Source organism: Pipistrellus hanaki (assembly GCF_964339955.1).
Source record: "Pipistrellus hanaki genome assembly, chromosome: 3".
Lineage (NCBI taxonomy): Eukaryota > Metazoa > Chordata > Mammalia > Chiroptera > Vespertilionidae > Pipistrellus > Pipistrellus hanaki.
This window is the reverse complement of record NC_140505.1, coordinates 13,661,843-13,733,931: the sequence shown is the minus strand read 5'-3', so window position 1 is coordinate 13,733,931 and position 72,089 is coordinate 13,661,843. Positions and strand designations below refer to the sequence as shown.

Sequence of the window (72,089 nt, the reverse complement as noted above, 5' to 3'; positions counted from 1 at the left end):
CTCCTAAGAAAGGGCCGGTGCTATTCCAAATGAAAACCATGATCAACTGCTGTACACACAAGTCCCACCACCTACGGTTTCCATGGGAGCTCTCCGTTCCCAGTACCTCTGGATGTCTCATTATCATTGTATACAAAACTCCTCCGTAGCTTCTCAGTCCCCAAACCCTGCTCACACTCTGCAGTGTGTGCCTCCGTCGTTTTCTCTTACTATGGAACTCGGCGCCGGAGGAGAAATAAGCACAGATTGGATTTTCCCTTTGTGGGGAAACACATTTCATTTTGCTTCCAAGAGTGAGAGGTCTGCCGGAGCTGGCTGATGAAACAAGATGTTTTGGTTCGAAGAGGCTCTTCTTTCAAGGAGCGCGAGGCAGAGTCACTTGAAAACAATCTGTATTGCCTGTGACTCATTAGAAAGGATGTTGGTCCTGGCACTTCATCACCGAGCAGGGAGTCATTCCCTTATAGGGTTGCGGGCTCAGATGTGACTCAGGAGAGGGAAGATGGACTTCTGTGGGCCATGTGTTTACTGAGCCCGGACCCAATGAATGCAAGTAAATGTGCCACACCCTCTGCCGCTGCCCTGGGTTACTTCCCGTGGCATTGGAGGAGAGAGCGTGGCTGTGTGGCTCTGAAGATTAGAAAGACAAGAAAAATGCAGGTTTTTCCTTAGAAAGACTAACGTAAACCAAGAAGACGATGCCCTTTGTTACTGTTTTTTACTAGTCAACATGCTTTTGTTGACTTCAGAGAGGAAGAGAGCGATAGAAACATCAATGATGAGAGAGAATCATGAATCGGCTGCCTGTGACACACACACACCCTGCCCCCGATTGGAGATCAAGCCCACAACCTGGGCATGTGACCTGATGGGAAATCAAACAGTGACCTCCTGGCTCATAGGTGGACGCTCAGCCACTGAGCCACACCAGCAGACTACGCCCTATATTGTTAAAGCTTTAGGAGTTATAAAGGGGAGAGGAAGATACAGAAATCTACGTGGGCACTATAAAAATAAAGCCGGGACCGGTTTGGCTCAGTGGATAGAGCGTCGGCCTGTGGACTGAAGGGTCCCGGGTTCGATTCCGGTCAAGGGCATGCACCTTGGTTGTGGGCACATCCCCTGTGGGGAGTGTGCAAGAGGCGGCTGGTCGGTGTTTCTCTCTCATCGACGTTTCTAACTCTCTGTCCCTCTCAATTCCTCTCTGTGTAAAATCAATAAAATATATTTAAAATAAATAAATAAATAAATAAATAAATAAATAAATAAATAAATAAAGTGAGTGTTTACTGAATCATGGTTTTTTATGAAAGCCTCTAAACATTGATATTTTTCATGAGGTGAATTATTAATAAGTGAAAGAGCCTAAAACAGAAGTTATACTGGATCAATTTTGTCTGTCTTCACAGTCCAGGGTGAGAAAAGGTGATGTATGTCTAAGCTTATTTAAAAAGTAAGAGGCTTTCTAATACCACAGATATCTCACACCAGAAAAAGATTATTCAGTGACATTTTTAAAAATCTGACAACATATGTCTTCATAGAAAAAACTGAATATAAAATGATTAAAAACCTTGTAATTTATTTTTAATTTTTTACAAATATATATGTTTTTATTGATTTTTAGAAAGAGAGGAAGGGAGAGAGAGAGAGAAACATTGATCAGCTGCCTCCTGCATGACCCCCATCAGGAACTGAGCCAGCAGCCCTGGTATGTGCCCTGACAGGGAATTGAACTAGTAACCTCGTGGTGCATGAGTCAACACTGAACTGCTGAGCCACACTGGCTGGGCAAAAAAATTACTTCTAATTTTTTAAATGAAAAATGAACTGGAAAACCAAAAGAAAAAAATCATGAACACTCTTCTACTTGCTATTGACTAGTTTCTCCCAGGCTCTGATCTCCACCATGATGTTTCCTAATGTGCCCACCAGAGATGAAAGGGGCTCTCCCAGCTCCTAAACATCCCCACACATGCCCTCTCTCATGCTATCCCTCCCAGGAAGTATTCAGAACCATAAGAGGCTGGGACAATAGCCTTCAATAGAAAAGAAGTCTCAGTTTAGAGAATACATAATGCCTTGCAGTTTGGGGATGACTTGACAGATTAATGGTACTATAAGGTGGTTAAGATCCAGCCTCCGGTGAAGATAAATAATATTGACTCCCCGTTCTTCCAAGCCCAAGGACAGAGCTGTGATACAGTTCATGGCTGAGAAGATAACGTATATTCAAATTGACTGACAGCCAGACAAAAGGATTATACGTTTGTTCCCTGATGAATGTGGTAGATACAGATGAAAAATCTTGAAGGTGAGCAGGGTAGATAGTGGTTGTGAATGAAAGAAAACCACAGACTGAACGTGCAGGGAAGAGCTAAACAACAAAATGCTTTTGTACTGCAAAGAGGCAAAAAGATGAATGCTGTAGTCTGATCTTCATGGAAGGACTTCAGGCTGAGGAGGGTCTCCACGCTCTGGGGCAAGATTTTCAGTTCCCACGAGAGCACTCTGTGTGAACCCCATGCTCAGCCTCCTTCTGGGAGCCACTTTCAGGGGCAGGTGGTTCTGTTCCTTTGTGGCTCTAACTAAAGAGGGAGTATACCCGCCCAAAAGCTAATCACAAAACAGTAGACATTTATACCAAAGTGCTGACTCCTGGGGGCTTCAGAGAGTAAAAGAAGAAACAGAAAGTAGCCGAAACCGGTTTGGCTCAGTGGATAGAGCGTGGGCCTGTGGACTGAAAGGTCCCAGGTTCAATTCCAGTCAAGGGCATGTACATTGGTTGCGGGCACATCCCCAGTAGGGGGTGTGCAAGAGGCAGCTGATCGATGTTTCTCTCTCATCGATGTTTCTAACTCTCTATCCCTCTCCTTCTCTCTTCCTCTCTGTAAAATTCAATAATATATATAATTAGGTTCCTGCTGTTCTCAAATCAACTGTAGGGATGGCTGCACATCTCTGTGAATAGGCACATTAAATGAGCGACTTGTATGTGATGTAAACTATATATCAATAAAGCTTTTTTTCTTTTCTAAGCCTATAAGAAATTAGAGAGAAAAGTCATATGGTATGAGAATAAGCTTTAAGACAACAACCTCGCAGGGCTAGGAGGTAAGGACTGGGTACTACTGATTCTGGCAAAGAAAGTTATTATCAAGTGTTAAGCACAGAGCCACAGGGAAGCTTGAAATTGTGCTATTCCTGTGTTTCACGCCTCCTTGGGGAGCTGTGCCTTTCTCGTTGTCTAGGTACCACTGTTTCCAAAGTCCAATGGCCTTGCCCTGCTGGCGCTCACCAACTACGGGTGTGAGGAATGCGAACGGAAGGTAGAAGCTGTAGACTAAAATCACAAGGGAGCATTTTCCATGTTCTCCTGCAGAATGGGGGACCAATTAAAAGGGTCATTTATCCTGTTCTCTCTGTAGGAAGCATTTCTCAGATGGGAACTGGAGGCTGGCGAAGGTTTTTTTGTTCCTTTACATAATTAGGACATCACTGACAAGACTTGTACTTTTTGGGTGTCCCCAAAAACAACTCCTCACATAGGGTTGGCATTCGTAGAAATTTAACAAATGCTTTCTGCTTTTAATTATATTGAATTCCAAAAAAGGGAGCTTAAAGGTTAGCCATTTTATGATGGGTGTGCCTTCTACTTCCAAATGTAATAGCTAGAATATAAACCGTAGGAAAGGAAAAGTATTTATTAAACACCAAAGCTCCTTAGAGGGATGACTGAGTCGAGTTTACTGGTTATCATTAGTTTTATTAAAATGGCTAGGAAAAGGCTGACCTAGCAGATGTCTGTAACCATTCAATCCTCGGTGTAGAATAATGTCCTGTGTTATACTGTGTAAACGCAAGGACTTGCCCTTGGAGTCCAATCACTTTAGCAGCAGCTCCCTTTTCAAATATGCCAAGAAAGATGTGTTGCTTTGGGTTACGGACACTGGAAAATCAACAGACCAAAACACCCAGAGGAACTGAGTAGAGAGAGGACTGAGCCTGGTACCCTGCAGTCTCTGAAGAGCTGCGGAGTGACAAAGCTGACCACAATGCCCTTGAATGGTTCTCTGCCCACTCCCCGACCACACCCCCGCCAGGCCCTATGCACATGGTCTGCCAAAATGCTGAGGAAAAGAGATTCGACATGACATCAGCCCCAAGTTAGAGACACATTTCACAGAGCCACAGTTTAAACAAAAAAAAATGAACTTTGACCTATTTGACCTCCTCTCATGAGACTGGAGCCAGACCTTTTCAGATACCAAGTGTTCTTTCCGTGTGCCTCTGCAAGGACCAGATGCACTGGGCGAGTGGGTTAATTGGTCCCTCATGAGAAGGAGTCCTTATGGGCATTCATTGTGAATTCTCTGTGGGTAACTAAGTGGTTGGGGAAAAGCCAAGCAACTTCTTCCTTTCTGTCCACACAGGCAGTTCTGCCAGTTCTAAACACCACCGATGCCTCACCAAGCATAACGAGGTCTCTTTACACTACCTTAAATATGCTCTTTGAGTTAAGCCATCCTTGTCCTCTGCACACTCATCTTGAGGATAACGCATCACTATGAGGGTATAACTGGTTTATAAGTTTATACTTCTTAAAATGCTTGCAGACATGTTTGATCTTCATACCTGACAGATGCCTTCTCAGGGAAAAGTTACTGAGTTTTCCTGACCACTAAAGTATGTTTCTTTATGTTACCACAATCAAAAAAAAAAAAAAAAGTAAGTCTCAATAAAAGATCTTTCTAAAATACATTGCAACAAAGAAATTAAAATAAGAATAATAAGAATTTTCAAAAAATGTTTGCCTAACATATTAACAAGGAATTTTTATTAAATTATAATACCCACTAGAGCAGGGGTCCTCAAACTTTTTAAAGTGGGGGCCAGATCACGGTCCCTCAGAGAGCTGGAGGGCCGGACTATATGAACTACTAATTCCTACTGTAACACCTCGGCTGCGCTCACTGCCCAAAAAACCTGGCGGGCCGGATCAGACTCCTCTGCGGGCCACATGTGGCCCGCGGGCCATAGTTTGAAGACCCCTGCACTAGAGGCTCGGTGCACAAAATTCATGCAGGGGGAGGAGGAGGGGGAGAGATGGCGCACACAGAGGGCCCCTCAGCCCAGCCTGCACCCTCTCACAATCCGGGATCCCTGTGGGATTGGGCCTAAATTGCCTAAACTGTGCAGTGAAAAACAACACAGGTCAGCTCCCTTCCTTCAAGAAGCTTACATTTTCATGAAGAGAAAGACAATGAAAAATCACACAGGTAAAGAGAGAAGATAAATTCAGACAGTGATAAATCCTCGGAAGAAAAGTAAACCATAGAGACGACAGAGCCTGCAGGTGAAAGAGGAGGTTGCTTCTCTTGGTGTCATGAAAGACCCCTGTGGCCAAGAGGACTTCAAACAGTCAGCTTCCCATCACCCTATTAAGAGAGCCCAGAGAGAAAAGAAAACACAAAACCAAGCCCACCTTTCCTGGCCTTCCTGAGGGATAACATGGGAGATGTAAAGACAGTTGTTAGGTAAAGCTTCCAGAAAGTTAGTCAAAGGTGAGACAGTGTCAGGTCAACCACATGTAATAAGATTTCAAAGATAATTGAGGGGGGGGGAAACTTGAATTTCTAAGGAGATGCATTAATGGTAAAAAATAAATAAATAAATAAAAATAAAAAAGAACAATTCTGGATTAGCTATGGCTCTGAAAATATTTATCTTCTGCATCCTCTACTTTTTTAGTTATGAAGCTTTAAATGAAATTGTTCAAGGTTTGGTAGATACTTCTTGCTTGGAGGAGTTGGGAGAAAATACTATGGAATATATAGATATTATAATTCTCTGGGCTAATATGTATTGAAAAATTGCATAACACAGGATAGCAGCCAAATGGGATAGAAAGAATATTGGAGTGGGAGTCCATCGACCTGGCTTCCAGCCCTAGCTCTGCTCTAAAAGGCTGAGCAATCTTGGCAATCAGTCACCTAACCACCAACCCAATCCTCCTCCACTTCAAGTGAGGAAATTGGACAAGCTTGTCTCTAAGGCCTCATCCACCTTCTGTAAGCCCATTTCTTCTCTTTTCCCTTCCTCTACTATTAACATTACACACACACACACACACACACACACACACACACACACACAAATATATAGACTGAAGATTAAATCCCACTAGAACTTTAGAATGAACCGGTCCAAAGAGAGGAAAAATCGTAATATAAAATAATGACTATTTATGCCCAGAAAACTTAATACAGATTTTAGAGTAATAAAAGAATGTGTCTATAATCTTTACATGTAACATATTTTATATGTATGAATAATGCACCTTATAGCTAAATCAATAATCAAGACTTACATTTGTAGAAAGCTTTAGTGTTTCCATAGCAATTTTATGTCCTATTGCTTTCACTTTTGAGCCTCCAACAACTTTAGGAAATCGGTAAGGCACCGAGAATTATTTCCTCACAAACAAATAGATGGAGACTTCAAAATGTTGAATGACTTGCCCAAGTTTACATAGCAACTGGGACCTTATCCGGGTCTCTGGCATTAATTCCTGCCTGCCACATTGCGGGGCCACTGGAATGACTGTAGCCCAAGGGACGTCCCTCACCCCTCACTTCACTGTTCATTCACACCCATTCTCACAGCTCAGCCGAAATCACTGAGGACACCAGGACAGTGAAGCTACAGGATATCCAAGCTCCCCAAAGACAGAAGCTGTCACTGAGACACTCAACCAGCTGCTCCGCTGTCAACTTGCAGAGCAGTCACGTCTCAGTGTCTTTTCTTTCTTTCATTTCAGATAGGAAATTAGAATGCATAAAATAGGTTACACCCCTTCGTTTTAAAATAATGGCTAGCATTATATATCCATCATTCATAATGGACCTCATCTTGAATAACCAAACGGCCTACATCTGCACAAAACAGTTCATTTGATTTCTTTCTGCCCTTGGTTTATCGCCCACTTTCAGCATGCCTAACAACCCAGAACAATGTGAACTCTAAATCAAATCATTGCACGCATTTGGTGAGTTAAAATGACACCAGGCATAAGTGCTATATAAGGACCACAATTGGCCCTGGCAGGGTGGCTCAGTTGATTGGAAAATCGTTCCTTCACCAAAAGGTTGCAAGTTTGATCCCCAATTGGGTTCATAGGGGCGGCAGCCAATCAACATTCATTTTACTCTCTCTCCCTTCCTCTCTCTCTAAAACATATCCTCGGGTGAGGATTTAAAAAAAAGAAAAAAGAAGAACCACACTGGTTGCCTAGATAGCAAATATTTATTTTAATCCAACTAAGTTAAACAGGAATATATGAAAACCATAAAAGGGTAAACCAAATGCCACAATCTTGTTATCATTTTTGTCAGTCATTAAAATGGATAAAACCACTTCTTCCCCTTCTGAGTTCTCAGAGCAGGGATTAATTCCCATGGCCTCAATACCTGGAGTTCTTTCCATGAGCAAATGTGCTTCTAATTTTATTTTATTTTTTAAATATATTTTATGATTTTTTACAGAGAGAAAGGGAGAGGGATAGAGAGTTAGAAACATCGATGAGAGAGAAACATCGATCAGCTGCCTCCTGCACACACCCTACTGGGGATGTGCCCACAACAAAGGTACATGCCCTTAATAGGAACCGAACCTGGGACCCTTCAGTCCACAGGCCGATGCTCTATCCACTGAGCCAAACCAATTAGGGCTGTGCTTCTAATTTTAATAAAATCATTCATTAAAGCTCCATTGCCCACCAAGCCACTAAGAGGCTTTAAAAAGGAAATAGTCCTTGACTCCACCTTTTTCACACTTCACATTCACTTCAGGAAATCCTGGCTCTACCAGGTTCCCGGGCCTTCTCAGCACCTCCGTGGCCCAGTAAGGCCTCTGGATACTAGCAGCAGTCTCCTAATTGGTCTCCTTGCTTCTGTCCTTGACCCCCTGCACTCTGTTTCTAAGGCAGCACAGGACAGGTTGTGTATTTCTTCTAGTCCAAAGCTTCCAGGGTCTCGCATCTGACTCTGAGGAAGGCCCAAATCCTTATAACCGCCTATGCCTTTCCTGACCTCAACTTCTATTCCTCCACCTGCCTGCCACTCCGTTTCAGCCTCCCTGGCTTCCTTGCTGTTCTTAACACTCAGCAGACAGACCTGCTACCTTGGCTGGTGCCTCTGCCTCAAACAATCTAATCCCAGAGTTCCAAACATATTGTCTCACTTCTTTCAAGCCTTTGCTCCAATGTCACCTTCTCAATGTCACCTTCTCACCCTATTTAAAAATGCTGCAGGTACCCCTTCTCCCCCAATGCTCTCATTCCCTCCTTACCCAGCAGTCCCTTCCCCTAGTACTTATACCTTCTAACTCTCAAAATATTTGACTTATTATGTTCACTCTCTTCCTCTCCTCACTAGAAAGTATATTCTACAAAGGGAGGGATTTTTGTCTGTTATTTTTCACTGTGTCTAAGACAATGTTCTGCACATAGAAGGCTCATAGTAATTATTTGTTGAAAATGTGAATTTAAAAAAATTAAAAATTAATTAATTAAAGAAAAAAAATGTGAATAAATATAAATGGCTAATCCTTGTTTTGCAAACCACAAACTAGTGTGATTGCTAAGCATGGATCCTCAGCCTGTTGAATTTCTGATCTGCATGCTGCATTGTCTATGTGACTACAGAAATGTTAGCCAACCCCTGAGACATTGCTCATTGGCCTCCTTCTGCAATTAGAAGTTATGAGAAGAACAGACCAGAGTTGGGCAAATGTATGAAAAAGAAAAAATAAGGAGCTAACTAGGAAAGGGAGTTTAACTTCAAGAATAATTGAAGTAATGCATAACAAAGCAATAAGACCATTTTTAAACTATTAAGTTAGCAAAGGTGTTTTTTTTTTAAATTATAATAGTCAGGGCTGGCAAAAGGACAAAGAAAAACTACTTTTAAACACTGCCCTTTGGATATTGGAGCCTTTTTAGAAACTTATTTGGTGAGTGTGTCAAAAGCTTTAAAATAGTCAGGAATTAATTTGTGCAATTTTACCCTAGATGTGGAAAAAGTTTTATGGGCAAAGATTTTATTACCACTGCATTTATAAAAGCAAAATTTGGAAGCAATCTAAATGGTCCATCATAAGGAGATGATTAAGCAAACTATACATGGCTCATCAACTTGATTCCATTTTTAATGACTCATTAATAACTTAACAATGTGGAAAAGTCCAAATGTGATGCTATGTAACCCCCCCATTCCACCAGAGCAGGGAAAATAGATGGGGGAAGAGGTTAGTTGGATATAAACAGGGGTGGACCCAGGACAGAGCTCCACTCCTGATTCCAGGTTGTTTGACACCATTCATCTTATCCCAGATCCTCAGACTGACCACAGATCTTCTCTCTCCTGTATCTGAGAACAATAATTCCAATGCCCAGAAACTTATGTTTCCCAACTCTTATTCGCTATCTCTCCTTGGAGCTGAGGAGCCGTACAAATGTAGACACCCAGTGACCTGCCCTGAGACCCCGCTGTTGCCAAGGGACATGTATGAATGAGGCCCCAGAGTGACCTCCCTCCAAAAAAAGTAAATACAAACAGAAATGAAAGAATGGAGGTGCTAGACAACAAATGTATTTGTAGAAAAGTAAACCTGAATCCTATAAAAAATTGAATGAAAATCGGGCCTAAGTGGGCACATAATGGTATATTTTGATGGATCTAATTTGGCCCCCTGGATTTGTTTTATAATAGAAATCTGCCAAAAATGAGTTCAGTCGCAGGTTACTTTAAATACGCTCCAAAATGCCACTACCACTACAAATTTATACTACCTTTAATACATCCATTCCATGGTGTTGCTTTTATACAGTAAAACAATTAGATCTATTCTGGCAGAATAGATCACGAATCAGATAAACTTCATATGTGAACGTGGGAATGGAAGCTCATTTTCACACCAGGGAGCATATTGGGCCTTAAAACCTTGTATGTTACCAAAACCGGTTTGGCTCAGTGGATAGAGCGTCGGCCTGCAGACTGAAAGGTCCCGGGTTGGATTCCAGTTAAGGGCATGTACCTTGGTTGTGGGCACATCCCCTATAGGGGGTGTGCAAGAGGCAGCTGATCGATGAATCTCTCACATCAATGTTTCTAACTCTTTATTCCTCTCTTTTCCTCTCTGTAAAATATCAATAAACTATATATTTAAAAAAAACAAGCAAAGACCGGTTTGGCTCAATGGATAGAGCGTTGGCTTGGGGACTGAAGGGTCCCGGGTTCGATTCCGGTCAAGGACATGTACCTTGGTTGCGGGCATATCCCCAGTAGGGGGTGTGCAAGAGGCAGCTGATCAATGACTCTCTCATCGATGTTTCTAACTCTCTATCTCTCTCCCTTCCTCTCTGTACAAAATCAATAAAATATATTTTAAAAAATAATAATAAAAAAAACCCTTGTATGTTGTTGTTTACTCACCTCTATGGATATATGTTGTTTCACTTCAGAAGGATCTGCTGAATATTATGCTCGGTCTTCAACTGTTCTTGAAGTGCCTTTGTGGAGACAGCTGAGACTGGTTGCTTGGCCGCTTTTCAGAAAAGAGTTTTTAGGGTCGGTACCTCCGAAGTTCTTACCTGGTCCCTCAGCAATTCTCTAACACCAACTGGGTGTCCCACAGTTCAGCCCAATTCTGACACGAACCACCAGGAGTAAGCATTGGACCTGCAAGCAAAGGAAGGAATTGTCTCACAAGATCGTCCCCACTTCAGACGCCAAAAACATGACGTGTAGGTGGGGCCCCAAGCCACCCGCACTTCTCCCTGGCTGCCTTCAAATTCTGGTTTCTATACAAACATCAAATCATTCTGCTGCACATAATTTTTTTTAAAGTCCAAAAATTTGGGAGTTTCTAAGACCCCCCTCAAGTTTAATAATTTGTTAGGACAACTCACAGAACCCAGCAATGAGCTGTACAATTGGTCCTCTTTATCCATGGTTTTGCTTTCTGCTATTTCATTTACCCCTGGTCAAACTTCATCTGAAAATATTAAATGAAAAATACCGGAAATAAACAATTCCTAAGTTTTAAACCGCAAGCCACTCAGCTCTGTCCCACCTGGGACATGACTCATCCCTTTGTTCAGGGTCTCTACAATGTAGATATTCCCTACCTACTGGTCACCTAATAGCCAACTGGATTATTAGATCAACTGTCACAACGTCAAAGTGTTTATGTCCAGCTCACCCTTATTCTACTTAAGAAGGGCCCAAAGTGCAAGATTAGTGATGCTGACGATTTAGATATGCCACAGAGAAACCGTAAAGTGCTTCTTTTAAGTGAAAATGTATCTATGTACAGGAAAAAACATAGTACATAGAGAGTTTGGTATTATTCACAGTTTCGGGCATCACTGTGGACCTTGGAACATATCCTTGGATACGGGGGACTACTGTGTTTATAACTACAGTTTTATCTTAAAGGACACAACACAAATGAAAAAGATGTACAAGGCAAGGTAATGGGGCAGGCGGGGGTGGGGGCAGAGCCCAGAACTAATGAGCCCTCAGATGCTCCACCTTTCCAGAACCCCGATGAGTTCATCAGACGGAAGCTCCTCAGAACCTCTCTTGTTCAAATCTTTATCAAGGTCTCATTGCTTAGGCACAGGGGATGGATTGAACTCTATCTCCAGTCCCTCTGCTCTCCCTGGAGGTTGGCGGTGAGTCTGAAAGCTCTAACCCTCCTGCCCGGTATTTTTGCTGTGACCAGTCCCTCCCTTGAAATTATCTAAGGGTTCACCATGAGTCACCTCATTACTCTACACTCAGATTGAGCCAGAAAGAAGCTCGTTATGAAGAACAAAAGATACTTGTATCACTCAGAAAATTCCAAGGGTTTTTGAAGTTCTGTGCCAGGAACCTGGGACAAAGACCAAATACATTTTTTATTGTATCACAGTTCTGAAATGTTTTCTGGGTAAAATCCCTTTACTTCAGTTTTCTTAAATGTAGCCTCAAGTTACTGAGTTTAACTTCCTTGACAGCCATGGCCCAGGCTTTTACAATTCTGAAGCAAATACATGCTTAACACAGTTCTTTGTGCAAAGCATGAACCTCAAAATGTGTGCACTTAGTGTGCTTCTCAATTAATAATCAATAATGCTGGTATGTGCTACTTGGCCCAGAACATAGTTGGCTTTAGTGGAAGAGCATGGTCAGGATCCCAGGAGATCGAGGGTTCTGGGAGGGTTAGATCAATTAGATTAAGTGTAGGAGTTGATTCTTCTCAAAATAGTGGTGTTCATTCATATTCTTCCAGTATCAAGAGATAGAAACCTGACTCAGATTTGTTTAAAGAAGATTTTTTAAAAAAAATTTATCCTAATAAAAGAGTAATATGCAAATCAACCATTACTCCAACACACAGGATGGCTGCCCACATGTGGTCAAAGATCCTGACCCCATGTAGACACAAGATGGCCAGCAGGGGAGGACAGTTGGGAGGACAGTTGGGGATGATAAAGCCTGCAGGAAAGGGCAGTTAGGGTTGACCAACCTGACAGAGGAGGGAAGTTGGGGGTGACTGGGCCTTCAGAGAAGGGAAGTTGGGGGGGACCCAGGCCTGCAGGGGAGAGCAGTTGTGGGGGACAAGGCCTGCAGGGGAGGGCAGTTAGGAGTGACCAGGCCTGAAGGGGAGGGCAGTTAGGGACAAACAGGCTGGCAGGGGAGCAGTTAGGCATCAATCAAGCTGTCAGGGGAGTGTTTAGGGGTGATCAGGCAGGCAGGCAGAAGCAGTTAGGGGAAATTAGGAAGACAAGCAGACAAGCAGTTGGGAGTCAGCAGTCCTGGATTGTGAGAGGGGTCCCAGATTGGAGAGGGTGCAGGCTGAGTTGAGGGACATACCCCCTACCCGTGCATGAATTTCATATAATAACAGTATAATATGCTAATTAGACCCAACGTCCTTCCAGATGAAGCCAGGGCTGCAAGGGAGGCCTGGGTCCCGGGTGCCAGAGGAAGCCTATGCTGGAAGCTGGGGAAAGGAAGGCCTACTCTTGCACAATTTTCCTGCATCAGGCCTCTAGTACATATATATAAAAGCCTAATATGTAAATTGTCCCCTCGGGATTTTGACCAGGGGACCAGTAGTTCAATCGCTCACTATGACATGCACTGACAACCAGGAGGTGACATGGAACAAAAGAAGGTCCCAGCTGGCAGCTGTAAGCTTGGGAAGGGAGGCCCTGGCCAGCAGCTGGAAGGAAGACCCCAGCCGGCAACTGGAAGGCCCCGATCAGCCTTGATTGCCGACCAGGCCTAGGAATCTTACCCATGCATGAATTTCATGCACCAGGCCTCTGGTATATATAAGTATATTACAGAAGTGTACCTCATGGATTAAAAGAAAGGCTCTTTGTTCATCCATGATCAGAAAGACAAGAAACTCTGGGACTCCATACATGGAAATCATTATTCCATACCATTAGGTCTTTGTCACTTAGTCTCTCAGTGTCTGTCCTTATCTCTTTATCAACTCCTATTCTCCCAAATATTGTTTCTTTCTTTCTTTCTTTCTTTCTTTCTTTTTTTTTTTTTTTTTTTTTTTTGTATGTTATCTTTCTTCTCTCTGAGCCAATCAGCTTCTTCCCAGACACTGAAGCAACATCTTTGGGACTACAGAGAAAAGGGTCTTCCTATCCAAGGCTTGGGTTCATGTTCATATTCTTTGAGAAGCAGGAGAGCAAAAGAAAATATTGCACCAATTTACATTCATTACATAATGCAGAGCCAGCCTCTCTTAGAAATACTTAGTAGCCCCAACCCCAAAATGAGGAGTCGGGCATGCTCAGCAATAGGAGATGAGTTGTGGTCAAAGCCAAGTAGAGGTCTAGGAAGTGAGCCAATGGTGCCATGGGTAAAAACCAAGGAAACCCTCCATAGAGTGAGTCAGCCTCAGACACTTCTGGGATCATAGTTGAGGATACATACAGAGGTTGCATTCAAGGAACAGCTGGAATTTCTTTAGAGCTCCTACTGTGAAAGCCACAGGATGGTGTTAACGTAAGATCCCCTCAGAAATGCCTTCACTGAGCTATGATTGAATGCAGTGCTCTCAGCTTTTATCAAGAATTCAGACAAGAAATGGCATCTGAGGAACACTTGTGGTCTTCAGAAAATCCAAAACAGAATACATTGTCCTTACCTCTTCTGTAATGAGCACAATATCCTGCCCACAATTTAGGGCCAGAGAAATATCTGTCTCTCCAGGCAAGCGTGTGCTGATTTTTATCAGACAATATGAACTATATGATGTGTTTCCCTTTTTTCACTGGCCCCTGCACACCAGAAGTTAAATTCAGTGCTTCACTGTTCCAATAGCATCCTAGGTTCTTGGATGCCTTCTAATGAGCTCTGGTTTTCCTTTCTGTCTTGACCAACTTTGTGGTGTTTTTTTCTAACTTTTTAATTGGGAAGTAGAGTATACATACAAAGACACACAGCACAATGATGACCTCAAGATAAATACCCAAATAACCACTACCCAGTTCAATAAACAAGAATTGCCATCATCCCTAAAGCCCTTTTTGTCTTCTTTCCAAAAAACCATGCATCCCCTTTCTCCACCGTTCCTTCCTTATTATTCTGACTGCTTTGCTCCTCTATATATTCCCATCCCCAAACACTATAAGTTTAGTTTTTTCTTTTAACTTCACATAATTAGAATCACTCAATATGTATTCTTTTGTTACTGGCTAATTCCACACATTATTACATTTGAGTATAAATAACAATCCCTTATTGTTTATATTTCCTGTTCATTTTTTTCATAGCTGTATAGTATGCCATTACATGGTTAAATCACAACTCTATTTTGCTATTGATAGACATTATTTTTTAATTTCATTTTATTGAATTGCTAAGGTGGCTGAGTACGCCCATGTTTATGGGTCATTTGGAAATCTTCTCATTGAACCATCGTTTTTAATTCCTCTTTCTAAACCAAGGAAATGGATCCCCCGCCCCCCTAGAGTCTCCAGAAGGAACACAGCCCTGCCAACACCTTGACTTGAGCCCAGTGAGACCAATTTTAAAGATAATAAATTTATGTTGTTTTAAGCTACTAAGTGTGTGGTAATTTGTTAGAATAGCAACAGGAAATTAATACACAAGCAAAGGGAAGAAGTCTGCTTAGATACTTAAAATAGCTTATATTTTTAAAATGTAAAGACATATTTGCATTATTAATATATTACAGCATTGTCCATTTTCCAAATTTAATATCCCTTTATTTAAAGTAAAAAATGATTTCTAAAATTGAGGTATAATTTATATACAGTGATATGTACAGAACGTAAGTGCATTCTTCTAAGAGTTTTGACAGATGACGACATCTGTGTAAACAACACCCAACTCAAGATATAAAATATTTCTACTCCTCCCGAAATCCCTCATGTCCCTTCCTAATCATTGCCCAACACCTCCCGGCCTACACCATCCAGGCAGCCACTGATCTGATTTCTATTCCCACAGATTAGTTTTCTCTCTTTTAGAACTTCAAATAAAAGAAACACACAATATCTACTTTCCTGTGTCTGATGACAATGCTCACTTTGAAGTTAAAGACTCCAATCCAAATCCTGGTTCTTCCCACTTACCAATTCTGTGAACTTGACAAAGTGCCAGGCTTTCAGAGGCTGTTTCCATTGAGAATATAGACTGTCCACCTCAGAGCTGCTGTGACGAACAGAGAGCATATGCTAAAACGGTATGTCATTTCTCAAATGGTATACACTTGTTTCCAATTCAAAACAAAAATTGGATGCTGGCCATCTTTAGGTAATGGTATAATAAGTGACTTTTTAAAAATATATGTATATATATATTCATCTATCTCAAATTTGTATATTGCCATATATTCCTTTTAAATTAGAAAAATAATTTAAAAATAAATTAGCACGGGAATGTTAATCAACTATTTTATATCACAACCCTTTCTTTATTAGATTTTTTTTAATATATTTTATTGATTTTTTTACAGAGAGGGAGAGGAATAGAGAGTTAGAAACATCAATGAGAGAGAAACATCGATCAGCTGCCTCTTGCACACCCCCTCCTGGGGATGTGCCCACAACCAAGGTACATGCCTTTGACTGGAATTGAACCTGAGACCTTGCAGTCCGCAGGCTGACGCTCTATCCATTGAGCCAAACCGGTTTTGGCCCTTTATTAGATTTTTGTTTTAATATTCTGTTTCAATGAATAATTGTAATCCTCAAATATGTACTTGTGCAATTATGATGTCACACTTCCAACTTGACCATCCTGTTGTCAGCTAGCCCAAAAGGTCCCTGCTCTGGTAGCAGATTTTACAGCCTCTGTCTCTCAACCACTTAGAACTGTTTTATTTTTAATTTTATATATATTGATTTTAGAAAGAGAGAGGGAGAGAAAGATTTGTTGTTTCACTTATTTATGCATTCATTCGTTGATTCTTATATGTACCCTGACCGGATTAAACCCACAACCTTGGTGTATGGGAACAATACTATAACCAACTGAGCTACCCAGCCAGGGCAACTGAGAACTGTTTTTAGAAATGGATACTACTCTGTTTCCCCAAAAATAAGACAGTGTCTAAAATTAATTTTTTCTTCCAAAGTTGCACTAGGTCTTATTTTCAGGGGATGTCTTATCTTTCCATGTGCTAGGTCTTATTTTCGGAGAATGTCTTATTTTCAGGGAAACACGGTATTTGCCCTTTTACAAAAATGAGTTAGCTTCCATAAACTGCACAAATAACTGAATGTTATCGATCCCAATCAAATGTCAACTATTTTACTAGAACTTTATTCTTCATCATTTACAAAGTGCTATTATAGACCATCCCAAATGGACAGAGGACTGCTGCGTGATCGAATTGTCAGTAGCTATCGATACAATCAGTGGATGTATGTTTAATATTATGAACCAAGAGGGAATGACTTCCTAGAATTGGTCTATGCAACTATTCCCATTGCCGCTGTGAGGAGAGGAAGAAAGCAGAAAGTAGAGAGATAAAAGACATTACCAGGAAGTTTAATAGGGAGCAGTAGTTGGAATTCACAGACATTGCCCCATAGAACAAACCTCTATGTCAGAATTGCACATTGTAATAGTGAACTTAAATAGGAGCAATACAATAATAGTTTGCGTTTATTGAGTGGGTTACTACTTGCTAGGCACTATATTAAGTAACTTCATAAACATTAATTCTTTCATTTCTCACTACCACCCTCTGAGATCAGGGCTATTTCGCTCCATTTAACAGAAGGCCACTTACTTGGCAGCACCGCATGGCCTCAGAGCCATGTTCTCGATCATTACACCGTGCTCACTCTCTAATGATGGCTGGCAAACGACAGCATCTCAAGCTTGAATTGTAAGCAATTACAGTAGAAAAGACAACATTCTCATGAAGCCGTGTGTGAAAAAGACCTGATTATTCAAACACATCCCTGTGGAGAATGCGTAATTACCTGGGATACTCAAGAAAATCAAAATATACAAACTCAGGACAACGGACGAAGCAGCTGCAGGCAGGATGAAGAGGCAGTCGGTCTTAGACGTGACCCTGATGCCCTGTGGGAAAGTAGTGTGGTTACTACAAGAAGGCATGTTATTCTCTCTACTTAAATTGAGAATTTAGCAAATCATATGTAGTTCATTTCATTGTCGACGTTTCGTTACTCTCGGTTCATCCTTTCTGCTATCGTTTTTAAAGTCCCAAATAAAGGATCGACTCCTAAGACTTATTGGAGTCCAGTATCAGAACCAGGTGAACTGAGCTCACCTGAAGAAGTACCCCTGACAAAGTTGATGTCCACCTGAGTGTGCAGCTGGGAGTCACTTTTGCACCATATCTCTTTGATCCCCACAACAGGAGAACAACAGGACAGATACTATCATCAGGAACTGTAAGCAGTTACAGTAGAAAAAACATTCAGTAGAAAAAACATACAGTAGAAAAAACGTGCTTTCTTCATAAGGAGGAAATAAAACGGGCCAGAAATGGGAAGGGTTGTACCTAACACCAGCCAGCTAGTCCGAAACCTGCAACTAGAATCCTGGCTTCTCCATTTCTTCTCTAATCCTGACTCACTTTAATGACAACTTGCCGGATGTATTAATAAACCAAAAAACTGGCTGATTTGGCCTACCTGCTGTGGAGGCATCCGTGAATGGTGAAATGTTCTGAAAGTGGACTAAGATAAGAAGGTAGAGCTTCTAGAATAAACTTAGAAAACGTTTTCCCATGTTATTAGCACTTGGAATGTACCAGAAAGTTTGCAAAGTGATAATATATAGGATGTCGCCAAAACACACACTTTGAATAATTATAAAGACAGTATTTATTAAAATGCATTTCATTTTCAAAATTAAGCTATCAGCTGTTAAGATGTGTATATGTTTTTTGGGAATATATATATATATATATATATATATATATATATATATATATATATATACACACACACACACACACACACACACACACATATTAGGTGTACCTGTTAATAATAGCAGATTTTATAATCAAAGAAAACACGATAATTTCAAGAGAAACCTCAAAAGTACTCTATTCAAAGTAATGTCCATTACTAGCTACACATTTCCCACGTCTTTCAGGTAATTTGTGAATACTGTCCCAATAATACTTTTCTTGTTTTGAGGCAAACCATTCAGAGACCCAATTTTCCACTTCTTCGTATATTTTGAAGTGCTGGTCAGAAAGTGCGGGTGCCATCGATCAGAACAAGTGGTAAACTGAAGGAGCACGGTCTGGTGAATACAGCGGATGGGTTAATATTTCCCAGGCAAGATTTTTTAACGTGTCTTTAACTGGTTTTGAAGTGTGTGATGGTGCATCATCATGAAGCAAAATTACTTTGCTGTGTCTTCTAGAAAATTCTAGTCGTTTCATCATCAAAGCCTGATTCAAATTGATTATTTGTTGTATTAATGTTTCACCTGGTTTTAGAAGCTCATTATACACCACATCTTCCTGATCCCACCAAACACAGAGCATTGTCTTCTTTCTGAAGAGATTTGGCCTTGCAGTCAATGTTGATGGTTGACCTGGATCAACCCATGATTTTGTGCCTTTGGGATTCTCAAAATAAATCCACTTTTCATCGCCAGTCACAATTCGATGCAAAAAATACTTTCTTTTGTGCCATTGAAGCAACATTTTACTGATGACTTTTCTGTTTTCCATTTGTCTTTCATTCAGTAGAGGTGGCACCTATTTTCCTTCCTTTAAAATCTTCCCCATTGTTTATAAATGATTGGAAATTGTTTGCTGATCAACGTTTAATCTTTCTGCAAGTTGTTTTTGAGTTTGACATGCATCTTCATCCAATAATGCTTGTAATTGTTTTTTTGGGTTGTTTTTAATGTAATAAATCTTTATTGTTCAAATTATTACAATTGTTCCTCCTTTATCCCCCCATATCTCCCCTCCATCCGGTTCCCACCTCACCCTCTGCCCTTACTCCCCCGCACTGTCCTCATCCTTGTATGATTTTTGTCCAGTCTCTTCCCACATCCCCACACCCCTTTCCCCCCGAAAATTGTCAGTCCACTCCCTTTCTATGCCCCTGATTATATTATATTCACCAGTTTATTCTGTTCATCAGATTTTTTTATTCGCTTGATTTTTAGATTCACTTGTTGATAGATATGTATTTGTTGTCACTTTGTTGTTCATAATTTTTATCTTTACCTTTTCTTCTTCTTTTTGCCTTTTGCTTTTCTGGTTGGGTGTTTTTTGCTTCTTTGTATTTCAAATCTTTGATTTGATTCTTGCGTGCCTCTGGTTTGCTGTTGGGTGTCTGTATAATATTTTTTATTTCAGTCAATGTATGTTTAATTTCCATTTGGTCCTTTTCCATATCCTCGAGGGTCTCTTTCATATCCTCAAGGGTCTTGCTAAATTTATCAGCCTTTTCTAGAAAATTCTTGAAGAACCTTATAACCGTGGTTTTGAACTCTATATCCAGTCATTTGCTTTCCTCCATTTCTTTTATTTGTGATCTGTTTCTTTGTCTCCACATTTGGCTGCTTCCCTGAGTTGATAAAGTGGCTTTGTGTGCTAGGTGTCCTATAGGGCCCAGTAGCTCAGCTTTCCCAGTTACCTGAGGTGGACACTCTTGATGCACCCCTTTGTGTGTTGTGTGAATAGTCTAGTTAAGCCTTGATTGTTGTTGGTATCACTGGGAGGAACTGACCTCCAGGACAATTGGCTGTGAGGATCAGCTGTGTCTATGCTGGAAGAACTTTTGTGCTGGAAACACCCTTATGAGACAAAACTTGCAAAAGCCTCTGTGCTCAGTTTGGATGGGGTGGAGTCTCAGGGCGGATCAAACAGCATTGGTTTCCCATCAGCCCTGCCCTGTCCAGTTTCTCCCTGAATGAGTTTGGGTCCCCAGAATCTTGCCCAGAACTGGAGTTCAGCATAGTTGGGAGCTTTTTTCTCCTTCCTGCTTGAGAAAGCCAGCTGCACACTCAGTTGCCAGTCCTCTCTGCACACATGCGCATCTCAGTTCCTCTGCCTCCTGCAGCTCCTCTGAGTCTCAGTGTGCTTTTCTCTTTCCTTAAAGTTATAGAATTTCAACTCAGCCACCCTTCCTGTGGCTCTGGATGATGTCCATTTTGTCTTTTCATTGTAGTTTTGAAATTGTTGTGCAAGGCAACAGTTTAGTTGTTTACCTATGTCGCCATCTTGGTTTCTCTAAAAATATTTATTTTAAATAAAGATGGGAAATTCTCCCCACACCTGTACCACTCACGCCACCCCCTTTCCTAGCCTCAGCCCTGTCGGATTCTGGCTATGATTGAATTATTGACATTCTGTTCATTGTGGATGTTTTTTGCATTGATAGATTTTTAATATGGCACTAAAACATTATGTATCTTGAGACAGAAGGGTTTTATTTGAGTCCCCTTAAATTTTGTACCCAAGGCCTCCCTCACCTCACCATACCTCAGTCCAGGGCTGAGTGCATAAAAGACAGAATTGCAGACAGCAGACCCCAGTTCCCAGTTTTCCCATGTCCTTCCCTGTCTTCTCTTTATTTCAGTTGTTTGCTGTGTCAGCCGCACCAAATAAGTGACCGCCATATGCACTCAAGTGCCTAGAGAAGCCGTGAGGAAGAAAGAGAGGAAAGGTTTGGCTGTGTTTCTTTCTCTTTCTCACAGGACACTTCTTATTCCATCAGCTAAGCACTTTGCCGCGAGGGAAATTCCTGTCTTTGACACCCTCCAGTCAGCGTTGACATGTAATTTTAATTATTGAATTCCTATCACTGTTTCTCTAAGGCAGGGGTTCTCAGTCTTTAAAAAACTAATTCCTGTGCCCAGGCTGCTTCCAAGATCCATTAAATCAGTGTCTCCAGAGGCAAGAGCCTGGTGTCCACAATCTTTAAAGCCTTCTAGTGAGTCGATGTGCAGTGGAGGTTGGGAATGATTGCACCAGTGCATGGCTGACTTTTTCTTTTCCTCTGTCGGAGGTTTCTCCTTGTGGTCCCTCCAGGAGGACACCAGCCAGGGCTCCAGGGGCGGAGGGAGCTGCATTCAACCCCTGGCTTTCCCATATACTAGCTTTGTCATCTTCACAAGATATTTGATTTTTGTTTCCTCAGCTGGACTCTGGGGACAGAAACAGAATTTACCCCATGGAGTTGTTTGAAGGAATCAAGCCGAGGCGCCTGAAACACCGAGCCCGGCTAGGTGCATGTGCCTGCATGCACCGTCCCTGGGAGCTGTTGGCGTGATGAGTTATGAATCCATCCTGCCAACAAAATGGCAAGGAGCCAGCGAATAAACAGATCAAGGTGGAGCTGCTCTGTTGAGAGCCAGTGGCGGGGCGACACTCAGACCCCACTCTCCTTCTTAGGGTGCTCTGCAGATCCCCGAGGGGCCCTGGGAAGTAATGTGAAGGTCACTAGTACAGGGCATAAGGACGTTACAGACCCGATTTTACAGTCTGCAATGGCTTTTTCTGCCTCCGCACTCCTGTCACCCATTTCTGGTCTCTCTTCCAGGGGCAGGCATCGGCTGGCCAGGTTCAGGGCCTCTCTGCAGCCACAGGACCCAGCAGAGCAGGGCTGCTTCGTCCCAGTGGCCTCCGTGGCCTCAGGCTTTTTCCTGGAGTAAGCCACCGAGTTCACAGACCCACCGAAGGACGCTGCTCTAAATGCCCCGTCCCCTGGCAGGTGAATGTCCGTTTGGCTTTGAGGTGCGTGGTGGCAGCTGGAGACGAACATGTTTCCTTTTGGAAAGCAGAAGGGTATTGAATAAGGTGACCAGACGTCCCGCTTTTGGCGGGACAGTCCCGATTTTTAACAATTTGTCCCGCGTCCCGCAGCTTTTTAAAAAAGTCCCGATTTTTGGAAAGAATGCATGACAAGCTAGGGAACGGCGGGAAGACGGAAAGGGAATATACCGTTTTCGGCGGCCATGTGGCTGTTTAGCCAGGATATGAGTTTTATATTATTTTTGTTAATTTTATCATGTTAAACTTTAATAATCACAAATAATTGTTGAGAACTGATTATGGAGAACTGCTTATCAAACCTCGCATTGTTGATCAGTGGTTAGAATTTGACCACCATTGTTTGGACTTAATGAACAATGGCATTTTGGGGATTGGCAACGACGAAAACATTTTGTAACTGTCTCTCAGAAGATACACATCGTACTGAGCGCTAGCAAACTAGTTAAACAACTGATGTCATTACAAATGAGCTTTTCAGATAATTTAGGTAAGTAATTTATTTATTGATTTCATAAATACATAAATTTTCTTGAATTTAGCAGACAGTACTCGTATTACGTATATTTTATAGTGGCGGCAAAAAGTCTAGCGCCGGCCTTGAAAGTGACACTGACGACTTAATTATTTTTTTATTTATTGTATTTGTAAATTGTACTTATGTTGAAATTTAAAAATATATATTACAATACTATTTTTGCGCTCTATGACAATTTTTGTTGCTCCATATAGACCAAATTTTTAATCAAGAACACACACACACACACACACACACACACCCCAATGGTGTCCTGCTTTACCAATGTTAAAATCTGGTCATCTTAGTATTGAAGTGCCATGTGGGGGGCAGGGGGAGATCCTGAGGACATCCAGGAGGGGTGAGGACGCTCCCTCTGGGAAAGAGCGGCTGCCTCTGGTCCCACCTGAGAGGGGCTGTGCTCACTATTCCTTTCCTGGGCAGTGTTGATTGTCTCACCCCAACCAGTCCACAGTCCCGGCCCAGTTCAGAGACCCTGGCCAGCCTCGGGCTGACTCAGAAGGGGAGGCAAGAAGGGACAGCCGGGGCCAGTGTGGCAGGTTGGCTCGGCCTCAGCATCGTCTGTCCCACGAGGTCGGCTGTGGATCCTCTTCCCCGAGGGAGGCGCCGCTGGGTCCTGCTGGCCCAGGGGTTACTCCCATGGCTTCCTTTCTCCCCACCGATCGAGTGTCTTTCTCTTTTTCACAGAAAGGGGCACTCCTTGGACCGAGCTAACCGCTGAATAAACGACCCAATAGCGAGAGTGTTTTGTTTTTCCCTCCCCCCCGAGCCCGTTTCCAGCCCCCGTTTGGGAAGAAAGTGGATACTGCGCCCCGGCCTGCGTGGACAGTGTATGCCTCGATTGTTCTTCCGAGAAGCTATTTTCGTGAGACGCAGAGTCGTTGGGCTCTTTAATTGCAGGTAACCGAAGCCAGCTTGTGCCGGCTGCAGCCACAGAGGGGAATTTATTATAAGGATAAAGGAGCATCTCATGGCAGCGACGACAGGAGTGTGGCCAGGCCCCAGGAAGGAACTGAGGCCTGGAGAGCTGCCAGGACACCTCTGCGTGTTTCATCTCGGACGCTTCCCATGTGTGCTCTCTTTGTCTCCCTCGCTCCCTGGCTTTCACTGCCTCCGTCCACAGGGAGAAGCGCTGCTGTCACTCAGGGGGTACGCTCTTCACCTCTGCCCGGGATGACTAGTGGCTTTCAGTACAAACTCATGGGAAAGAGAACCCGGTGGGTCAGATTCCCCCAGCGATGGTCTGTGGACAGACGGCAAGTGGCCATCTTCTCCTCCGAGGTTTCCCTATGAGAGTCCCCCATGGGAGATTTTTGTTTTTATTTTTTACATACAGACCCAGGTTCCACCTTAGAATCTATAGCAGTAGGAGCTGGGGACTCTGCACTAAAAATTCCTCCAGAGATTCTGATGATAAATGAGAGTGGAGAGCCAATGAAACCCAAGCCTTGGTCACCCATTAATCTTTCTCCTAAGGACTCGTGAGAGACTGGCTTTTAAGCTGTCTGTTTGTGGAGGCTATTACTATAGGGCTGGAATGCGCAATTCATTTCAGGGCAAATATATGTGAGTGGGACGGGGCACTCCCCACCCCACTGGGCACTGGCGGAAGAACCAGTCTAGTGGGAATCTCAGAAGCCGGGTCAGTGCTGGAGCTAACATCACTGCTCTCCAAGGCTCCGTGTTCAGCACTTTTATTTATTTTTTAAAATACATTTTATTGATATTTTACAGAGAGGAGGAAGGGAGAGAGATAGAGAGCTAGAAACGTTGACGAGAAAGAAACATCGACCAGCTGCCTCTTGCACACATTCTACCGGGGATGTGCCCGCAACCAATGTACATGCCCTTGACCTGAATCGAACCCAGGACCCTTCAGTCCGCAGACCGACGCTCTACCACTGAGCCAAACCGGTTTCGGCTGTGTTCAGCACTTTTAGACATGATTTCAAGAACCGTGCTTACCAGGTGAAATCCGGCTGAGTGTTAGCCAAGCAGATGATGCGGCAGTGTGCGTCAGTGTGAGTCAAGAACAGGTTAGAGCCTGGGCTTCCGAATGAGGGAAAATGGAACTCCGCTGGGAAAACACAATCGTAGAGAATCAAGTTGTGTTTTATGTTCCCACGTTTTTATTTCTCACACAAGCTGTCTCTGCTGCCTGGTCAGCGATCACCCCTTGTACCGTCTACTGACTTGCTCTTGAAGACTGAACTTGTGTTTCCACTGAGAGAAAGCTTCTCTGACTCCTCAGTCCCCTGATCTTCGCTTCTGCCGCTGTAAATACCACCTGCGTACCTTGACCACATAGTGGATTGTACTCATTTTACGTCTCCATCACCTCCACTTGATGATGGGGAGTTGGCACTTTGGTACCTAAACCTACATGAAGGTTGGTGTGAACTGTCCTACTGAACGGATGTAGGACGTGCCTGCTAATCTGGCCCCTGCCAGCCCTTCTGTCCCTCGCATCCCCTTATTCCCACAGTCAAAGACGTTTTGCTTTTGCCAACAATCTCAGTACCATTCCAGGGTCTGGGGATGCTCATCCCTTAATCATGGAAAATTGAGGGAGCCCTGCATTCAGTGTGCCATGCTAGTACAACACTCTAAAAAATTTGGAAGATGTTTTACGTGTTTCACTCTACGATACTCTAGCTCAATCAGCCGTTCTTCACTAGAGGGGCATGATTCAGATATTACCTCATTTAATTCCCACAATAAGCCTACAAAGAATGCTTCATGGGGAAAAACTGGGAGTCAGAAAGGTTAAGTAACCGACCTAAGCCACACCACCAGTAAGTGTCAGAACCAAGATCAAAACCCAGATCTGACCCAAAACCTATGCTCTGGAACACCAGGCTGCGCTTGAGTCCCTTTTTAAACTTACGTTACAGTCAGTTGCTTAGTTAACTCGGTACTTTATATAACTAGTTATCGCTCCCTGCGTATACCTCATAACTGAGTGTCTGCCTCACTTTCTCAATTAGAATGAAATAGTATTTGTTGGCTGAATAGAAGCAATATAATTATATTGATCTGAACTAAAAAAAAAAAAAAAAAATAGTGCCTAGCCTTCTCTTACTGGTTACCCAGTACAGAATGATTTCCTAGACCAGCTATTTGAAAGTTTCTAACAGAACGTAAGCCTAGGCCCATTTGCATCTCATCCACTTGCCATGGCTGAGGAACAGATTTCCCACAGTTGTCCCCATTTTCTACAAGACAGTCCTGAACTTCCAGGAAGTCCACTGTGCTGATTTAGAAGTGGCCCTACACAGTAGGGTCTGAAAATACTTATCAAGAGAGGTGACGGAGCCAGCCACAGCTCTCAGAATAGTCATAACCGAGTCACAAAAAGAACCACACAAGCTGAGTCTGAAATTGGGCAGTTAGGGGAGGGCACAGTATACAAATTTTCCAACATACCATCTGCATATCTGACAGCCCACACAGGAAAACCTTCTTCTCTGGTCTTAAAGGAGCAGTTCTTAAGAAGACACGAGAGTTCCAGAGGATATCAGAAATGGTTTGCATCAATGACAAGTGGGGAAGTCGAAAACTAAATTTTAAATAAACCATAATTATGCAGCCTCTCTCCACTGAAGGCTAAAAACCTAAAGAGATGAACTTGGACCTAAGAGCAGAATCAACCCCACCTGTCCCGACAAAGGACATGAAACATAGACCACAAGGGGGCAGGGCCAGGCCTCTCTCTCCAGAGGCTGCACTAGTCCAGAGCCTTGCAGAGATGACATGTACCAGGCAGATACATGACCCTACCTTTGGGAGCAAAAGGAGGACCGGCTGATTCAAGCAGGCTCAGGTGTCACCTTCTGCAAGCATAAGGTTTTCCTCCAGCTTCCTGAGAAAACTTTTCCTTCCAGATGCAAAGGACAATACATCGAGGCTTCCTCCAAGGGCAGAAAGCCACAGCAGCCTGCAGGGGGCAAGTGAAGCATAAAGAACAGGTAACTGGCAGTTTTACCCCAGATTCTGAATGTGAGTGATGGGCAGGTGGCAGGATAGGATGGGAGGAGGGAGAAGGGGATAGCCATGTGTTTATTTCTTAATATATCAACTCTAAATGCTCGACATACTCATAACATCTCCAGTAAGCTGGTAGAAAAGAAGTTCTGGAACTCAAAATAGAGGTCTGGGTGATAGATTTTAGGGACCATTTGCAGGGAGGTGAGAGTATCCTATGTGTCACAGAAGACAAGAAATCGAGGTGAGGTCCGAGGACATAAGCTTAGGGGAACATTCACTGAATGAGGCCTTCTGGTTACACAGTCCCCACGTTCCTCCCCTTCTTTCTACAGAGATTCCTCTCGGCCCTGAGAAATCCCAAATGCTTGCCTTATTCTATTCCCTCCTACCTTGAACAGAAGTAGTAAATTTTCTCTCCAAACCTGACAGTCAAATAGAGCCTTGGAATAAATGACTTCACTCTGGTTTGTAAAAGGCCATAAAAAATGTTGTAGGAGAGTGATCTTTGAGTGGATTAATAACCTTTCTCCAGAAGAAAGAACGGCGGTGTCTAAAACAGCGTAAGATTCTTATTGTGCCCCATTAATCTGTATAGTTGAGGGGGGGAAAAATACTTATGAAAATGTTTCAATTGTTACATTAGTACTTCATCACATCTAATTTTCAAAAGCTCCCCTTCCCTCTCTCCTCCCCACACACCAACTGGCGGTAGAAGAGAAGGAAGTTGCCTTTATAAGGAATGTAGGACTTCAAGCAAGTTTTATGACCCAAGGCCTACTTATTATATTTTACCTGAATTTCCTGAATTTCCTGAACCATCATTGAGTTATTGTTTGACGTTCCCACATTCTTGTCCCTGAACACACAGAATGAATGAGAAGCTGTGGTCACCGTGTCCTTCATACATTGGGCGCAAGCTCGCAGAAGGGCCGTTAATCACTGGGACACTCAGCAGAGCGAGCGATTGGGTTTCAGCTGTCTGCACCGGGAACTGTTTCCTAACACAATATACACCTCGCATGTGGGCAGTTTCAACACGGCCCAGGCCTGAATAAGCACTAGACTGAGGTGGGAAGAATGCTAACCCAGGTTCCTTGACATTATCAGATAAAGGGAACTCAAGAGGCTTGGTGTTGGCTGGTTGACAGATAAGCTCTCTGACATTCAAGCAGGTCTGTTTGTTTTATACTCCCCCTACAAAAGATTAACCCAGTTTCCCCAGTGCCCGTGAAGGAAGTCCTGAATAAAAGCTTTTATCAAATGTGGAGGGGGAAAAACCACAACACAAATCACTGGTGGAAACATTTTACAAAGATACAGAAAAAAAAAAGAACTTATGAAGGTCTTCATAGGGAGTATGTCTAACCCTATCCATGAAACCTCCAAACTTTCAAGGGGGCCCTGGAGCAAGGTAACATCCTCACCTTTTACACATACCCTTCCCTGAAACTGGGCAATGTGAAAAACAACAGAACACCTCATCCCCAATATTTCTTCCCTTCGACAAACCAGAGGCACTCAAGTTTACACGGGGCTCAAGTTGCTTCCTTGGGGCTCCTTAGCCTTCCCTGTTCTGTATTTCTATTAAGAGAGATTTGGAGATGGGGTGTTTGAGAATCGTTAGGATGTTCAAAGTGGGATATGTGGTAAAATGGGGTAACGTGGAAGTAGAGATTTTTATGTAACAAGTGGGCCATTGCCACTTCCAGATTCCTGCCAGGGAAGAAATATGTCACTCTTGATGGAAGCCCCACCAGCAAAGCAGCCAAGAAATATAGAATGCTGCAAATAGTTTTTCTCATACGTAATTTTCCCAATTTAAAATATTCATGCTTACCATACTCACTGACCGGAAAGTACTTTTGAATGGTCTAAACAAGAATAGTTTAGTGATGCCAATAATTTTAAAAACAACTTGGAATACTTCTCAGGACTACCAGAATTTTTATGATGCACTAAATAAAACGTACGGAAAATGCTTTTCATGATGTTATCATGACATATTTATTCTAAATACAATGAAGCTCCACTTATTTAGTCTCATGAACTTATCAATGTCACCTATTTACAGAAAGTAAATTAAGATTTTAGTTGCCACACCAGTTAATGAAAAATAACATATTGTATTATCTTGTTTTTAAAAAAACAAAACAAAACAAAACAAAACAGTTATTCTCTGTGATTTTTTTTTACTGCTTTGAGTAATCTTTTGCAAGGGGTGTTCTGTGATAGTCTTAATGATTTTTATAATATTCTTCAAAATTCATTAACACAGCATTTGAATTTTTAAGTCAGACTTTTTCTGACAGAAAGGAAGTCTAAATTGGTTATTTGTGACAGTGGATTAAATCTGGTTTTGATGAATTATATACTTAATGAAATATATATTATGATAAAAATATATTTAGAACATTAATCCTATCCAAATATATCTGAAAAGGTGTTTTGAAGGTAGCAGGTTGGATTTTCCAACTGAATTAATTTACTGGATCAAATAGTTTTTCTAAGTGAAAAACTAACAGGTACAATTAGTAATTATTTGAGTCTTGGTAAGCCTTTGGGTTTAAGTGGCCAAATTTGAGAATAAGTAATTCTAAATAACAAAGTCTTCTAAAAATCAGTCAGCTTCCAATTCTCTGTTTTCAACAAAAACAAACAATAAGCTAATTGTCTCCGCTGAAAGCTGACCAAAAACAATGTGACTTTTAGTACTGAACTTAAGGAATTGAATACAACTATTTTAATGACGCTACTTCCATTCCCATCTCTTTATTTAGGAGCTATTTTCAGCATCACATAGAAAGAAATGAAAGGCATAAAAAAAAAATTGACACTGAACCCCTCTTTCATTCTAGCGGTGCCATAATCATCCAAGTGCACATAAACTAACCAGAAAAACTAATTTCATTGAAAGATGACCTGTTTCCCCCCATTTTATTGAATTTATTGGGGCCACACTGGTTAACAAAATTATACAGGTTTCAGGTGCACAATTCTACAACATATCATCCGTGCACTGTATTGTACGTTCACCACCCCAAGCCAAGTTCATCACCATTTATCCCCCCAGACCCTCTTCCTTTAAAAAATATTTTGTCATTTTAGTTGCAAAAAGGTATGATACCCTGTTTCCCCGAAAAGAAGACAGTGTCTTATATTAATTTTTTCTCCCAAAGTTGCGCTAGGTCTTATTTTCAGGGGATGTCTTATTTTCGGGGAAATACGGTAGTAATCAATATGACCTTCAGGTTTAAAAATATATAGTAAATCCTATGGCAACAAACTCCACAATATGAAAATCTGGTCTAGTGGAACTGGCCCACATCCTCCAACCCAGCCCTGCATTCCCAACACTTTAAGCTGCTCCGGAGAAGGCATGTGGTATTAGTGGTGGTGGTTAGAACGGGACGGCATTGTGATCAGTCGGGACCTCCTCAATTTAGTGAACAGTTTGTACAGTAAGTTTTAGTACCTTAAAAAAAAAGTTTTACTACCTTTACTTTTGTCCTTTCTGTGATAGTACAAACTAAAACATACTTTTAAAAAATTATTAGCCCTACTGGTTTGGCTTAGTGGATAAAGTGTTAGCCTGCAGACTGAAGGATCCCAGGTTCAATTCCAGTCAAGGGCACATGCCTGGGTAAATTATTATTGTTATTGCAGTAATATGACCCTATATTTTCACAATTAAATTTTTGGGTCCCATCTAGGTATTATATCATAATAGGATAAAATCTTGTGGGGAAATTGCAATGAAAACATAAGATCAAAGAGAAAAAGAAAAGATGTAAAACTTTAAACATCTTTATGTATTTTCTGTATGGTTGATGGTATTAGGACTGGGTATATTTGGAAGAGCGATGAACACTTTTTAAAAATGTCAATATTTATTCTATGCTGGAAATTATATCTTTTGCCAGTGTTTAAGAACAGCATTTAATGTGCAAAGGAACAGAATATCTTTTTTAAGACTTTTTTTTTTAATGATTTGCACAGGGAGTGCTTGTGAAAAACAAGAAGTTTAAAAATCACTGCTTTAGAAAGAGGAATCTTAAGCAATGACCCTTTTCAAGGCCAAAAATACAAGAGTAAATTCTTTTTTTATCAGCATACATAGACTGAGTAACTAGGAAGGAGAGCTTAACATTTGTTTGCTTTTCCTGGCCTCTAGAGGCAAAGCCAAGCATAGACATAAGCATTTCTTCTATTGATTTGGGGTCTCTAAAAAATGCATTCATGAACCATTACAAGGAAGGGAACAGCTCATATCTCTAATTCTACCCCAGCAGCAATTCCTTCTTTATCAGAGTAATCAAGACCTACGCTCTCTACCCTCTGCAATTTCAGGAAAAGGTGCTGACCTTATGGAATATATTTTATCACCACTAATCCTTTTTAACCAAGCATCCCTTATATGTTAGGTTCTAGGGATACAACATGTGAAAACCCGAACTTGAGGAATTTATAATCTCACTGGAGAAACAGAAAAGACGCTGAGATCAATACAAATCTGTGTAGTACAAATTAAGGGGCCAATGAGTATAACAACAAAAATATATATATAATGAACAGCCCAGCCAGTATGGCTCTGTGATTGAACATCAACCTGTGAACAGGTCAGAGTTCAATTCCAGGTCAGGACACATACCCGAGTTGCAGGCTCGATCCTCAGTGAGGGGTGTGCAGAAGGCAGCCAATGTTTTTCATCATTATGTTTCTCTCTCATCCCCCTCTCCCTGCCTCTCTGAAATATATATATATATGTATATATATATATATGTGTGTGTGTATATATATATGTATGTATATGTATGTGTGTGTATGTGTGTGTGTGTATGTATGTATGTGTGTGTGTATATATATATATATATATATATATATATATATATATATATATATATAGTGAACAAATGGAGTTATTGCCAAAGATCAGGATAGTCTGGAAAGGAGAAGACTAGAATCCAAGTAGGTCTTTAAAAAACCAGGAACAAGACAATAAGACTGATGGGCTAATTTGCTGGGGCAGAAGTAGGATGGTGTAGGTGTGATGCAGGTATGACAGTGACAGGAATAGTGATGAGTCCAGAGCAGATGGCTGCTATGTAACTTGGAAGGAAGATCGAAACCAGACTACGGAAGGTCTTAAATGCCAAAGGAGCGCTGTGTGTTATCCTATGAGAAATGTAAAGGTTTCTGAGATAAATATGCAGCATTTTAGGAATCTTTTTTTAAAATAACAGTCATATAAGAAGAGATAGCAAGAGAGATGAGTCAGTTCCATTTCAGCAATAGCCTGGTAGCTAGGATAGAAGCAGCCTGTTTCAAGGATACTGTGAACGAAAAATAAAGGTCATTGTGCTAAAAGAGGAGGGTAAACCACAGGTAATTCCCAGGTTTCGTTCCCTGTGATAATCACTGTCCCACTGACAATAAATCCAAAGGGAAAGCCAGTTTATGTTTGAAGGAGCAGGGCCAGCAGGCAAGAATGAGCACATAAAGGGGAAGGCTCAATCTCCAACTCATCGGCCAGCACCAACTATACAGAAAATCACACACTTTCTCCTATTGATCTCTTGCTCAATATGGAGGAAAAAGAATTAGTATTCTAATCTGGTCATTGATCATAATATACCCACAATGATTTATCAGTATTCACCCAAAGAAATTTTCCTTGAGAATATTCAAAAACAGATCTAGTTAATGCCTCAGACTCATCAGCCTCTTTCTTGTCTTGCTGCACGATTCATAAAAACAATTACCTCCACCCCTCAGCCCCTCATCAGCCAAGCTGAAGTCCTTTGACCCCTGTCTCATTATAGACTCATTACAGTCCTCACTTTTAGCATGCTGGGGAAAATTTAGAACATAGATCTTTTTCTTTTCCCACTGACCCCTATCTCCAACAAGTCTTGCAAGCTTGTTACCTTTGAAGTTAACAGTATTTGTATGTTTGTTCCATTCACAGAATGAACATCAAATTATTTCCTGATATACATTTAGAACAATCAGACGATGAAAGTGTCTAGCTTAAAATGCAGCAGGAAGATGCCCAGACTATGTAGGACAACGTATCTGTTCATAGAATATTAAATGAGCTGAAGTCTTTCAGGGGAGGTGGCACAGCAAAGGGAAAAAGTGCAAGGCTCAACTAAGCCTGCCCTAAGTTTGACACTCCCACTACTTCAACTTTGGCAAGCTAACCTCGCTGAACCTCAATTTTGCCATCTGTAAAATGGAGATAATCCTGCAGAATTCCACATTAGGAGAAATTCTTGTTGTACCTTAGCATCCTTACTGCAGTGATTTCTTATTTGATGGAACTTTGTTTTGCTCTAAGTCAAAGGAGGAATAGGCCAACCTTTTCTGAAAAGGGAGACAGTGATATTTTCAGCCCTGCTAGCCAGATGGTCTCTGTTGCAACTACTCAACTCTGATGTTGTGACACAAAGCAACCAGAGACAGCGTACAAACAAATGAGCATGGTAGCTGTGTTCCAAAATGATTTTATTTGCAAAAACTGAAATTTAACTTCATATAGTTTCATATGATAAGGTACAGCATTTCTATGACACCATCATAAACTGAAATGGCATAAAGCGAAGAGTATATACCCACTTCTCAAAAATTCATATTACACCACTTTGCTTTTACCAAAGACCTGCTTTAATATAACAACAGCTTTTTTCACTCAGCTAGTGAAAACAGGTACTAATGTAGGTTTTCTATAAAAATGAAGAGGCATGCCGGGACCGGTTTGGCTCAGTGGATAGAGCGTCGGCTTGGGGACTGGGGGGTCCCGGGTTCGGTTCCGGTCGGGGGCATGTACCTTGGTTGCGGGCATATCCCCAGTAGGGGGTGTGCAAGAGGCAGCTGATAGATGACTCTCTCTCATTGATGTTTCTGGCTCTCTCTCTCCCTTCCTCTCTGTACAAAATCAATAAAATATATTTTTTTTAAAAATGAAGAGGCATGATGTGGATTTTCAGAAAGTAAAGGATACCGATATTATTACCTCTTTACCTTTTTCAGCCACTTAAAAATGTTAAAGCCATAGTTAGTTTACAGGCCATAGAAAAAGTCAGGGGGCCAGATTGGCCTATGGAAGTCTGCCAGCCCCTGCTCCAGATTACCAGTTTATGGGCTTTGGAAGCTTTCTGGGGGCAGGGGATTGAAATACAGGTGCAGAAGAGGAAACTTCTAAGTATAATTTTTAACAAGGATATTTAAAGCCTGTCATTCATTTACTAGCACTAAACTTGACTATGGGCAAGGCACTTTTAGAATCACCGTGGGAATCAAAGATGGAGAAGTCCTAGTCACTGCTCTTAAGGAATGCACACTTCTTCACAGCTTAGATACCGAGTCTTCCTTCAAAACACAATCTGTCCAATCTAGTGGCACATACAGGCTTATTCACATCAAGGGCAGGTAGTTGCTTTGGTGACCCCACCTACAGCCTACGCCAAACATAGTTATCCTGACCACCCTGCTTCCTTCCGTCTTCAATTTTACTACCGGTTCTTTTCCTCTCCCCCAAACTACTCTGTTTTGCATGATCATTGGGGATAATATTCATCATGATGCATTAAAGAGAGCAAGACAACTGGCCCCATCTTTAAAAAATGACCATAAACTAGTCTTCAATGATACCATATCCCTCTTAATAGATAATATGTTACTGACTCCTATGGTTTTTCATTTCAATCCAGGTAGAAACTTGTCCCTAAGAAACAGGTTAAACAGGTTTATTTTGGTGCAAAAAAAAAAAAAAAAAAAAAGACCTCCAAAAAGATTTTTTCACAGCAAATGTTTTTAAGTATTTTATCCAAGAACACAAAACAAACCAAGGAAAAAATACAGTGCTCTGGTATATTCCTCAGTTGGTTCTAAAAATTATGCATCTGAAATAATACAACAGAAACCTAGTATCAAACATATCAGAACAAGTGGAAAGTAGAGAGCAAAAAAATAACATAGCTAATTGTTAAAGAAGAAACAAAAGGGTTTTTTGTAAAGAATAAATAATGACTATTAATATCATTATAGTACATAGTATATATTACAATGTTGAAGAAAATAAAACCTGACAAGAATAAATTATTATTGGTTTTCTGAAACACTAGATGGCATTCATCTCTTAAGCATTTCCCTTGCAAAAATCAAAAAGTAGAAAGCAGAAATCCCTGTTTAATTTCATCTCATCAGAACAGACATGATTAACAGTTTCAGCAAAATCCAATGAATAATCCACTTGGTCCAACCTGGATGGCTCAATGGTTGAATGTCGACCTATGAACCAGGAGGTCATAGTTCAATTCCCAACCTGGGTTATGGGCTCGATCTGGTGCAGGGTATGCAGGAGGTGGCTAATCGATGATTCTCTTTCATCGTTAATGTTTATCTCTCTGTCCCTTCCTCTCTGAAATCAATAAAAATGTATTAAAAACAAAAGTCCACTTGACACAAGATATATCCAATTGGAGGGAAGGGCAGAGACTCAACAAAACAATTAAAAATGAGTTCAGAGGAAGGTGAGGTGAGTAAGATAGAGGGCTAGGCAGTTCCAATGCTCATCTTCCCACAAAAACAATAAACTACAAACCAACAAGGGCTGGGGATGGGGAAAATAGGATGACGCAGGACAAAGGGTACAAACTTTCAGTTATATAAAGAATAAATTCTGAGGATCTAATGCACAACATGGTGACGATGGTTAATTAAACACTATTATATCCTTGAAAGTTGCTGAGACCTTAGGCATTCTTACCAAAAAAAAAAAAAAGGAAAAAAGTTAATATGAGGTGATACATGTGTTAATTATTTTGATCTCGGTGATCCTTTTACAATGGATATCAAATGATCACATTTATACTTTAAATATATACAATTATATTTGTTCATTATTTCTGCATAAAGTCTAAAAAAATGAATTAAGACTATAAAGCATCACCAGATAAAATATTTGCTTGAGCCAAAGGATAGTGAGAGCTTATAATGTTGAGGTCTTCACAATAAATACAAAAGGAGCTTCTTGGTACTTCGGTACTTAGCAAAAAAGAAAAATCGGCAAAAATTAGCAGTGTCTTTAAAAGAAACAAGAGGGAAATGTAGTATTTCTTTGCCATTCTCAGGTTTCCCACTTGCAGCTTCAGCTACTGATGAGCCACTCTGGAAGCTGGTGAGAGGTAATTCCAGTTTTGCCATGGCGTGAATTTGAATTCAATGGTAACGTGGTTAATGTGGCAAAATCACCCAAGGACTATGTCAAATGGATCTCCTAGCATCCACATTTCAATGTGATTTACTACTCTCTACTCCTCTGCCATGGCACAGTAGCTCAATAAGGACTTGAAGGGAATTCTTTAAAACTTTCAGTAATATCATATGGTATATTATATGGTGATTTTTTTGTTGTTGTTCAAAAATCTAAGCATATATTCACTTCACCTCCAGTTTACTGTAAAAACCTAAAACTTCTAGATGTTTTGCTATAATCCACATCAGTTTGTCTAAGGGCATCATATAGCCCTGTGCCTTCTATTGTCCACCTGTTATTCTCTAATGATGCTGATTCTACTTTTACATGAGCACTGTGTATAGTTTCATACCAAGAAAAATACCTACTTTTATCCTATCCATCAGGGTTGAAAATCCTCTATAAAATTCATTTGATTATAACACATAAACCATTAAAATTAAGTAGCATCACAATTATTTAAAAAGAAAAAAGCAATGTCAATGAAAATGCTCCATGGAAAAAAACGATGCCAATAAAATTGTTCAAGAAAGCTATAGGGATAAATGCAAGTCTGAAAATACATATTTTTAGCTTCTAAATAAAAAGAGTTTTCCTTTCTCAATTCTGTGAACACATTTTTGTTTTTAAAATTAGTTAAGAATTAACTGTTCAACATTTAGTAGTCACTATGTAAAGTCGGTTTTTAATAATAAAACATAAAACATGGTAGAAAGCATTACTTGACTTTATTAACCTCACTCACAATGTTAAATACAAATGAAAAATTCAGTAATGATCCTTAGTTTTTAGTCTACTTCAAAGCATGTTCTCTTAGATTTAAGAATTAGGGCAGATATATGTCATGAGAAGGAGGGGAATCAAAAAGCCCAGTCCCCAAGTCCCACTGATTTATCTGTGTATTATAAAATCTGAGTATAGCCCTGATAGTCCTTTAAGTGGTATTTTCTTCTGACTTTGCATTGTCATCAGTACTGAATTTTTAACCAGACCCTATAATCTATCACAAGTCTTACAATTATAAATTGAAACAAACACAGACAAATATGTGTACCAAGTATTTTATGAAATTCACCACAAACAGATGAACTTCACATACAAACTTCAAAAATCAATAGGACTATAATATGCTTAGAAACCAAAAGCTATATAAGGTCCACCTTCCAATCTTTTATACAATTTAAGAAATAATTTGATCTAATGATGTTAATGTAGAAATACATTATATATTTTAATTCAATGAGATGACAATTAAAGGGAAACTCAATAAACCTTTGCATTTAAAACCAAAAAAAAACACATCTTAGACACCTTAAACTATAAAATTCAATTCTCAAGGAACTGTTACTGTGTAACAATTACTGCTCATATAAAAGTGCTGGTGACAAATAATTCAATATGCCCTCTCCACAGAATCTGTTCACATATATGTATCTATAACTGTAAGTAAGGTTTTATATCTAAGGTGCTTAAATTTTGCACTTCAGTAAGTATTCATCTGCTACCCTTTTGTAGCAACTGCAGTTATAGTGAATGATCCATGGGCAAAAGGCAAAAATGCTTGTCATTTTCTAGAATGTGGCATTTGTGGAGGTGGAGCGCCCTCTACTGGTAATGAGGAAGACACACTCATTAACTGTCCTGCATGCATTTTTTCATTAATTCGGAGTTCACATCCATCCTGAAGCATTCGAACTGCTATTCGGGCAATATTCTTGGAGTCATCAAGGCCACTGTGAGGCCGCCCATCATAATCCATTCCTAGTTTTTCAAGCATTATTGTCAGTTTGGTTTGGCCCCTAGGAACCTGAAAAATAAACAAGCAATAAATAATTCTTTATTATTCTAACAGTGACTATGAAGTAAAAAAATAAAAAACAAAAAACCTAATAGTAATAGCTACATACAGTTAAACAAAGGGCAAATACTCCTGGTTAATTAAAGTAAATTAATAATATAAACCTCCAGGGCTCTAGTGCTTTGGATGAAAATATATATTGACAGGTGGAATCCTCAAGACATCTAAAAAGTTTACAGTTTTATAATTTAACAAATAATTTATGAAACAAAATATGTTGTTCTTCTAAACTGAAGCTCTACCATTTTAACCCAAACTAATTCTTGTACACATGGTATTTTTCTGTAATATGTTATTTTACTTGAATGACTCCTAAACAGAGATACAAAACATATCTGGCATTTCTGGATGATGAAAAATAATTAAGATCAAGAATAAAAGACGCTCTGGCCAGTGTGGCTCAGTTGGTTGGAACATCATCCCGTGTACCAACGGGTCTCAGGTTCGATTCCCAGTCAGGGTTGTGGGTTAAATCACAGGTTGAGGTATATATGGGAGGCAACAGATCAATGTTTCCCTCTCACATTAATGTTTGTTTTTCTCTCTCCCTCTCCTTTCCACTCTCTCTAAAGTCAATGGAAAGCATATCCTTAGTGATAATTTAAAAAAAAAAAAAAAAAATGAAAGACAATGTCACGTATTTTTCAGCTTATTTAAATACCCATTCCATTTAGATAAATATAAAAATCTCACACACTCATTAAATTTCACTTTTGAGAATCACTGTTCTATCTTTAGTATATCCTCCTCAGAAAGATTTGTTAGGTTTTACATTTTTTTTTAAATATACTTTATTGATTTTTTTACAGAGAGAAAGGTAGAGTGATAGAGAGTTAGAAACATCGATGAGAGAGAAACACTGATCAGTTGCCTCCTGCACACTCCCCACTGGGGTTTGTGCCTGCAACCAGGTACATGCCCTTGACCGGAATCGAACCTGGGATCTTTCAGTCCAAAGGCCGATGCTCTATCCACTGAGCCAAACCAGTTTCGGCTAGGTTTTACATTTTATATAAATGGTTTATATCACCTACACCATTTATATAAATGTTTATATCAGGTGGTCATCTTCACAATTTCAGTTGTACTGCTTACTCACTACATAAGGAAAGACTAACCAATGTTTTTTAAATGAATAGATTTAAACCAGGACTCCATAAAAGAAGAAATCCAAATGGCTAATGATCATAGTAAAAGAAGCTCAACCTCATAAGTAATTAGCAAATGCAATTTAGAACCTCAACAAGATGGCATCACACATCCAACAACTTATTTTTATTTTTTAGTCCTCACCCGAGAATATTCTTCCATTGATTTTTTTTTTTTAATAAATATATTTTATTGCTTTTGTACAGAGAGGAAGGGAGAGAGATAGAGAGCTAGAAACATAGATGAGAGAGAGTCATCGATCAGCTGCCTCTTGCACACCCCCCACTGGGGATATGCCCGCAACCAAGGTACATGCCCTCAACCGGAATCAAACCCGGGTCCCTTCAGTCCCCAAGCCGACGCTCTATCCATTGAACCAAACCGGTTTTGGCTTTCCATTGATTTTTAGGGAGAGTGGGAGAGGGAGAGACAGAGAGAAACAATGAACACTGATGTGAGAGAATCACATCAATTGGTTGCCTCCTGCACAGGCACAGGAGCCTGCAACCGATGTACATGCCCTTGACCAGAATTGAACCCAGGGCCCTTGGTCCACAGATGACACTCTATCCACAGAGCCAAACCTGCGAGGGTAGACTTACATTTAAATGTATGGTAATACCAGATGCTGGCAAAAACATGAAATAATTATCAATTCATATATTCTTCAGGTGAAACATGCAAATTGATGTAACTCCTTTGGAAAACTCTGTTTGCGTTATCTAGAAATGCCAATGACACACACATCCTATATCCCAGCAAGTCCACTCCTAGGTTTATAACCTAGAGAAATGAGTGCACAAAGACACCAGAAGACATACACAAGAATGTTCCTAGCACTACTGTTCATAAAAGCCTCAAACCGAAACCCAAATGGCCAGGCAAAGTGCATCAGATACACTCTGGTATAGTCACACAATAGGATTCTCAATAAAATAAATGAACTACAGCCATATATACAACATGGAAAATCTCAACCATAACGTTGAGAGGGAAAAGCAAAATAAACAAAACAGTATGGTGCTAATGATGTCACGTTCAAAAATAGGCAAAACCTACCTTTGTGATATAAACATAAACATATACATATTAAGGCTGTACAGAAAAGCAAGAAAATGATTCCTATTAAAGGTATGGATTGGGGGAGCTTTCGGAGGAAAGGGGAGGGGGTGAGCAAGTGGAAATTACAAGGGATTTCACTTTAAACAACCTGTCAAACTCCACTTTTCTATACTCATAGTTCTCAGTTTTAAGAAATGTTAAAACCACACACGAAAAACATTTTGAAACAAACAACTTTTCTCATGAACCTGCTTTAGGATGTGCTTCACCAAAATGAAGAAGTAAAGGAAGAAAGATGAGAAAGATGAGAGAAAAGAAAAGAAAATCTTCTGGATGATTTTAGAAGTATGAACAACAAAAGTACAAAAGTTCAGATCAGAACAGAATTAAAGACTCCAGGAAGTTATTACACGGGGGAAGAAGGAGAGAGAAACAGACTACCCAGATGTTCTAAGTACAGTTGCTAAGAAGTGATTTGCAGAATGGAAAGGAATAGGATAAGAAAACTAAATAAGTTAATTAATAAATCTGAGGAAAAGCTATGAACACAATCCATCATCATCTATACTAATGAAAGAATAATACGCTAATTAGACCTGACATCCTCCTGGATGTCCTTCTGGACGACCTTCCAGATGAAGCGGGAGCTGTGCGGGAGCCGGCGCCGGCACATGGGGGAAGGAAGGCCTACTCTTGCATCGGGCCTCTAGTAGGAATACAAACACTGAATAATGATTCAGTTGTAGAGGCAATGTAACTATATCAGAAAGATGCAGGGAGAGCCAGGACCGGTTCGGCTCAGTGGATAGAGCGTCGGTCTGCGGACTGAAAGGTCCCAGGTTCGATTCCGGTCAAGGGCATATGCGTTGACTGTGGGCACATCTCCAGTAGGGGGTGAGCAGGAGGCAGCTGGTCGATGTTTCTCTCTCATCGACGTTTCTAGCTCTCTATCCCTCTCCCTTCCTCTCTGTAAAAAAAAAATCAATAAAAAAATATATTTAAAAAAAAAAAGAAAAGAAAGATGCAGGGAGAAGGATATGCAAAACGGTGCTTCATCTTCCATTAATAGATACCTCAAACTGAAATTCAGGAAATAGTACAAACACATAATTTAGGAATATTAAGGTCAGTATTAGAAGAAATAGCTTTAACAAGTTGAAAGTGTTTGTCTCAGGACAACAGAAACCAGTACTGATAAGGGCCATGGTGAAAAACTGCCAACTGTTAACAGCTTTGCAATATTATATTTTAAAATTTTTCATTTAATAAATGTTTTACAAGTATTAAATTTGATAAAATTAAAATCCAGTGGTAACTGTTCCACAAATAATCCACATATTGAATACCCCAACAATTTCAAATCGTTTATTGAGGATCATATTAATCTACTTATGTAACAGATTAAAAGAAAAAACAGCTTCTCTTTCTAAACTCATATGAACATAACTAATTTGGAATCTGAAAGTAACAACTAATTACTATATGGCCTTTTCCTGTGAAAAGCACCTAGTAGATCATAACTTAATGTGCATACAAAAAATAATAAACTTATCAACAGCTTAAAAATATAATCAAAATATAGAAATTGTACCTTGTAAAAGTTTCCATATGACTTTCGAATATTGATCCACTTTTTAGCAAAAGGAGGATATTTGAGCCTGCTGAGCCGGCACTGAATGTTCAGGAACTTACTCATATCCCACGAACTTGTAAATCAAAAAGAGAAAATAAATGGATAAAATAAATGCTATCCTATTTTTACAAATGAGTATTTTAACGCATTTTATGTTTTTTATTTACATGACACCTTTCTTACATATAACATAGAGCTTAGAAAATTAAAATCTGTTCTTCTAAAATATTAATTATAAAAATAAACTTTAACAAAAAATAAAAAGGTGGGTATATCAAATTTTTTTCACAAACTAATCTATTAGGGTGATCTTAATTATTTTTATGGTTCTGATTATCTAGGCAAACCTCTATCTTGTTGAATATTTTTTCATAATTCTAAAATAATTCTGCTAAGCTTACTTTTAGTGTCAGGTTTATCATATTGGAAAGTTTTGTGAGGGTACATTTTGAAATACAATAAAAATAAATGAACAAAAATACTTGAAAGAGATAAAAGGAGCTGGTATCAGGTAGTTAGAATACAATTTCGTCTGCTATAGTATGTTCCCATAATACTAATCAACCTGTGTAATAAAATTGTTGGTTCCATAGGTGGGTTTTTACTAGCCAGAGGGAGTCAGAATAATAGCAGTCAAACTTATAACCTTCAGCAGGAAAAACAAAACACAGCTCTCAACTCAACTACTGTACTTTGAAATGTATTTTAAGAAAATTAAAAATAAGTGCCTGTCCCCAGGATCTCATTGCTTCCACACATGTGTAATATCCTCTCATGCAACTTTGGTGAAGTCCCCACCTACAGAGATGCTTGCCTGGCTGTCCAAATTACATCTGGAGTTATCAATTACTGCCTTTATTAGTGCGCTGGTTAATTGCACAGGTTTTGAATGGTCTGTCCCATGATGTGAGGTTTTTACAGAATCGCACACACTGTGTTACAACAAAAACATATGTATACTTGTGTAGGAACGTTGATCATTCGTGTTTGAAATCAATGAGATTTCTAAAGAGGTCCATCAACATTTTCCCAAATGTGCATTGTTAAAATGTCATTACAATGTGATTAAATGCAATGCTCTTTCCTTGTTCTTTGTGAAGGTCTCTAAATCCTTTAAGGAAGTGACATCATAGCTGTAGTATACAATCTAAAAATACAGTGTCCACAGTTTGAAATAAAAGCTGTTGAGAACTTCCTTCTTGAACCTGAATAGCATCATGGGAGGAGCTGTGTTGGCACAGCTTCTGTTGATGTTCCTCATTTCCCAGTTAGTCTTTCATTTCACAAATGCCTTTGGAACACACATTTTTAATTCAAAATTACAGTAAGCGCTATACGAAAGACCACCAACTAGCCAAAGTCCCTGCTCTGAGAGGATTTTTAATCTCTTTGCAAACCTAAGTCTTATGTATATAAAGTTTAGATATCAGAATATTTAGTCAGATGCTAATATAAATGGTACATATCAGAGAGTTTTTATATGACTTCAAGCAAAAAAAAAAAAAAAAAACAGCAAAAAAAAAAACAACAATGTGAATTGTAGTGTCCAGAGTAAACATGTGGTAGGCTTTGAATAATAACAAGGAAGTGGTAAAGGAAGAGAGCCTTCCAGGAGAGAGAGAGGTGGAAGTACATAGGAAAAGGATAAACCATGTGATTCATGGGCCAGCCTGACTAAGGCAAATAAGAAAGGCAGGTGCCTTAGGCTACACAGGTAGGGAAACATTAGATGAGAGATCCTTGAACACAAGACTGAAGATTTGGACTTTTCTGAGCAAGCAAGTGTCCTTATGAAAATAGTTTTAGTTTTACATTTTAATATGTATCTTTTTCTAGCCTTCCAGTCCTGGATTAGACTTTTTTATTGCTTTCAAATATAACAAAAGGAAAACTATTGTCTCCTTTAGTAAATAATATTCTTATGGTTATTCTAAAAGTTAAATAAGGACATCCTTAATTTTAAAAAGTAGGTAAAAATACTATAAATTTTCCTACTTACCCATCTGTTAATATGCAATACTTATACTTTGTTCCTAATTCCTTCAATTTCATCCAGTCAATTACTTTTTTCAGTACCTGAGGGAAGGTATCAGCTTTGTCTACCTGATCCTGAGGATATAAAAGTAAAATATACAAAAATCAGAGTAGCTACATGTAGTCATACCCAGACACAAGATACCCAGACACAAACACTGGAGGGAAAGGAACAGAGTGAGAGTCTTATCTATAATGTTTTAAAGTCTTCATGATTTCCTTGGCTGAATTACACCTAACATTTCATTTTTTATATAATTAAAAATTGTTAATAGCCAAATATTAGGGGACTACTTTCAAGTGAAGCACATAATCCTCCCAAAATTAAGACTTAAAAATAATCCCCAATGGTTCTCTTTTTATAGACCTCACCCTAGTAGCTTACCACTCTCTGGAGTAGAGAAAAGGGACATCTCTTCTCACTCTATACTAATCTATCTCGAAGCTCACATCTTTCTACCACGTACTCCACACCACTGCCAAACTGAGTTTCCTAAAATGTAAGTCTTACCTATCACATCACTTTCATACTTAAAATCCTCCAAACACTCCCCAAGGCTTTCAGGATAGAAAGACACACAAGGCTCTGCATGACACTGCAGGCCTCAGCTACCACCTTAGGTTTATATGGGAGCATATGCCTGTAAACCACCACGAACTACTTACAATCCTGCTGTTACACCTAAAATGCCCAGTCATTCTTTTCCACCTACTGACCTATCGTGACTCAGCCCAAGTTCACCAACGCGAGCAAGTTTCACTCAGGACAACCCTCTTTTTTTAGATGCCTATGATACCCTGACTTGTCAGCCTTCGTAACCATATTGTGACCACTGGTTTCTTCTTTGTGTCCTCCTGAATAAAGATTGTTAACTGAACTGAGGGAGAGACTGATTTGACCATCTTTGTAGACCTAGTACCTTGGTAAATACTATAGTAGGCACTAAAATATTTGTTGAGTGAATGAATAAATTAACAAAGGAGCTAAATAAATGAACAAAGGGCCTGCCACATTAGAATACAACCAAAATCATGCTGAAACCGGTTTGGCTCAGTGGATAGAGCGTCAGCCTGTGGACTCAAAGTTCCCGGGTTCGATTCCGGTCAAGGGCATGTATCTTGGTTGCGGGCACATCCCCAGTAGGGGGTGTGCAAGAGGCAGCTGATCGATGATTCTCTCATCGATGTTTCTAACTCTCTACCCCTTTCTCTTCCTCTCTGTAAAAATTCAATAAAAAATATTTAGAATACAACCAAAATCAGAGACTAAAAATAATTACATATACAAACACACACACACACACACACACACACTAGAGGCCCAATGCCTTATCACCACCTGCAACTGCTACATCAGAAATCATAGCATATCCTGCCAGCATTGCTCAGTGGTTAGAGCATTCACTTGCCTACTGAAGGATCTCAGGTTCAAGGGCACAAACCTGGGTTGCAGGTTTAATCCTCAGCCCTGTTTGGGCAGATGCAGGAAACAACCAATTTATGTGTCTCTCACATTGATGTCTCTTTCTCTCTCTCTCTCTTTCTCTCTCTCAAAATCAATGGGAAAATATTCTCTAAGGAGGATTAACAATCAAAAAAATAACTCATAGCATGTTGTCCTTGACATCCCATTATATGATTTCTTCTTCTTTTTTTTATTTTTTTCTGGCTTATCAATGATCCCCTCAGCCTCCTCCCCATTCATATTATTCTTTGCTTAGGCTGGGCTGTGGGTTCACCTGCATCAGTGGAGAAATAGAGCCCCCACTAGGTATTTCAAACAGATAGGATTTAATGTTGGAAATTGGTTACCAAAGGGTTGTAAAGGAAAGGAGACAAAAAAGTGAAGTTAGAGATTAATAGCTATAGGAAGCCATTCTCACTCTCATGGATGAAAGAGCCAGACCAAGCCCTGCTGAGGCTGCTGAGAACTTACTGCTGCCATTGGAACGGTGCTGCCAAGGAAGACAGCAGCCTGCGGACTGCACTGCCCTTGCCCCCACCCCTGCTGAGCCCAGTGAGGGGCAGAGAGCGGAGCTTCTCCACTGCGTCCATGCTCCGCAGTGAGAAGGTAGCCCCAGGGGCATCTAGGAAATGCAGTTTCCCCTGAACTACAGGAAAGCACAGAAGGGCATAGATGGAGCTCTGAGCCAACAGACAAAACCTAGCCTTTGCCTATTTGGCATTTATTCTCACCTTTTACCCTATATTAAACTTCCAGGAATAATAGCAGGGTCACAAAAATACCCCTTAAATAACTGAAGATACTATCACTTACCCAAAAGAGAGGCACAAGGCCTCATCAGTCATTATTTCCATCTCTAGGTGATCTCCCCCCTTTGAATTTTCTTAGAATAAAGGTAATCATCAGTAATATTTCTAATAATATTTTTTTAAATATATTTTATTGATTTTTTTTACAGAGAGGAAGGGAGACGGAGAGAGAGTTAGAAACGTCGATGAGAGAGAAACATCGACCAGCTGCCTCTTGCACAACCCCCAGCAGGGATGTGCCCACAACCAAGGCACATGCCCCCGACAGGAATCGAACCTGGGACTTTTCAGACCGCAGACCGACGCTCTACCACTGAGCCAAACCGGCTTCGGCATCAGTAATATTTCTTATCTACAATAATAAAAGCGTAATATGCTAATTAGACTGCACAGCCAAACGACCTTCTGGATGTCCTTCTGAAGAAGCTGCAGCAGTTAGAGGTGATCAGGCATGCAGACAAGCCAATAGGGGCGATCAGATAGGCAGGCAGGCAGAGTGGTTAGGGCTGATCAGGCAGGCAGAGTGGTTAGGGGCAATCAGGCGGGCAGGTAGGAGCCAGTGATCTCAGATTGCGAGAGGGTGCAGGCCAGGTTGAGTGACCTCCCCCTCCCCTGCACGAATTTCATGCAGTGGGCCTTCTAGCACTGTATATAAAGTCAGGTTGAAAACAGATATATTTTTAAACTTTAGCTCCAAGTTCAGCACAGTAATAATTAATTTACTAACACCGCAAACAAATGAACCTTTAGATTCATCATTACAACTCCTTTAAAGGAAAAGTTGAGAAAGGTTTTAGATATAAAATTTGCTTTTCTGTTTCTTAAACATTACAATATGAAAAATCTTTACCAAGCAAGCATAGATTTTAAAAACCTATTAACTTAAACTATTAAATAAATCACTAATTTTAAAACAACTTGCAAACTCTTGAAAAAGGAACACAGAATTATAACCTGAGTAATTCCAGTTAAATTGATGCAGAAATCAGAAAGCTGAGTGTTAACCTCTGGTCTCACATACTGCTGAAACGTATCTTCCTATGAAAAAAGGACAGCAAGTTAATGTCTTTTTATGACTTCAGATATGTGACACATGATACATGACTAATGCAACCACACAAGATTATAACTGTAGGTGCTTGTAGCATAGAACTTCGAATTTTAACAATTTAAGGGTACTTCCCTATTCCCAAAGCACTCTGATTTCCCCCCTCATACTCCATTTTGATTAAGGCAGCACTGATAAATTCTCCAGAAACACTCTGATTTTTTTATTTTAAAAATTATGTTTGTTTTAAACTTTTTACAATAAAGCAAGTGTCTGCAAGCAAGCCAGCAAACTGAAGTTTAAATAAACATTTTCCAGAGAAACATGGTGTAGACACTTTTGTTTGTAATATTTTAAAACTGTCAGACTATTATTAAATGCAACCTCTACTTCAAGATACTAAAAGTTTTTCAAATTATTATTCATTTAAATACCAGTCTTCACTTAAATTATCTCCAGATTACTGCTCTCTCATTTACTCCTCAATAGTCCTTACTGTTATACTAAGATTCCATTAAACTGAACTCTGAAGTCAAAATTTGACTCTATGATATCTCATAGTATTGGGAGTAGCTTTTGGATAGATGAAATGTTATGATATATTCTCTCAGATTTTACAAGGGGAACAGTATTATTATGGAGAATTCCTGGTGACCTCCTGAACTAGTAACATGGATAACTAGTACCTAAAGCAAATATACTTAGATGGTTTAGAAGCCTAGGTTATGAGAGTTGTTTCCCCATAAACTTTTCACCAGAAAGATGGCCAGTTCTGAGTTGAAAGGTGATTTCTGTAAATTATCATTTTCAGAGACCAGAGGATAGCCTATAACAGTGGTTCTCAACCCTGACATCGTTAAAACTCCTTCAAAGGAAAAGTTGAGAAAAATTTTAACTGAGAAGCTTTAAAAATTATTGACGTCAGGGACCACAGCAGCGAACAACTAATCCTGAATCTCTGAGATAAGGGCTGGGCATCAGCACTTTTTTTCACAACCCAGGAGATTCTGAAGTCTAGCCAGATATGTGTTCTAAGCAAATAGAAAAGCCACTATAATTTTAGCTACTGGAAAAGGAGAAAGCAGACTTTAAAATTATTTTATTATAGCCTTTCTATTAATCAAATTGATACAAAGCACACAGCAAAGGGCCCACTTAGAATTCTAATTCTAGCTGAAACAGCAACTGAGATCCTTTGCCTTACTAACCAATCCCAGAATAGTTACTATTAAAAGTAAAATTAAAATATAACAACTCACTTACTATTTCTAAGGTACCAGTATTCAGTAAAACAACAGGAAACTCAATTATTTCATGTATGTACTCGGGTGGGTTACCCTCTTCACAAGTGGCTTCAAAGTCAATAATACAAATGTAGTCGTAGTAACTGTCAGCACAATTGTCCACTTTCAACATCAGCTTCTGCTTCTTATAATAGTTTTTCAGCCTCTTCTTTAGTACATCCTTTACTCCTCTAAGGAAAATAATAAAATTAACTCTTAGGTGAATTTCATGGTCAAGAATCTGAACTCTTGCCGAGACCGGTTTGGCTCAGTGGATAGAGCTTCGGCCTGCGGACTGAAAGGTCCTGGGTTCGACTCCGGTCAGGGGTAGGTACCTTGGCTGCGTGCACATCCCCAGTAGGGGGTGTGCAGGAGGCAGCTGGTCAATGTTTCTCTCTCATCAACGTTTCTAACTCTCTATCCCTCTCAATTCCTGTGTAAAATCAATAAAATAAAATAAAAAAAAGAATCTGAAATCTTACCTGCTGTCACTGGATTGAACACCTAGAGTGACAGCATAATTTAGTAAATGTTTACTAAAATAAATGTAAAGAAAACAAGACATAAAGCTCATTTAGCAAAGAACAAATTAAAATATTATGTTTAATATAGCATCAATATTTTCTTTTGCAAGTACCTTTTCATTTTGTAGTATATAAGAGCATTTTCTTCAATATATTCTGGTACTGTGTACCATAAACCTTGTCAGGATACACCACCTACATAGTCATATCGCTTTAAGATTAAGATGACATACATAAAAAAAGCTGAAAATAATATTGACTTATTCTACTGGCCGAATACAAATTTCAGAGTATAAAAATTCAAGTAAATTAACATATTGTTAATTAACATATCTACCTCTTTCTTTTGGTTTTTGCAGGTTGGACAACTAAAAAAGTCCATATGAATATGAAAATATAGGAGCCTAGCATATATACCTGAATGTCTGTTAGTTATTTAACTAGGAAAACTAATTCAGAAGGCACCTTAGGCCGTGGCAGGGTGGTTCAGTCGGGAGCAGCGTCCCAATTCGCCTAGGTCACAGTTCAATCTGCATTCAGACCACATGGAAGACTTAACCAATGAATGCATAAATAAGTGGAACAACAAATCAATATTCCTCTCTCTCTCTCTGGTGGGCAGCCAGAAGGCCCTGATCAGCCCTGATTGTAGGCCAAGCACAAATTTTGGACCATACCCATGCACAAATTTTGTGCACTGAGCCTCTAGTAATACATATGGACAAAAGAAATTATTCAATCACATTATAAAATATTATCCAGCAACCAAATGAGCAACTGAAAGAACTTAAAACACTTGGCATAATAAAATAGATATTCCTACACACTACTGGTAGGCTGTCAAAATATTCAGAGACTTCAACTCCCAGTACTAGTCAATCACCTAAAAGACTGACAGAAAAAAAGAATTGCACACACAGATTCAAGTAAAGACAAGAATATAAATTACAGTTATTTGAATTTTTAATAATGGTTATTTCTTTATGGTAAGATTATTTTTAACCTTTTCAGTGTTTTCAAGATTTTCTAGGATGAGCATGTACTATGTTTATAATTTTATTTACCTGGTTTCAAGCTTGAATTCTGAAAGTTTAGCTCTGAGTTCATCCTTACTCATTCTATTAATGCAACCATTTGTAATAGCAATCTCTTTGTAAACTGGGTCACTGAAATCACTTGAATTGGAGGTAATGAACTTAGATCCTTTTGTTTCTTGGCCATCATATCTACATCGTTGCTTTTTCTACAAAAAAAGAAGAAAAAGACATAGTTTAAAATTAGTACAAGCATCTTAAAGATTCAAACTTCTGAAGATGGGGTCTCTTTGTGCTCCATGTTCAATGAAACATGCCTGCTGCAATCACTGGAAGGAAGGCAGAATAAGAGATGTGTTTCCAATACAATTCAGAGTGTTCTCTCCTGAGTCAAGAAGTTCCTCATAAACAATGAAGCTATGTAAAAAGAGCACTATGTACAGAGCCACAGCTGACCATTTACCAGCAGCATGACCTTAGGTAGTTACTAATTAACCTCTGGTTATCCATTTCCTTATCTATAAAACAAAGTATAATAATAATTGTCTCAAATGGTATTTGGTTTTGGTAATTGTAAATAGTATTTAGGCAAGATTATTTTAAGGATTAAATAAGATTATGGGTATCAGATTCCTAATACCATACCCATCTTGGCTATTAATAAGTGGTATTTTTACTTATTACTACCACAGATTATAGAACAGACCTTTTCACTAACAATATTCTAAAATTTACAAACTAATTTTTAAATTACTCATTACAACATTATGCATGTATAAAGCAATGCCTTCCTGAGGATTTTTTTCACCTGACTTCATTTCACAAGGCTAACAGAAATTGCCCAATATAAAAACAGCATAGACTAGGAATCTAATTCAAAATTTCCTAGTACCCAAGGTAAAAAAGAAAATGTATTCAGTTTCAAGCAGACAATTACCAAAAGTCACATATAACAGTTATTCAGGATAACTATATTATTATGTTATAAATCTTTCTTCTTTTCTTAAATAAAAAAATGGAGTGTTTGGGGGTTTTTTTTACCTGGCCAGAATGGCTCAGTGGTTCAGTGTCAGACCTATGAATCAAGAGGTCGCTGTTTGATTTCCAAAGTACATGTCAAGTTGCCAGCTTGATCCCCAGTGTGGGACATGCAGGAGGCACGCCGACCAATGAGTCTCTCTCTTCATTGATGTTTCTCCCTGTCCCTTCCTTTTAAGTCAATAATCAATAAAAATGTTAAAAATAAAACTGTATCCAGACACTAAAAAAAAACAAAAAAAAAACAACCTTAAAATAGCAGAACTTAACTAGACTAATACTCTTCTGAAGGAAGAGTTCTGATGGAATTTAAACCTATTTGTTAAAAATATAAAAATGCAACACTCATTTGCAAATACAATTGATACTAGGAACAATGGAAATTTACTTAGCTAACTTCCAACAACAACAACAACAAAAAAACACTCTGCTTGAGAATGAAAAAAACAACAACACAACCATCCACATCATCATTTATTAAGAGTATCCAACAACAGATCTTTAACAAATATGGCAGTCACTAAAACCAATCTGGAACACAGACCCAGGCCTTACTAAGTCACCATATCTTAAAGTTTTTAGACTGAAATATCATGAAGCATATTCAATTATACTTCTCTTATTAAAATAAGCTTTAACCATTATTCTTAAACTGACTTACATGATGTTGTTGTTGACAGTGCCACAGAATGAAGAGGGAAATGAGGTGAAAGAAGAAATGTTCTCTAGAGAGAAGGCCCCTGGAAGACCTTCTTCAGAGTAACATGTAAAGGAGAATGGGGTAACTGTGCAAAAACCCCAGGAAGAGCATGCAGGGCAAAGGCAGCACAACAAGACCCTGGAAGAAGGCAAGGCAGGGAGCAAGAGGGAAGCAGTGTGTGCTGAAGCAGTTACTATGGACACAGGAGCCCTGCCCTGTGGGACCACAAACCAGAGACGAGGAGGGGAGCAACCCAGTCAGATGGGTAAACTGGAAAAGATCCTTCCAGCTGCTACTTGGAGAATTAGCTGGGAGTGGGAATTTTTGAGCATGCTTCCTCCTAGTCGACTTGGCCATAAATCCCAGCTGCAAGTCACAAAAGAGCCTTACAGGATAAATTATAGTCAGTTTTCTTGAGAACAGGAGGCCAGTAAGCCTTACAAGATAGATCACTGTCAACTGTCCTGATAACGGGATGCAGTTACTTACCCCACCAGGCGCCAGGACCCTGTAAATGACATGCTTAAGAAAAACTACTTGGTTTTAAATTGTTTTGATTTAAACAGGGTGTAGTGAATGTGTTTAAAAACGGTCGTTCACAAACGGTTGGGGCTGTCCTCTGGACTCTGTGTGAGGAGAACGGAGACCAGTCAGCCCGCCGGCATTAAAGGCTCCCTAAATTTTAATTTGGTCTGGACTCCAGTGGTCATTCACTGGCGTTCGCTCCACAACAGTAGGGTGGAAGCAGCCCTCCCTAGGAAGCCTCCTGCAAGTAAGCATTCACTCTATGAGCTACTCAACATTCATTTGTTATTAACAGGAAATGATGAATTTTAGTTATTAGATTGTTTTACACTCCGCAGGGCGGGTCAAAATAACTATATGCACCCAAGAAGATGAATAACTAAGCTCTTAAGTCCGTCTTTACAATTGTGCCACTGTAACTACCAGGGAACAGTTGAAATCATTAAGAAATTGAGTCACACGTGGGTCTACATGGGACAGTAATAAATGGACAAAAAAAATGAAGGACGAAGCTCTAACAGACACAAAAGACTGGAAGAAGACGGGCCCAAAGGTCTCCAGTGACATACACATAGTGTGATTTTTTCGAAAAAAACACAGCCTGACAATTACCGATCCAGGCTGGGCAGAATGACTACGGCAAGTGTGCACATCATGTTTATTTATTTATTTTTTTTATTAAGGTAGTATATGTGTGCATATCTTACCATTGCCCCTTCCTCCCACTCCCATACATGCCCTCCCTCCCCAGTTTTTCGTCCATTGGTTATGCTTATATGCATGCATACAAGTTCTTCAGTTGATCTCTTATCTCCCCCACCTCTCCCTAACCTTCCCGCTGTCATTTGACAGTCTGTCTGTTGCTTTCCTGTCTCTGTATCTATCTTTTAAAATATATTTTATGGATTTTTTTTACACAGAGAAAGGGAGAGGGACAGAGAGTGAGAAACATCGATCAGCTGCCTCCTGCACACCCCCGCACCGGGGATGTGCCCGCAACCAAGGTACATGCCCTTGACCGGAATGGAACCCGGGACCCTTCAGCCTGAAGGCCGACGCTCTATCCACTGTGCCACACCGGTCAGGGCTGCACAGCACGTTTAGATCGGAATTCCCACTCAACTTCTCAAACCCCAGCTCCCGTGCCTCTCTCCTCGCCCGTGGACTCTCACCCAGAAGGCAATTCGGACCAGCGAGAGCTCGGGGACAACCACCCCGAGGAAAGGCTCCCGGAGCTGGGACAGAAAAAGCGGAACACCCAGGAAGGAAGGAAGGGGCGGGCGGGCTGCTCACCTCGGGATGCCGGGGCTGCGGCTCCTCCCCGGGCTCGGACCGCGGCGCCTCCTGCCGCGCGGGAGCCACGGCCTTGCCGCCGGGCTGCGGGCTCGGATCAGCCTCCATGCCGGGCGTCCCTGGAGAAGCGGACCGTGGAGACCGACACTCGCTCGCGCTCACGGTGCCAAACTCCGAGACCTCGCCTCCCTACGAGGAAAAACTCCCGGCTGGCGTTCCCGCGGCGGCCACACAAACTCGGGCGGACACCTCCCACTTCCGGGAGCGCGCGGCGGCGTCCGCACGCCGCGCAGGCGCAGTGAGCCGGCGCGCACGGAACGCGGGCGTCGGGGCCGGCGCGGGCGGCCGGAAGGCGGAAGGAGGCGCTCGCGAGTGAGGAGACGGGCTTTCCCGCCCCCACGCGGAGGCGGGCTCCTATGGAAGTTACTCCCGTCATTGGAAGGTACCACAGGGTAAATGATGCCAGCAACGTTTTCTGAGGAGGGGAGGTGAATTTTAAACATAGCAAATAACAGGCTTCTTCTTCGGGACAACAAGGAAAAATGGGTCTGGACAGCTAAAAAAAAAAAAAAAAACAAAACCTGAACATAATGTATGAAACAACTGTCTTCAGACCATGGGTAACACGCAGTCTGGACTGTTGTACCTCACAGAAAAGAAGCAAGGTGACCCCTCTATCACCTTTGGCTTTCTTTTTTTTTTTTTTAACTTATTTATTATGGTATCACATAATTGTCCTCATCCCCCCATTCCCACCCCAAGCCCCTCCCCATGTATGCCCCCACCCCCCTGTTGTCCATGACCACTGGCTAGGACCATAGGCATGCACACAAGTCCTTTGGTGGATCTCTCTACCTTACCCCCATCCTCCCCTACCTTCCCTCTGAGGTCCAACAGTCTGATCCCTGCTTCTCTGTCTCCAGGTCTGTTTCTGTTCATCAATTTATGTTGTTCATTATTTCCCCTAGATGCGTGAGATCATGTGATACAAGGAATTCCCTTATAAGAACCGAAATTGAGACAAGCCATAATGGTTATGCTGAGAGGCAAATGAGTCAGCCTGTAGTGAGTTCCTTTCTGGACCAACAGTTCTTTTGAGTCCCAATTTCAATGTCACACAGTTCCTTATGTGTACATGTCAGCCGTGGTATTTCAGATCTGGTTGGTGGACAAATGGTGGTGATGCAGGTCCGACCCTCTCTGGTTTGGTCCCGGGCATCCTTCAGCGACACACACCTCCTGTCTGCTAGTATGGCAAGGTGTTGTCAGCGTCTTCCATCTCTGGACTGTTTCTCTTCTGTCTTCATGGCTGAGGCACTCCTGTCAATTCCTCTCTTGACAGGAATTGACCCTGGCTTTCCACCTAGAGGTAATTTCCAGTCTGAGGGGCAGGGCAGAGGGACTCAGAGGCTGAGGGAAACTGAGAAGACAGAGGTCTTATTGAGCTGAGAAGAATGGGATGAGTTTAGGGGGTGTGTAGGCCAGTTGGTTGGAATTTATGATTTGGAGTTCACGGAGAAAGAGTTACAGAAATCTATGTATCAATACCCTTGAATCTTTATTAGAATAAAAATCAGTGACTACATCATGGGGAAACTCCACAAGGCCGGGAAAGAACAATTTTGGGGAAGCAATAAGCCAAACCCTTCTCAGAGCTCACACAGGACTAGGAATCATGAGTTCCCTGCAGCCAGAGTTGAATATGTCTAATTCCCTCCAAAAGGCTGGGACAAAACCTAGGATTGACTCAAGAACATTAAATTCAATATACCAGGCATCCAGTCAAAAACTAATAGACATGCCAAGGAATAAGAAAATATATCACATAGGTGATAGAACCAACCAAAAAGGACAAAAATGATGACATTAATAGGCAAGGACTTTAAACACCTATTATAAATGCGCTCAATATGCTCAAGTATTTAAAGGAAAAGATGGCAGGAGAGAAACAGGAATGTGTGTGTGTGTGTGTGTGTGTGTGTGTGTGTGTGTTTAAGACGAAAAGCAAGTTGAATTTCTGGAGCTGAATAATACCTGAAATTTCATGACTCTCTGGGTGGGAGGATTAGCACATCAGGCACTGCAGAAAAAGATAATGAATTTGCAGAAACAGCAATAGATACAATCCAAAATATAGAACAGAGACAAAATAGACTGGGGGGGGGAAAGACAGAACCTCAGTGATATATGGGACAATATACAAGATGCTAATTACAGCCTCAGAAATGGGATGAGGGTGAAGAAAAAAATATTTGAAGAAGTAATGGGGAAAAGTGTTGCAAATTTAATGAAGTATATAAACTACAGATCCAAGAAGGTCAAAGAAACCCAAGTAGAATAGCTATAAAGGAAACAATAGGGTAAATCATAATCACACTGGTGAAAAACTGATAGAATATCTAAAAGAGGTACATTATATACAGAGAACTGATAATAAGAAATTTCATAACTTCTCGTTGAAACTATGCAAGTCAAAAGAAAATGAAATGATAACCCTAAAGTTCAAAACAAAACTGTCTACTTAGAATTCTGTACTCAACAGGATGAAACAGACTTTTTCCAACAAGCTCAGGAAAGCCACCTTCTGAAGTAGAGCCATCTCAGCAGTCTTGCATGCCTCTGAGGAAGAAAAATAGATGCTTATTATAGCCACTGGGGTTGTTTTTATTCAGCATTATTATAAAAATAATGAATATAGGATCACTTCAAGCCACGGGATAATGGATGAGGACATATAATTCCCTAATAGTGAATGTAATACAATTGGAATCTAACACAGTTATTTTACTTCTGGTATTACCTGTGTCTTCCTAACTGGACTGTATTTTTCCCTTACAACTATAGACTTAACTTTGTGTTTATAAACTAAGGTTTATAGACTCAGAAATTAAAAAAACTACTAAGGTACAATTCCTGAACTAATATTCTCTTTTTACTAGGATTTATTCATTTTCTCCTCAGATAATGACTTTCAGTCTTGACACACAGCTTCAGAGGAATTAATGAGAATTGTTCATCTCATGTCTCTTTTCTCTAAAGATATCTTTACTCTTGAAGAAGAAAAACAATGACCCAATGAACATTATCAGGACCCACATTACATGAACATTAATAAGCACTAGGTATAAACTGTTTCACTTGAACTTTTTATTTGATATATGTGACAACTGTCAAGAAGATTCACTATCAAGGATTGATAAACTATCTATACTGCAAATAATGGGCTCATACCTTAGTACTGCTGCCTGTATCTATGGAGATCCTAAGATATAATAACCATTCATTCATTCAACAAATACTTTTTGAGCACCTTTTATGTGCTAGGAATAATCATTGAACAAAATGACAAAAACTTTGCCCTGGTGGATTTCACATTCCAGAAGCGGATTACAGACAATAAACAAAAGAAATAAGTAAAGTGTTTACAATATGGAGAAATATTAAGCAGGTAACGGGGGTTGCAATTTTAAATAGAGTGATTGTGGGAGGTATCCCTAATGCTGTGCTGTTTGAACAAAGACCTAAAAATAAAAGAGCAAATTGTGAGGATATCTGGGGAAAGAGAATTTCAGGCAGAGCAAGCACCAAGTGAAAACATCCGTAAGCTGAGAACATGCCTAGAATATTCAAGAAGTAACAGTGTCCCATACAGATGCTCCTTGACTGAAGATGGGGTTAGGTCTTGATAAACTTATTAAGTTGAAAATATTGTAAGTCGGAATGCATTTAATACCATGCTATAGTGTGTCAGTTGTTTACCCCAACAAGGGAGAAATCACAATGATGTTAGTGCCTTTTGCCTAAGAAAATACGTGCCCAGTTAAACAGCTAATGGGGAAAGCCTCCCTAAATTTTCAGGCATGGCACAAACCTAAAAGAGAATGTTTACCATTGGTTATTCTCTTTAAATGCAGTTGAATTTTGTATTACCCACTATTTCATCTGTATATAAAATCATTTCCTTGCAAACGGACCTTTTCCTTTTGTATTTAAATAGGCTTAACTTAACAATTTCCAACTTAAAAAGACAAACCAAACCAAGCGCTTCCCTCAACCTCAGAAACTCTACAGCTACTACTCGCTCTTTCTTCCTCTCTCCCCTTTAAAGGTGAACCTCTTGAAAAAAAAAAAAAAAAAAGCCTTTTTTTCTCACATCATCATTCATTATACAACCTACCCTAATTTGGATTCCGACCCCACTGTCCCTGCCCTTGACTGTTCCATTGAAGTCACCAGTTATCTCCATGTGGTTAAGCCCTGTTGGCTCTTGTCAGAGCTCATTCTGGATGAGTACCCAACACTGTTGGCCCTTCTTTACTTACTGAAACACTGTCTTACTTGGTCTCCATGACAACACACTTGCCTGGCTTCCTTTATTTCTCTCTGGCCATTTCTTCTTAATCTTCCTGGTCAGTTCCCCCTCTTATATTCAATTGTATGATGTAGGAATTCTTTCAGAGATGGATATTAGACTCTCTTCTTTTCCATTATATTCTTTTTGTTTTGTTTTGTTTTTTGTTTTTCCATCTTTATTGTTGAAAATATTACATATATTCCTTTTCCCCCCCATTGACCTCTCTAGCCCACCCACCCTCTGCCCCAGGTCTTCACCACCCTATTGTCTGTGTCCACGGGTTATGCATGTAGGCATACAAGTTCTTTGGTTGATCTCTTCCCACCCACCTACTCCCACCTTCCCTTTGAGATTCAACAGTTTATTCTATGCTTCTGTGTCTCTGTATCTGTTTTGTTCAATAGCTTATTTTGTTCATTAGATTCCATATATGAGTAAGATCATGTGATACTTGTTATTATATTCTTTTCTCAGTATAAACTTTCACCCTAGGTGTTCTTATCCGTTCTTGTAGCTTTATTTACTATTCATTTGCCAATGGCTCCAAAACTTGTATTTCCACCCAAGATCTTAGTTCTGACCACCAGATCCACATTTCTCATTGCCTACTTACAAATACCTCAAACTCAACATATCCGAAACTAAACTCATCTTTCCACCAAAACCTACAATTTCTCTGTTGTTTCTTTTCTCAGCAAATGATTCTACAATCTGTACAGTTGATCAGGCCAGAAATATGGAATTCACTTTTGACATTTCATCTTCTTCACCTTCCTTAACCAAGATGCCTGCGGTGCTCAAAATGATCTGGGTTGTGCTTATCTCTCCAGGTTCAGTGTGAGATACCTTCTATCTCCTTCCATATTAACTACTATCAGTACCTCAATATCCTATGCTAGTTCTCATGTTGGAGCTTTTCCAGGCTAACTTCTGTGATTCTCTAGATTAGAGACTAAACTTTACTTCTCCAGAATGTTTCCCCCACATCTCCAGATTTTACTGGGTTCTGCCCTTTATGAGATCAGCCTTTTTTGTTGGCACTTTATTTTTTTTTTTTAGAATAAAGATTGAACTATGTAAAAAAAAAAAAATGTCAGTGGTTTAAATGGCATAGACGTTTATTTCTCTTGGAAGTTAAAGCTTGGCTCTGTAAGGCAAAGATGTTCAACGGCCCTGGGTTCTCCTATCTTGCTGCATGATTTCTAGTGTGTTGGTCTCATCTCCATGTTCCAGACAGTTCGGCATTCTGTGTGCAGTCCAGCCAGTGGAGAGAGGAAGAAACTGAAAGGGAAAATGTACATTTCCTTTTACGGTCACACCCAGAATTATGCACATTATTTATGCTTCTATTCCATCTCTAGGAACTTGGTCACATTAACCACACAGTTGTTAGTGTGGTTGCAAAAGAGGCTGGGGGAAATGTTGCGATGGTTCTATAAACAGTTAACTGTTAACAGTTGAAAGTCTATTGTTGAAAAGGGGAAGATCGAATATTCTGATAACTAACAGCCTCTGCCACAATCCTGGTGAACATATATGTTCATGCACACCCTTATTCCAGCACATAATGCACTCTCATCCCTTCCCCAGCGGAGACAACTCCCAGATCCTTTTCAGCTAGTGCACCCAGCTCAATACCTATTATCTATTGGTGATGATGTTGGGCCTCTCCATCAGGCCCAAATGGCCTCATCTTGGTCCAGCCACTTATAAATCAAAAGACAAGTTAACCTCTCTGTCTAATCCCAATACAAAATAGTAGGAGCAGCAGTAGGGTAGCTGGAATAAGAATGCTTATTGGGGAAGGGGGAAGGGTGGGGGAGAGAAAAGACTGAAAAACATAGTTACTGGAGCATAGAAATGAGCAGGAACTGAAAGGGCTCTAGACCCAAATTGATTAGGCACTATTTTTGCTCTCAGGGAGATTGATAGGAGAGGAGGTTATCTTTCCCATTTCTAACTTCTGTGACTCCCATCTGGCAATATACATTTCTCTTATATTTGCTTAGCGGGAACTCCTTAGCTATGTAAAACATTTGAAAGTAAAAAAAAAAAAAAAAAAAAAAAAAAAAAAAAAATTCAGTTTAGATACAAATATATATTTTCATATGAAATATACTAATATACATATAAAATGTGTCAGTTAAATAATTCCTTATGCTAATAGGTTCTTTTCTTATCTAATATTATGCAATTGCTTAGAAACATTTGCAAGATCTGATATACAAATTATGCCCTATTTCATCTAGAACACAAAACAAACTGTTCTTTACCCACAACATGAGGATGTGTATCGCTGCTGACAAGCACAGACCTGCATGACAATCCAGTGACAAGGGAGGGTATACAAATTTTGAGCCTTTTTGTTAAATAGATCATCCAAGAACATGTATTTTGCACATTTTTACATGTGCTTGTTTAAGTAAGCATGCTTAAATATGCATATGAAAGATTTTAGATTTATTTTAAAATTGAGCAGAGGAAACAATTGGGATTTTTTGAATATAAAACACAGAGGATTTTTAATTATAAAGAACTTCAGATATTTATTTATAAACTAGAGGCCTGGTGCATGAAATTCATGCATGGGGGGGTGTCCCTCATCCCAGCCTGCACCCTCTCTCAGTCCAGGACCCCTCAGGGGATGTCCACCTGCCAGATTAAGCTCCCCAGGAGATCCCCAGCTGTGAGCCCAGCTTCTGGCTGAGTGGTGCTGACCACCAGGGGGCAGCTCCTGTGTTGAGCATCTGCCCTCTGGTGGTCAGTGTGTGTCACTGCGACTGGTCATTCCACCATTTGGTCAATTTGCATATTACACCTTTATTATATAGGATATTGAATTATAAGCAATTCATTTGAAGGTTATAAGTCAACTAAGTCAGATTAAGAAATAAGAAAAACAAAATAAGCATTAGAAATGGTTTGTATTTTGCCTGGCCAGTGTGGCTCAGAGGTGGGGTATCAACACATGTACCAAGAGGTTAGTTGCCAATTCTATTCCAATCAAGGCACATGCCTGAGTTCAATCCCCAGTAGGGGGTGTGCAGGAGGCAGCCAATTGATGATGTTCCTCTCTCATTGATGTTTCTATCTCTCTAATCCTTCTCTAAAAATAAAAAACATTTAAAAAATGAAATAGATTGCTTTCTATAAGCACATAATTTATATTTGTACTTTTGTTCTGTTTCCTAATGTCCTTATATTGTACCAGAAACTCATCAAATTATTTAGAAAATTACAGCTTTTCTCTGATTACAGAAATTATGTATATTCAATTGAGAAAATTTTTTAAATAGATGCATTCCATTGAGATTTTAATAGCAGTAACAGCAGATAGCCTCTCTTTATGATGACTGGTGGGTTAGTTTCTTGAATGCCACCAGAGGGTGATAAATCCAAAAATGGCTTTAGCTGATGCATAAGTAGGCTTATATGCTGTGGAAGTGCTAACAGGTTTTCAGTTTTAGTTTGGGAAGGCAGCGGGGAAAGGGGGAAGAGGGGGCATGCGGCAGGGGGAGAAATTAAAAAAAAAAAATTTTAATTGGTAAAAAATTATATCTAAATAAATAGTAAATTTTTGAAAAGTTTTATCACTACTCTTTTTGACCCTAATAATATATTTCTGAATATAACAAACATTTATTGAGTGCTTACTATTAAGTGATAAGTGCTGTTGATAAAACTTGGTCCTGGCATTTTATGATTAATATTTTTTCTGGGGAAAGAGACATATGAAAACAAATGAATTAGGATCCAATTTCTTGTGTACCACATTAAAAAACCTTTCAATGTGGTAAAGAACAGGATAAATTCTATTAAAAGAAAATGTTTCAGAAAAATGCTTCACAGAAGAACTGAATCTTATAGAATGAGTAGACACTTTTGAACTTCCAAGTTAAAGTGGTACAGTGAACATATGATTTTAATTTTTCTCCCTCTTGAACAAACATAAAGATGGGAAATGTTTTGTTTCAAAACTTACACCCACAAAATTAGGAGAATAGGTGCACAAATTCTCACGCCAGGTCTCTAGTATTAAGATAAGAAATAGAAACTTAAATAATATTTAAAATCTATAATCAAAGGATCACTGTGACTCTAGAATACTATTAAGAGATTAGCTAGATAGTGAAATAGTTTTATTAATTTATTTTTAAATAATTTCAAGCATATAGAATAGTTTCAAAAACAGTTCAAATAATTCCCAAATCCACTTCACCCAATTGTAACTTTTTTGCACTTGTTTCCCATCCTATTGACCCCACCATTCCCTTTTCTTTTTTTTCTTTTTCTTTTTTTTAAATATATATTTCATTGATTTTTTTACAGAGGGGAAGAGAGAGAGATAGTTAGAAACATCGATGAGAGAGAGTCACCGATCAGCTGCCTCTTGCACACCCCATACTGGGGATGTGCCCGCAACCAAGGTACATGCCCTTGACCGGAATCGAACCTGGGACCTTTCAGTCCGCAGGCCGACGCTCAATCCACTGAGCCAAACCGGTCTCGGCCCACCATTCCTTTTCCCTCTCTCCCCCCTCTTCTTTAGTTTTTAATCTTTAGTTTATTTTAACCATTGAGTGCAAGCTTCAAACAAGGTGCTCCATCGCTTCTACATACCTAAATGTGTACCTCACCCAAAAAAGGATTCTCAGACATTTCCTTGAGATAGTAATTTCATTTTCTTTGGCTTTCTATTTTATTCAAGGGATTGTAATCCATTACTATCAATTTTTTTAATGCTCAGATTGACACAGATTTGGCCATGGAAGTCCCTTCAATCCAGTTCCTATGTCCCTTTGACACATTTCTGTCATATTTTAAGTTTCCCTACTTTCTTGTGCAATAAAATGTTTCAAGCTCATCATATATTTATAGTCCTGGTCTTGGATCTAAGAAGTCCTGGTTCCTTTAAATGAAGAATAATATTTGGACAACATTTCTATGGGGATGTCATTGCTTATGAACTCTCTTATGAACATGTCAGCCACAGTTGCTGCCACATGACTGGTAATAAGAGGTTATGAGTCCATTGCTTTGCTTAAGTTTAACTGTAGTTAATTTATCCCAAATAAAGAAAAATATCTTTTACATAGAAAATATAAAATTTAGTATCCAAGGCTATTTGTTGGAGAAGGACAACATGAGTGATTTTTTTGGTTTTGTTCCACTTATGAATCTTAAACTACCCGCATGTCTTGTTTTATGTCAAGAATAGTAATACCGTACTAGCTAACACTTATTAAAGATTGTTATAAAATGCTCTTCACATATACAAGATATAAAAAATGGGTCTCTTTCCAAGTTTTGGCTGAGGCATGAAGACAGTAGATATTAAATACCAAAGTGAGTTGTAAGACAGACCACCCCAGAGGGCTTACAAAGTAGGATGAAAAATTGTTTATACAACTCTTGACTGCTTGAGCCAAGTCAAAGATATAAAAGAGCTGAAGCTGAGAAAAAAAGTTTTGAGGAAAATGAATTTGGAGAGAGGTACTCTCCAGTTCCTTTCCCATCCACACCAAGGGAGTATGAGAAATTTTCTTGGACAGAAGTCTTGCCTGGTTGCCCTCTTTTCCAGCTTCGGTCATTCTGTTCAATATTCATAGAGAGGGTGTCTCATTGGCCTGGACTGGGCCACGTGACCAACCCTTAGCCACATGACATCTTGATTGGCAGTCACAGCAAGGCTAATATAATCGTAATGCAATAGTAACTAGGTAATACAAAGTTAGTAGTAATGCAACTAATTAGGAGAGCCTCGAATCAGTGATTTCATTTATATGGGCACTGCACTGTGCTTAAACTACAGTCTAATGGAAGGTGAATCTTTTTGAAACAGTACGAGTACTCTAAGTACTTGAAATCGATCCAATGCCAATAGCCCATTAGCCAGCCTCTTATGACCCTATTTTGCTCTAGCTCTTCCCTTCTTCACATTCAGTGACATCACACTAATACTTTGAAATTGACCACAGTGAGAGAATGTATATCCCACAGAAACCAGCAAAAACTATAAACTTGCACCCTTGTTTTCAGAAAGCCAATACCAGCATACCCTAGGCCAGATGGTCTCTGAAGGCCCCTGTAGGCCCAGGACTCTCCAGTGTGACTCTATGACAGCAAATAGATTAAAAGTCTGAAATGAATGGGACCATTGTCTAGTCACTTGGTTTTACTTCATCCACACCCACATAAAAATGTAAATTGAAAACATGTATAACCTAAGGAATTTTTTCATATAGTCCTTTTTAATCTCTTTCTCTCCTTGGTAGATAGGATCCTTGGAGGTTACTAAAATGCAAATTACCTGCATTAAAGTGAAGTGGAAAAGAAAGATACAGCTTTGACATATACGAATGTGATATTTGGGATTGTGAAGGGAGAATAAATAATTTTTTCTTGTATCAATCTCTGTCTCAGGAGACCTTGGTTTATTAATGTAACTGCTCGAGCAAATAGTACTTCTCCTGGGGGAACTGGTTCTTGTTTGGCTGCTCCCAAGATGAGCTGCACAAAGCCTGCTAGTCAGACAGCCGGAAACACCTAGTCAGGCCTCCTTAGAAGCCCCTCATCAGCTCTGACTATCTGGAACATGACACTAACTAAAGTTAACTGAGCAGTGGGCCTGTCTGCCAGGGAATCTGAACCCAGCCACTGGGAGGATTCCCTCAACGGGGCTCTCTCGGTCTTCCAGTTTCTATTATTCTTTACTCACAGCAGCCCTTTACTGAAACAGTTTCTGTAACCAGTCTCCTCTGGACCATGAATGCCCTCAAAATTCAGCTCTAAAATCATAGACGAGTAAATCCAGAAAGGACCTCAGGGATATTTTACTCCAATCTTCCTTTTACAGGTGAGGCCCAGAGAAAGAGGGTCACTTGCCCAGAGTAACAGCAAAGCACTGGCCAAGGGAGAATTAGAACTTGGGACTGCCAAGTCCCAGCCCAGGTCCTTTCCATGGACATTCTGCCCTTCCCTCTTTCCCTCTCTCCCTTGGGAGGTGGGAGAGAAGCGGCACCACTGGGGGAAAGGAGGCAGCATCTTTATTCCCAGCAAACTACAGGAGTCACAGGTTTTAGGGTTCCCTAAATCCATGAGAATGTCAAAGGCCCTCGGCATGCTCAACCAGTGGACAGAGATTACATTGAATTTAATTTGTAATGCAACTATTCTATTTAATTGATTGAGTCATTTCTTTCAAATCTCTCTGATGTACCCCCCAAATAATAACTGAATACAAAGTCACAAAAAGGAGAGAATTTAATAAAAAATATTTTAGTACCTCCTTTTAGAAGTAATTCAAGGACAAATAAATATAGGAAGCCTTACTTCACTCAGTTAATTGGATAAACCTCTCAATAAATTCCACCATTATGTCACTAACAGAAAGCAGAATCCTCTAGGTTTTAATTCAAAGAAAAACAGTTGCTAAACAAAAGAAACCTTAAGAAATAATTGTAGGCTCAAGCTAACTTTAAAAAGAAAATAATGTTACATTACTAATGTTTTTGCAAAGTCCTTTTAGAACAAAAATCATAAATTGTAAGAATTGATTTTCATGTGTGGCAATGTAAACATTTTAATGGAAGGATAGCAAGTCTATGTTTTCATTTATTTATTACCTGAATTATATTTGTATGGTTCTCATTTTCTGCATGGGATAAGCTAGCTCACTTTTATATCATACTAGAGGCCCGGTGCATGAAATTTGTGCATGGGGGGTGTCCCTCAGCTCAGTCTGTACCCTCTCCAATCTGGGACCCCTCAAGGGAAGTCTGACTGCCCATTTAGGCCCGATCCCGGTAGGGGAGCAATTAGGCATCAATCTAATAAAAGAGTAATATGCAAATTGACCATCACTCCAACACACAAGATGGCTGCCCCCATGTGGTCAATGATCCTGCTCCCATGTGGACACAACATGGCTGCTGGGAGGGTAGTTGGGAGGGACCAGGCCTGCAAGGGGGAGTAGCGGGGGTGATCAAGCCTACAGGGGAGGGCAGTTAGGGGCAATCGGGCTGGCAGGGGAGCAGTTAGGCATCAATCAGGCTGGCAGGGGAGTGGTTAGGGGGTGATCAGGCTGGCAGGCAGAAGCGGTTAGGGGCAATCAGGAAGGCAGGCAGGCAAGCAGTTGGGAGCCAGCAGTCCTGGGTTGTGAGAGGGATGTCCAAATGCCTGTTTAGGCCCGATCCTACCTGGGTGTAGCTCGTGGATGTAGCAGAGGTACAGTAAATTTGCATATTAATCTTTTATTAGATAGGACTAGAGGCCCAGTGCATGAAATTTATGCACTGGTAGGGTTTCCAGTGGCTGGCAGCTGCCAGCTTTTGGCCAACTCCATCCCTTCCCCCGGCCGGCCCCGCCCCCCAGTCGAACTCCCAGATTAACTCCTGGTGGAGGGACAATTTGCATACTATGCTTTTATTATATAGGATATAGCATTGACAAATTACAAGGCTTAATGGTATGTGCATTAGAAGTCTCAGAGACTGGCTGCCCCACCTTGCAGGTGAGAGAAGTAATACACAGGGAGGTCCTGGGACCCACCCAAGCCATAGAGTTAATTAGCCTCAGAGCAAGAAATAGAATCCTTGTGTCCTGACTGCAGAAGGTATGCTGCTGATCATGCTCATAAAGCTTATAAAGCATCCTTTATTACCAATGTCCATGTTTTCATTAGGTATACGAAAATTATAATAATACCAACATCCCCTGAGGGGTCCTGGATTGGGAGAGAGCACAGGTGAGGCCGAGGGACCCCCACCGATACACTTTTGGGCCAGGGAGGGACTGCAGGAGGGCTTTGGGGCATGTCTGGCCAGACTTCCCCCGTCCTGATTGGTGGACCCCAGCAGCAAGCTACCCTACCGGTGACCCCCTGGTGGTCAGTGCTCATCATAGCAACTTGTCTAATGGTCAAACTAATGGTAGGACACTTAGCATATTAGGCTTTTATTATATAGGATATGATATATGATATATGTTGTAATATTCATAATAATTAAAGCATAGTATGCTAATCAGACCAGACATCCTTCTGGACAACCTTCTGTTCAAAGCTGGGAATGTGAGGGAAGCCCAGGCCCCGGGTGCCGGAGGCAAGCCAGTGTTGGCATCAGGGGGAAGGAAGGCCTGCTCTTGCATAAATTTTGTGCATCCGGCCTCTAGTATATAATATATACCAATAATATAAAGGATAATGCGTGCAATTTTCTGAATATGAACTAAGGTGGAATAATTACCCTTCACATAACTGAAATAAACATTAACACTGAATTTCAATGCTTCCTTTTAACCCAAAGGGTAGGGCATGCTTTTGAGAAAATTTCAGCTGAGGTAGCACCATGCAGAACTGATCGTGAAGCCATCGTGGTCATACTGTCTTTCCTTCAAGGCCTGCTAACCAGCCCTCCCTCCCCTCCCAGGGCCCCAAAGGGAGATCCCCACCCCTGGCTTGGCGGCTGGCTTTCTTGGGAGGTTTCCTCTCCCCAGCCCCGTGGAAGCCTGACCTTGTTTTGCTGCAGTTGCCATAGGAGCAGCCCTTGTTGCATGGGTGGCTCCATCACTAAAACAAATACTAGCCAAGAGCCGAGAAGCAGATTTCAATATTTCAGACACCAAGGAATGAAAACAATCTGCGGTGATTGAACAGAATAAATCCCAATATACTCCCAAGGGAAGTGGGTGTTTATTTTTAGGCTGTAGGCACCACCACTCAGGCTTACGGAAGGACAGACTGAACCTCCTGAGCAGCGGCATGGTGTGTCCCATGCACTGCTGGCTTAGGGGCCTGAGCTGGGGCTGGGCAGCGTGAAAAGAGAAATCAGCCTCATCGAGAGCGCACGGGGTGCTGGTAATGAGCGGGGCTGGGCAGGCGTGTGGAGCGGGAACTGTGGCGTGCGCGGGTGGGGCCGGGTGTCCACGGGTGGGGCCGGGAGATGCTCGCGTTGGGACGCCGGAACCACCGTGGCTCCCCACGCCCTGGGGGAAGCAGAGGGGTCCGGGCTGCCGGTAGGGGGCGCGCGAAGGGAGCGCTCGCCGAGACCTCGCAGGCGGACCAGGCGCCCCAGGTCCGCGCCAGCTCCGGGAGGGGGCGGGCCTGGAGGGGTTCCAGGCAGGCTGTGCACCCCAGATAGCAGCGAAGAGAACCTTTCGTGCGCCTTAACCTTGTAAACCATGGCCTAGGAGCACCGTGGTCCAGCTTGGTGTTGACATGGTAGCTTGTAATCGTATTTAATGTCATTACTAGCCTTTTACTGTCACATAAATATTTTAAATCGGCATTGAGTCATTAAAAGTTAATGGACTTTTTTTTTTTTTTTAAAGGCAGCTTTAATTTTACCGAAAAACTGAGTGGAAAGTACAGAGAATTCCCTTGTGCCCCTTCCCTCCTCCCCCACAGTTTCCCTATTAACATCTTGCTTTGGGGTAGTGCATTGGTTACAACTGATCCATCGGCACAGCAACGTTATTATTAACTGAGCCATAGTTTTCCTTAAGGTTGACTCTTTGTACTGTACTCCGGGGCTTTTTTTTTTTTTTTTTTTTTTTTTTTTTAATGAAAGAGGGCACAGAAGGAATTCTTGAATTACAGATTCTCCCCCCCCCCCCACATCCCCAATATGTTTTTATTTTTATTGATTTTAGAGAGAGAGGAAAGGAGTGGGATAGAGAGAAACATCAATAAGAGAGAAATATCCATTGGCTGCCTCCTGCAACCCCCTACCCAACTCCCTGCTGGGGATCAAGCCTGCAGCTCCCGCTTTTCTAAAGTCTTTATGCTGTTAGTACGCAAACTTACTACAGGGTACCCCACTCCCCCAAAAAGTTTGTTCTGCTAGAGCTGTATGGGAAACCCTGGGTGGAACTTTGGTTACCGGGGAAACGTCACTTCCTGGGGAAGAGGTGACATTACCAAGAATAGAGTGAAAATGAGAGAACACAGGGAATGGCTGGTCTAAGAATTCACAGCGGGAGGTGAAATTAATCAAGCCCTCTTCCAAACTCCCTACTGCCCAGGAGCGCCGCTCATTTAGTGTCCCTCCAGGGCCCCTGGAACTGGGTGACATTGGGGAGAAAAGTGACCAAAGGCTCTCTCTCATCAAAGATGCCAAAAAAAGAATTTGAAGTAAGTGTTCCATTTGACTTTGTTTCCAAAAGCACTTTTTTATAAACAAAAGCCGGACACCTTTTAAGATAAATTATTTGCACACATATATTCCAAAATGTATGCAGGGTGGAGCAAAAGTAGGTTTATAGTTGTGTGGAAAATAATGCAACCATTAATAAATAATACAAGAAGAAACTGTTGCATGTACTCACAACTGTAAACCTACTTTTGCCCCACCTTGAAGTATATTTTTTGTTACTAAAAGAAGATAATATTCGCATAGGCTCATTTACGAAGAGTTGCCCAGGTTGTAGGCTCCATCCCCAGTAGGGGGCCTCCACGAGGCAGCTGATCAATGATTCTCTCCCATCATTGATATTTCTATCTTTCTCTCCTTCTCCCTTCCCCTCTGAAATCAATAAAAATATATTTATTTTTAAAAGCACTCCTGCCGGGACCGGTTTGGCTCAATGGATAGAGCGTCGGCTTGGGGACTGAAGGGTCCCAGGTTCGATTCCGGTCAGGGGCATGTACCTTGGTTGCGGGCACATCCCCAGTAGGGGGTGTGCAAGAGGCAGCTGATCGATGACTCTCTCATCGATGTTTCTAACTCTGTGTCTCTCTCCCTTCCTCTCTGTACAAAATCAATAAAATATATTAAACAAATAAAAAGCACTCCTTACAAACCTCAGTTTTTGCAGTGATCATTTACAATTTAAAATCTTTGTTTTTTCTTTTTTTTTTTCAATTGAAAATCTTTTTTATAGAATGAACTATTAGTCTTTTTATATTGGTTCTTTGAACCTCTAGGAGGACTTGTTTCTTTTGAAAGCCACTTTGATTCCTCAAATAACCACTGTATTATTAGATTATTTGGGGAAGAGATCTACCCCCTTGGACTCCACCTTAGACTTTATGCTCCACAGAGGGCTGCCACTGACCAACAGCAAGAGCACCCTGGACTCCTGCCCACCTCAGTACAAGTTCTCCATGGTCTTCCTACCTTTGGCCTGCGACCCACTTCAGCCTAGTGCCATGGTGGCATATCACCTGGGGCCTTTTCATCTGGGGAGTTCTGTGGTTTAGTGGGGCCTCTAATAAGGACTAGGCTTTCCTGGATGCTGCAGATTGAGAGCAAGATCTCGGGGAGGCCCAGGCCCTCAGTGTAGATGTGTCCCTGGCTGAGCTCCTCCAGGCTAAGGACAGAGCGGGAGGTGGAGGAATTAGAACAGCAGGTGCAGCAGTGGTGTAGGAGGCAGAAGATACATCATTATGGGTTTAACTACATTTTTTTCCCCTGTCATATATATCGAATTGGAAATGTTTTCATGTCGACTATCAGTATTTGTACAACAACAAAAACCATAAAATAATCTGATAATTTCCCTTTCAATTTGGCTAATAAAAATGCAGGAAAGGGTTAGATATTTACAGAAAACACTTCAAGTAATTGGGAACAATTGGTGCTTTCACCCTTTCACACTTTGTCTTAGCAGAGAAGGTAATAAAACCCTAAGTAATTACAGCCAAATAGCTTTCCTGCTGTGCCATTCTGCACATATAAATCACGCGCTGTCAATATTTCATCAGTCACCTGGGCCAAATAGCAGTGATATATTTACAAAGTCTGTATAGGTGTTAATAAAATATGAACAAGCAAATCTGAAAGGTTTCTCTCTGGAATAGGATGCATTTTTATAAAAGGCAATATGAATTCCAACCGAGATTGAAGAGTTTATTTCTCGCCATCCCCCTCTGGCAGTCAGCAGAGAGGAGAGAGTCGCCTTTTCTTCTGACTGGGTAGTATGACCCCCCCAGATGCTGCTGGGAAGCGAATTTCTTTATGGTTCAGAACCTGGTAGATTCTTGGTAGACACAGAACCTGTGTCTGGTTTCAGGGAACAGACAAAACCTAGGGACAGTCACTACCGGACGAGGTGGCCTTAAGCAAGCTATAGAGATTTCTTCGAGGAAATGAGCATGTAAATTTTCTCATTAAAAACACCAAACTCTACCCGCTATTCTGGGATGATAGAAGCTTTTCTTTCTTTTGCTGATATTTTTGGCCTGCTTATTATTTCTAGAGAATGTCTCTACTCACAAATGAATCACTTATGCCTTTGTCCCAGCTAAAGTGGACATATTCCTGGTCCCCTTTAGCACATAAAATGTAAGGCAAAATTAATTCCTAGCGTCCTGCACTCCTTATGAAATTTTTGTTCATTTCTAATGTACTTTGTTTTTCAGGTTTACCACAGCTAAATGTCCTGCTCAAGACGTTCAGATTGGCACTATTTTTCAAGTTTTAATTTTTAAACTTGGCTGCCATTGACCTGGAGAAAGAATGTTCATGAAACTTTCCCTCTAAAGTTAAAAGTGCACTGAAATAGCCCTGGCTGTGTAGCTCAGTTGGTTAGAGTAGTATTGTCCTGATATGCCAAGGTTGTGCGTTTGATCCCCAATCAGGGCACATTTAAGAAGCAACCAATGAATGCATAAATTAGTGGAATGGCACAAATCAACTTTCTTTCTAAAATCAATAAATAAAAAGTTGTGGGTGTTTTGTTTTATTTTGTTTTTGTTTTTAAGTGCATTGAAATCTAGAGCATATTCCTGAAACACCATCTTGTGTTCTGGCCAAACCTGTTCAGTAAGGTTTCCCTCCTCTCACTAAGATCCAGCCGGGAGCTGACAGCCTAAGGAAGTAGGGGAGGGGGAGGAAGAAGGGGGGAGAGAAAGGAGATACTGAGGAAGGACTGCTTCCAGGACAGAGAGTGGTGTTTTGTTCTCTCTCTCTCACCACTCCAGCCAAAGGCAGCGTCAGAGTCCACATCACCATCTTTTAAGGCAGCAGACCTGGAGACTGTACAGCTCAGAACAGCATACCAGCCAAAACCGGTTTGGCTCAGTGGATAGTGTTGGCCTGTGGACTAAAAGGTCCTGGGTTCGATTCTGGTCAAGGGCACATATCTTGGTTGAGGGCACATCTTCAGTGGGGGGCGTGCAGAAGGCAGCTGATCGATGGTTCTCTCTCATCGATGTTTCTAACTATCTCTC

General features: G+C 40.5%; 1 protein-coding gene across 2 annotated transcripts; it reads right to left on the bottom strand.

Moving 5' to 3' along the window:
* Positions 1 to 34,583: 34,583 nt before the first annotated feature.
* ERI1 (exoribonuclease 1) lies at positions 34,584 to 53,842 on the bottom strand. Of its 2 annotated transcripts, none has more exons than XM_084877054.1 (7): positions 53,566 to 53,842; positions 50,040 to 50,218; positions 48,432 to 48,642; positions 47,075 to 47,158; positions 43,812 to 43,921; positions 41,771 to 41,885; positions 34,584 to 37,917 (listed from the first exon to the last, which is right to left on the bottom strand). In XM_084877054.1, exons 1-7 carry the CDS (start codon positions 53,671 to 53,673, stop codon positions 37,675 to 37,677), a joined length of 1,050 nt encoding a protein of 349 aa, XP_084733180.1. In that variant the 5' UTR covers positions 53,674 to 53,842; the 3' UTR covers positions 34,584 to 37,674. The 2 variants fall into 2 exon arrangements, with proteins under 2 accessions (XP_084733180.1, XP_084733181.1); XM_084877055.1 differs by lacking the exon at positions 53,566 to 53,842 and adding an exon at positions 53,445 to 53,520.
* Positions 53,843 to 72,089: the final 18,247 nt, after the last annotated feature.

What these genes read in the sequence shown, in the direction of transcription:
- ERI1 (XM_084877054.1), bottom strand. Translation starts at nt 53,673, where the DNA reads ATGGAGGCTGATCCGAGCCCGCAGCCCGGCGGCAAGGCCGTGGCTCCC. An exon ending in GAATTCAAGCTTGAAACCAG is followed by an intron (nt 48,643 to 50,039) that starts GTAAATAAAATT and finishes TATTTTCCTTAG; the next exon opens with AGGAGTAAAGGATGTACTAA. An exon ending in TATTGCATATTAACAGATGG is followed by an intron (nt 41,886 to 43,811) that starts GTAAGTAGGAAA and finishes TTGATTTACAAG; the next exon opens with TTCGTGGGATATGAGTAAGT.